General features: G+C 36.3%; 2 protein-coding genes, 1 long non-coding RNA gene, 2 other non-coding genes and 1 pseudogene across 8 annotated transcripts; 2 read left to right on the top strand and 4 right to left on the bottom strand.

Moving 5' to 3' along the window:
* Positions 1-4,235: 4,235 nt before the first annotated feature.
* Positions 4,236-6,649, bottom strand: LOC131632386 (uncharacterized). Of its 4 annotated transcripts, XR_009292990.1 has the most exons (5): positions 6,494-6,649; positions 6,353-6,408; positions 5,609-5,767; positions 4,651-5,032; positions 4,236-4,461 (listed from the first exon to the last, which is right to left on the bottom strand). It is a non-coding gene; the product is annotated as an uncharacterized LOC131632386 (long non-coding RNA). The 4 variants fall into 4 exon arrangements; XR_009292988.1 differs by having other exon boundaries at positions 4,236-5,032; positions 6,155-6,408; XR_009292989.1 differs by having other exon boundaries at positions 4,236-5,032; positions 6,287-6,408.
* Positions 6,482-6,584, bottom strand: LOC131632415 (U6 spliceosomal RNA). The gene has a single exon (XR_009293002.1). It is a non-coding gene; the product is annotated as a U6 spliceosomal RNA (small nuclear RNA).
* Positions 6,650-40,522: 33,873 nt separating the features above from the next.
* Positions 40,523-42,199, top strand: LOC131632408 (uncharacterized; annotated as a pseudogene).
* Positions 42,200-45,563: 3,364 nt separating this feature from the next.
* On the top strand, positions 45,564-45,666 carry LOC131632414 (U6 spliceosomal RNA). Its single transcript, XR_009293001.1, has one exon. It is a non-coding gene; the product is annotated as a U6 spliceosomal RNA (small nuclear RNA).
* Positions 45,667-47,984: 2,318 nt separating this feature from the next.
* On the bottom strand, positions 47,985-51,569 carry LOC131632407 (exocyst complex component EXO84B-like). Its single transcript, XM_058903154.1, has 7 exons — positions 51,378-51,569; positions 51,180-51,277; positions 50,082-51,105; positions 49,458-49,958; positions 49,144-49,326; positions 48,829-48,953; positions 47,985-48,649 (listed from the first exon to the last, which is right to left on the bottom strand). Exons 1-7 carry the CDS (start codon positions 51,567-51,569, stop codon positions 48,178-48,180), a joined length of 2,595 nt encoding a protein of 864 aa, XP_058759137.1. The 3' UTR covers positions 47,985-48,177.
* An 11,333-nt stretch (positions 51,570-62,902) lies between these two features.
* On the bottom strand, positions 62,903-66,825 carry LOC131632384 (protein NPGR2-like). The gene is made up of 5 exons (XM_058903136.1): positions 66,229-66,825; positions 65,908-66,160; positions 64,066-65,282; positions 63,800-63,953; positions 62,903-63,640 (listed from the first exon to the last, which is right to left on the bottom strand). Exons 1-5 carry the CDS (start codon positions 66,424-66,426, stop codon positions 63,321-63,323), a joined length of 2,142 nt encoding a protein of 713 aa, XP_058759119.1. The 5' UTR covers positions 66,427-66,825; the 3' UTR covers positions 62,903-63,320.
* Between the last annotated feature and the right edge of the window lie 5,264 nt (positions 66,826-72,089).

The following is a 72,089-nucleotide window of genomic DNA, read 5'->3' as shown; positions in this document are numbered from 1 at the left end:
CGTGAGAATTGGTTAATGGTGAGAGAGGTTAAGGGTTTGAAATTGTTTCTTTTGGGAGAGAATCGTTCCCCTTTTCTCTGTCCCCTTCTTCTCCTTTTATCACCTCCGAGAAATATCAAACCTGAAATCAATTTAAAAACACAGATTAAATGTCATTAAGTTTTGGCATTCATGTGGCTTCCATCTGTCGGAGTATTGCTTTGGAAATAAATAAATTGGTGTTTTTGAAAAGTTAAGGTCTTTATTAGTTTATGATTTTGTAGTTAAATGATATTAAAATATAATACTTGAAATAAAACGTAAAAACTAGATATAACTAATACTAATACTTAATTTTTTTTTGTGATTTTGAATAAAAAGTGAATAAAAGTAAAAAAATGAATATTTAAAATAAAGTTTAATAAAATAAAACGAAAATTAAAATCAAATTAAAAAAACAATTTTTTGGAATAAAATATGAAATACAGTTAGAACTAAGGTTAAAAATAAATGAAAGTGAAAAGCATTAGGTGTAGGATTCGAACCCATGACCTTGTACTTGCAAATCTTGCCTCCTTACCAATTATGCTATATTATTTGTATGAAACATCAGCAAACATTTTGCTATTTATTAAAATATAAATAATTTAAGAATAAACTATTATATTTTAAAATAGACCTTAAATCGAATATTTATAAAATTCAAGATGTCAATGTAAATGAACCCAAGATTTTATAAAAACCCAATTTTTGAAATTGTTTTGAATTTTTGAAAAGTGTGGGCAAATTTTGGGGTATGACAGATATATTTAAAGAATGACTAATACATTTGATTATGAAAAAGTTTGGCTAAAATCTAACTCCCAATAGGTTACTATATCTTTTAAATCTCCAAACATTATCCCGTGAAAAATTAAACTTAGATTTTGTCAGTCATGACATTTTAGATTTTGTTAGTTATGAATTTTTTTAAGTTTGTTGTATGCTACTGCACTATTTTCCCTTTAATCATGGTTTTATTTCACTGAGTTTTATGGTAAGATTTTGAATGAGGTATTTGTTGTATAACCTCTTGTCTGTTATCTGATGTGGTGTAAATCGCATGTATACAAATCACGTCAGAGTATACAAAAGATTATCGTTCCCACACAGATCAAATGTCAATCTATCGATTTCTATTGTTAAGGTGTTTATCTAAGGCAAATCAAATCAATATTTGAATGCATAAAAAGAAAGAAGGTAAAAAGGTGTGAAAATACAAGTAAAAGAATAGGCTCGAATGTAATTCACAACAGTCGGACAATACTCCTTTAGTCTCTAATAGAATTGCTTATGGGGTAATATTTTCTACTCTTGAAAATGAATCAACTTAATGGGAACTTGTCGCTTTCGCGTACTAAGAACCAAACTCAGTCTCTAATTAATGCCTTTCATTGTCACTTATAAAAAGTGTGTATTGTGTTAAAGTAGTAAGTCTAATTTTAAGAAATTGAATTCCTAACTTAGTAGAAATTTATTTTAACTTGGAATATTTAACTTAAAAGAGGTTCATGACTTTTGCTAAGTTTCAAACCCACAAACGCGTCCGAAAAATAGTTTCAAAATCGTTTTCTAAAAGTGTTAAAGATTCCTAAGTAACTAGCCAAAATGCTCTCTCTTTTTGAAAAGTCAAAGATAACTAAGTTTAACTTTAAAGGTTGGACGGCTTTCGATCTTATCCAAAATGATTTAGTATAAAAAACTTGTGTTAAAAGTTAAAACAACCCCTAAAGTATTTCTACAGATACATTGTGCGGAGTATCAACGTGACGATGATCCTTACATTCTAACCTTTAAAAATTTAGCCACACATGTAAACAAAAATAAGCATGTTAAAGTTCAACATATCAAATTAGCAATAAAAGCGATAAGAAAATAAATTAGAACTTAGAACAAGACAGATAACAAGTAAAATGCGAAAACAAACTTAAATATAAAAACCTGCTCCGAATGGAGACTTGAATCTTGTACAACTGAAAGTAAATTCAACTGGAATGAAAATGGCGGCAAGATTAAAAGTGCTCCAACCTAATCAACAACTAAATGTGCAACAATCCTTCGATGTGACGAATTATTGTTTTTACAGATGGTAAGTATAGGCTTATTGTTGTGAACTAAGTTGAATCCTCAACAAATGAAACTAAAACTCCTATTTATAGATGTACTTCAAGTCGTGCTTTTACAGGAGTGCCCTCCAACTCCTTTTGGGCGGGAGTTGGATTTGTGAAGACGGTGGCCGCCAAGGGGGGTCCGCGCCCGCCATGTGTGAAAAATGGAAGATCGTGGAGGACATGGGAGTTATCTCTTGGGTGAAAGCAGACACGTCATGACCTCTCCTAAAGTGACCGCCAAGCTGAACGCCATGAGTACAATTTCACTTAAAAATTTAATTTCTGGGCCTTTAAGCTCTGTTTCTTCAAGGAGGGGTTCAAATGATCATGGCACCTAAAAGTAAGATGAAAACAATCATAACACAAGAAAATAATACTAAAAACTATAAGAAACAGGTGCAATCCGAGTCAAATACATAGTGTGTTTCAACGTTATCAAGTTCTCCCAAACTTAAACCCTTGCTTGTCCTCAAGCAAAACTCTTAGTAGTAGATGAAAGAGAAACAATGTTTACAAGATTTGAGTAAAAAGGGCTTCTAAGTTCAAGTAAGGATGTGTTGATAGGTACTAACTAATCAAACTAAGGATATCGTGATAACACTTTCCGCACAAAATGCGGGCATAAACTTCATTCCTATAAAAACTAATCCATGTTAGTCCATTATGTCTAAGCTTCCTTTTTGTAAGGTCCTTTTTCATTCAGGCGCAATAACATTAAGCTCGTTATCCGTACGTACTCATAGTAGAGTGACCGGTTAGTGACTCTGATCTCAAGCATGAGATTCTGGTACATGAATTGGTGTAACCCGTTTATTTACCCAATTGTGGTTGTGAGGGATTGAACCGTAATTTGCCCTACCAAGTTTAGCACCAGATACCTTTGAACCAACCAACAATGGGCATAAACCTTCTATTTTCTTTGTTTTTTTTGCAAATTTTTACAACAATTTGAGTTACGTGACCGTGTGAGAGTCACCTAACTAGAAGTTGCATTTTTCATTTAAATAGCAGAAACAAAGATCATTCACTTATTTTCATCGGTCCCCTACGTAGAGCATGCTTAGGCCGGAGCCGACTGCTAGGATAAACTACTAAAAGACCTTGTTACAATAAATAAAGGCACATCATAGGGGGTAACAGGGTCATTTTTCATATTTACAAAGTTTATGGTGCTAAAACGATATCTATTTTTCAAAAAGAATTCCTAAGTCAAACACATCCTATCTTGAACCTGTCTTATAACTCAAATTTTTAAAACACACTGTTTTCTCTAACACGAATTTTTTTTGGTATGGCTAAAAGTGGTGGGGAAATGAGCAGATGTGATCGCATGTTGTGACTCCATAATAGTACGCAAGGAGCGGGCATTTTGTTGCTGAGACGCCTGCATATAAGCCATGTTGTCCCATATCTGTCTTTGCATGGAGGTAAGGAGGGTATCCCGCCTTTCCTCTCAAGCCAGATGGTCTCGCCACATCTCCTCCGTGATATTGTACATGGAGCATTAGCAGATGGTGGTGTGAATCTAATGTTAACTCTTCCACTGGAAGATCTGTGCATCTCTAGACTAACTTATGTGTTAAATGATTATTATACTTTTTTTAATTCTATAGATATTCAATTCTATAGATATTCAGTATGTATAGGTGACAGAATGCAAGTATTCTTCTTCATTACCAACTTGTTACTACTACTACTAAGGTATAGTATATTGTTCCCTTTTTTCCCTTAAATTTTTGTTTTGTTAATACTTATGTTCAATCGAGTTGTAACTTTCCAGCAACCATGAGAATGATGATTAATGTAGTGAATGAAGATACTAATTCTTAATTTGAACAGCTTATGTTTGGGGCTTTCATTTTGAACTCACTCAAGTTGCCTGATTCTATTTAATCAAATGAAAGTCAGTATAATTATATCTATAATTATCAGCCGGATGATAATGCCAAACTTGATATTGAATCCATCACTGGAAGGGTACATACTTTCATTATATATTTTCATGATTATCATCATTGCAACATGTTTCATGATATGACACCCCTCATCTCCCTATCTGTCTACTAATAGTAATACTCCCTCTTAGACCATTTACAATGGTTTCAACACTCAACACCCACTTTTTCAACTCCCAACACTCCACCAACTTTGCACCAACTTTTTTCTGTGACAGTTTCTAAAATATTAATAGGAGGCTTTAATCATGATGCGCAGTTAAATAAAACTTGAGCATAAACAATCCAAAGGAGAACACCAGCTTTGAGTATTATTGGCTTTAAAAGCTCGGGCTATGATGTTGTGCTTTCCAACCTGCGGAAAAAACAAGGAACGCCTATTTGGCGATAATTAGACAACTTTCACTGATGTTAACAAAAAGATGACATGAAATCTTCAGAGGAGAATTAGTCAAAAGTTGCTATTGCTGCATAAACGGGTATTATCAAGCACAAGCAGGAACAGACTAAAAAATCTGGAGACTAGAGTCCAAACTCAAGCCATCCTTTTCTAAACTATTAGCTACCTGGTTAGCCTCTCTGTGTATAGTGTCCGCAAAACTCACCAACAGAAATCAAATTGATGAACACGCTAAATCTCTTTAATGTAATGATAATACTTCCCCACCAGCTGGACTGTGGATGTCTGAGAGACAAAGCTTGGGGACTGGTGATTTGACTTTGCAGAAGTTGGACGTAGGTTTGTGGAAAGTAAAGCAGAAACCTTCAAATAGAAAATGGAGCCATTCCCGCGCACAAGGTTTGTTCATGAAAATTATTGAGCTTCTGGACTTTATCTAGAGAGTGTAGATTGCTTCAATGGTTTCAAGGAGATTAGATATGATCCAATAAAGGTACAGTAGCCAGTATAAGACTTTCTAAAAGTAGGGACAGTAGCCCAATTAAAATCTGCAACAACAGAAAATATATAGTCAGAAGATGCAGGATATAAAAGGCCTTTGGCGAGAGAGTTTTTAAGATGCTGCAGTATTCTAATTGCGAATAGGTAGTGAACTTGATGAGGTTTGGAGAGATGTTGACTCAATTATTGAATCATGTACAGGATATGGAGAAACACTACTAGTCAGTGAAATATGGAGAAAGGAAAACACGGGTGGATAAAGAAATCAAGTGAAATGCAGATAGAAGTGGCAGTGATCACATTTCTGATTCTATATACAAATTTTGTTTCAGCTCAAGCCACCGCCAATTGGGTTATTTCTCAATCTGCATCCATCAATTCCATCTGTTGTAATCTTATGTGTAAGAACCCTACAAGATGGGTGAACCACATTCATAGTTCAGTCTTAAAAATATCTAAAGTTTTCAGTAGGTTACAACCTTATAGTATGACCTTATACCTAATAATGCAACTATTTCAGATATTGTGTTAATGACTTGATGTGTTGTTCATAGTTGTTGGTAATCAAAAGTTTTTAGGGAGTTAGTTATCTGCGATAAAAAAAAAAAAAGAAGTAATAATACCTGAAAGAAAAATTAAAAGAGCATTGGAGTGTGGATTGTGGTGGCATCAATCTGGTTTATATTGGGCATGCCAAAGCATAGATGAAAAGGAACACCAGGTTTGAGGATTATTGGCTTTAAAAGCTGAGAAGACTTGAAGATGACTATGTGCTTTCGAACCTGCGGAAAAAACAAGCTACACCTATTAAATCAGGTAAAGGATATGCAGAAGCACTAGTAAGTAACTAGTGAGAGAAACAAACATGGAGAAAGGAAAATATAAAAGTGTATAATGAAATGCAGTGATCACGAAATAAATTACTGAGAGAAAAGTTTTCAGTGCATACAACCTTATTATACCTAATGGTTACAAGATTAGTCACAAAAAAAACTTTTGAATTATTTGGGATAATTACATTACCTTCCAAACAAACTTTGCAACCAGAGACATGTAATTTTTCATGATTCTACTTTCCTATGGCATTAGGACATATTTCTGATTGTACAGGCAAATAAATCCATAAGCTTTCAGAATTTAATCAACCCTAAACCTAAACCTAATGTTACCTTCCACATATAAGCAAATAAATACATAAGTTTTCAGAATTTGATCAACCCTAAACCTAATGTTACCTTCCACATATAAGCAAATAAATACATAAGTTTTCAGAATTTGATCAACCCTAAACCTAATGTTACCTTCCACATATAAGCAAGCTTGAAGAGTGACAAAAATAATTTGATCAACCCTAAACCTAATGTTACCTTCCACATATAAGCTTGAAGAGTGACAAAAATTCACAGAATAGACAAATCATTACCTGCAGCGAAAAGAATCATCACATGTAAGGAAGAAGGTAAAACGAAAACGAAGCAGATGGAAAAAAATCAAAATAAAATTTGGACCATTTCTCGATTTGTGCGTGTCATCCTTGCGCAGGGGCCATGGTAATCTTCTCTGTATCGTTCCAATTTTATCAGATGTCCCCGAAGGGACAATAGAAAGTGGATTGTGTGTGTTATATAAACACTAAATAACTTGCAAATGTAACCGGTGTGGGACTTCTGATACAACTCAAGTGCAATGCATTGCCATCACAATCACTAACTATACCCAAAAATCAATAAAAAATTAAAGTTTTGTTTCTTCCTCACTCTTTTATTTTTTTATATTTATTTATAAACTATCTCTATTTTATTTATTAAACTATCAACATTTTTTTTAACAATTAATTAGAATGCACTTAAAGTGTAAATAAGTTTTACACATTCAATTAATCACACTCGTTAATAAATAGTAATGTTTGACTTTAATTTAAATTTTTTAAAATTTATATACTTGAATGATCATGATGCAGTGATGGTGTAAAACTTTTTATATTGATAGTGCATAGCAATTAAACTCTTTTTTTAATTGGTTAAAATCTAAATCAGCAAACATTTAATTTCGTGACATTCATTTTAACTCTCCACTCTTTAATTTTAATTCTATACTAACAAAACAAAACTGTAAGTAAACAAAATATAAAAAATTAAAGAAATGCAATTTATGAAGACCAATCCACTAAATATATGGCAATTATCATTTAAATATTCATATTTCTTATTCTTAAAATTTATACTAAATCAATAACACTTTTAAAATAAAATGTTTATTAAAAATTATTATAAATTTTAGTGGTATAAATGAAAGAGGTCTCCAGGGCGGGCGAAAAGCACACTCCAAGCCCTCCATCCTTCTCAAGTCGCATTTTTCATTAGTTCGAGTGTCCCTCTCTCGGATCGAACGCTCTTTGTTCTAATATTTCGCCTTAATTTTAACGTATCCGCTCATAGCACGCGGTCGTGCGTGAAATGTGTTGGAACGATTTAACCTCACTTCCTAGATTTCAAGGAATCAACCACTCATTCCTATAATGGTTGCTACATTCTTGGAATACTTTGTTTCATACTTCTATAACTATAAATACATCAGTATAATGATATTGAGAGTACAATTAGCGTCCACCGTGGTTCCCCGGTAAAACTGGCATCGGCCACCCTCACAACGTTCAACCAGATTATTGTCTTTGCACTCATCCCACATCATGGTGAACAAGAATACGACTACTCTGCCCAACAAATAATATAACAACGAGGAAAGTTTCTTACTAGAGATGCTCGCTGCTATGGACGACCTTCGTCGCCATAACTAAACCTTGAAAGATAATGTTCTTCATATTCAGCAACGCTAGTAGGAAACTGATATGGTGGATGAATTGGAAGTATTGGATTCCCGACCCACTATCAGACGATATCTGGGAGGTGCGCATCCGAGAGAACTTTAAGTCGACATTGTTGGCTAAGTTTGATTAGTGCAACGATCCACATAAGCATGTGGCCTCCATCAACATTCAGGTTGGCCATCATTAGTTGGGCACCTGAGTCCCTGAAGTGCAAGCGCTTGTCCGACACCTTTAGGAATGCAACCTCAATATGGTATGTGGGTCTCCCCAGACTCCCCATCGCCAGTTATCAAGATCTGGTGAAGAAGCTAGTCCGCTAATTCGGCGCAAGAAAGCACCAGAAGCTGATTGCCACCAATTTGTTCAATATATGGTAGGGCCCATCAGAGTTATTGAGGGAGTATCTCGCCCGCTTCAACGAAGCAACAATCCAGGTAGTACATATAAACAAGGAAATATTAATATCAGCATTTCAGAACAGGCTCGGGGAAGGACACTTCAACGAATCTTTCGCCCAAAGAATAGTGACGTCCTTAGCTAAAGTAGTAAGACAAGCATAATGTTATATAAAGAGAGAGAAAATTAATGATGAGAAGAAGGCCCGTGGTGCAAAAGAGCACACTCTCGATGCAGACAGTTCACGAAGGAACCAATATGTGTCGTGATAACACGAAACTGCATCGCATATTCGACTTTACTTGCATGATTTATGTTACCGTTTTTAGTTCTTTGTGTTATATTATGCTGGTATTTCTAGTGTGTTTCAGGGATTTCCATTCCACTAAGCATGCACGAGAAAAGAAGAGGAATTGGCGAAGAAATGAGAAAGAATTGGATTCTGGAAGAAAAGATAAGAAATTTTCGATACAAAAGACTATGGCCCTCGCCACTACTTCTGTGGCCCTCTCCATGTATAGAAGTAACTGTGGCCCTCGCCACACATGTTGTGGCCACCGCCACAACTTTGTTCTCCAGAATTCTATTTTTACACGTAAGCCAGTTCGTTCAAGCTTAAGTCCATGAAGCCCAGTTCTCCTATATTCTCTCCAGTCAGCTGAGACTTCCCGAATAATTCTCCATGAAGCCACGACTCCTTATTTCTCTCTACGAAAGTTACAGCAAGGGCTACAAAAAGGAAGTATAGTAATGAAACAAGTGGTATGCAAACTCATCTAGGTATATGCACTGCTTATGATCATGATAAAACCCAAGCAACCCAAGCAACCAAAAAGAGAAAAACCACTACATAAGGGCAAGTAGTTTGTTCGCCAAGCTATTCTAAATTTGATCAAGAGAAATTTCGAGCGCTACTTGTGAAAAAAATTGTGTGTGTTGAGCTTCCATTTTGTTTTGTGGAGAATGAAATGTTTACAAAGCTATTAATCACCTTGCAGCCTCGATTTTTTATCCCATCACGATCTACATTGAGGCGTGATATTTGGGAGCTCTACCTTGAAGAAAAGGAGAAATTGAAAAAATTCTTGTCAAATTGTGGAAGAGTTTGTTTGACCACTAACACTTGGACTTCAACTCAAAACTTAAGTTACATGAGTTTGACCGTACATTTTGTGGACAGTGAGTGGAAGATGCATAAAAAATAATCAACTTTTGTCAAATCACGGGGCACTCGGGACACTTGATTGGGAAATATGTTGACGATTACTTAAGAAGTTAGGGGTTGAGTCAAATCTTGACTATAACGGTTGACAATGCTTCAGCAAACACCATTATGATTAAGTATCTCAACATAAGGATGGGGTTTTGGAGTAATCTTGTTTTGAATGTGGAATTTGTCCACATGCGTTGTTGCACGTATATCTTGAATTTAATCGTAAAATCGGAATTGAAAAAGGATAAAAGTTGCATAAAAAAATCCGTCTTGTGGTTATATATGTCAAGTCTTCTCCAAGTAGACTAGCCAAATTTATGGAATGTGCAGTGCAGGAAAAAGTTACATACAAAGGAGTTGTTATCCTTGATGTTGAAACCAGATGGAATTCAACCTATTCAATGTTGAAGGCTGCCTTACAGTATCAAAAATCTTTTGACTTGCTCTATGCACATGATAAGACATTTCACGAAGAAATGGACACAACAAACCAAGGAGTTAAGAAAGAGGATTAGACATATGTTGCATCAGTGCTTTTGCTTGATATGTTTTATAAATCTACAAACGGTCTGTCTGGATCATTATATGTCACCAGTGCTTCATATATGGCAGAGGTATTCACCATTGGAAAAGGGATCAATAAGCATTTAAAGAGTAACAACGAGCACATCAAAAACACGACGAATAAGATGAAAGGTAAATTCAACAAATATTGGGGAAAACCTGACACAATAAACATATTACTATTGATTGTGGTATGAAATTGTGGTATCGTTTTCGTCATTCTCCCTCTAAAGGTGTATGACTTTTAACGAGAGTTGAATATCACAAATGAGAAAACCGAGTAAAACACAGTTTTAAATATAGTGAGAACACTAGGAGTAAATCAAGACAAACGTAAGCAATGCATTAATGATTATTGTGAAGTACACAGCACATGTCATAAGACCAATGTTTAAACAAACGGAAAGAAATTGCGAATGAAAACAAAGCTAATGATCTAAGAAATCCTTCTTTTAGCCACCTATGGCGTTAGACTTGTGAGGATCTTCGAACTCAATGAGCCCTTCTTCAATCAAATCTTGGATCTTGTGCTTCAACGGCCCACAATCCTCTGTATCATGGCCAGGACTATCTGAATGATAAGCGCACCTAGCATGATGCTTGTACCCAGGAGCGGGGTTAGCTGGAGCTGAGTATGGAGGTAGCAGAGTTACCAAGTTCTGACTGAGCAGACGTTGCAAAGCTTGGGACAGTGGCATGTACAACGGGGTGAATAATCGTTTTGGCTTGGACCTCCAGGGGCGTTGGCCACCCTGTTGCTTTTGCTGATCCCTTTGCTGTGATACTGGGGTCTGATTACCCATGATTGCCCCCACAGTGTTGGATTCCTTTTTTCCGTCATATGACTTCTTTGTGTGATAGGAACCTGAGGGTGCCCCTTGTATCTTCCCATTTTTGATTCCATCTTCAATTCTCTCACCAATGACTACCAAGTCCGAGAACCCTGAAGATATGCTTCCGACCATCTTGTCGTAGTACGGTCCTTGCAAAGTGCTCATAAATATGTCCACCAGTTCTTTTTCCATTAGGGGAGGTTGGACTCGAGAAGCCATTTCCCTCCACCTTTGGGCATACTCTTTGAATGATTCATCCTTCTTCTGTGACATGTTTTGTAATTGCATCCGACTGGGTGCCATGTCCAAGTTGTACTTGTACTGCTTCAAGAATGTGTTAGCCAGATCATTCCAGCTTCTGATATAGGATTTCTCTAGTTGCATATACCAGTCAATAGATGCTCCACTCAAACTCTCTTGGAAGAAGTGTATCATCAGCTTTTGATCGTGAGCATAAGCAGCCATTTTTCGCACATACATGCGCAAGTGATTTCTCGGACACGTGAGCCCTTTGTATTTTTCGAAGTCTAGAATCTTGAATTTGTGCGGGATAGTCAAGTCTGAGACTAAGCTCATTTCGAAGGCATCCACGTCGAAGACATCGTATCCTTCTACCACTTTTAGTCTCTCTTCTAGCGCCTTGATTTGTTCACTATCCTTGGAGTCTTCCCTAGAGTTGGGATTAGACTGTTGCGTCTGAGGTGCTTGGTCTGTGTTGTCCACCTCTTGCACTCCATATTGTAGATCCAGGTAATCATCATCCCTAGGGACATCGCTAGCAGGAATGCGAACTGTGCGGGTTGTCCCTTTCGTTTGTGGAGTGGGGACAAATCCTTCTTGGGAGGTCTCTCCTTTCTCTTGGAACTGGATAGCTCTCCTGACAGATCGGGACTGAGATTTGTCCTTAGCTGGGCCAAAGCCTGAAACAAATCCTAGCAGCGGGTTTTCGTCGTTAGGGATCTCATCCCGAACCAGGGTATCCCCAGACTGAACCTCTTTTGCTTTTTCTTGTTTATCCAGGAGGGCCTTCATGAATCCTAGCATCTGGGTCATACCTCCTTTAACTTCTTCCATACTAACCTTCAGTTGATCCACCTCCTCACGAAGAGCGGCTTGATTCTGTTCCAGCGGATCCATTGATCTCTTTTGCTGAAACCTTGTTTGATAAAACGGTCGGGATGTTAGGTTATCCTTCCCAATGGTCCCTTGTTCTGGAGATAGAAGAGAAATCTTCTCTTAATGCCATGAAAATGATGTGTATGCCATGCATGATATGCATGATATCCCTTTTTCTTTTTTTTTTAATAAAATATGATGCAAGAATGCCCATGATGTATGATGAATGGAAAAAGGAATAATAGTAAAAAAAATAATGATCAACACATATATATACATATTGCACATAATCACATAAGTTCATAGGTTCGACGTAGCGGCTCTTGGGAGCCAACCTTTTTATAGGGGGTTCTAGAAGGTCTCATGGGGTCATTCGTAGCCTCTGAGACTTTTTGTCTCTTCGGATTTTAGAACAACTCATTTTATCCCTGAGGTTCGAATTTTTGGGGTAGGTTCTCGGAGAGATCAGCCAAGTATCCAGTCCTGTCCTCAACAAAGTCAAGCCTCGTTTTGGACATTTCCGAATACTCAACCCACTCCGAGTGGAGTTATCAATGAGACTCGTAGGCGATTCATGTCCCCTATTGATCTCAAAGTTAACTCCCACACTTAGGGTTTTAACACGACATAATATCCAGCAGTGCATATAAAAATATAACAGGCAATAAAATATAAATATATTCACATAAGCGATTAGATATAAACATATCCTAAATAATTAAATATTTTTAGATAAAAGTAAATAAATAAACAAAATTTAAAAAAAATAAAAAATAAAAATAATTACAAACCCTGAAAAAAGCACGTTAGCCAAACCCTAAAAAAAAGTTGCCAAACCTAAACCCTGCCAAAACCTAAAACCTATAGGAGCATAGTATTCATCATTTAAGTTGTCCCCAGCAGAGTCGCCAGCTGTAGCAACCTGCCTAAAAATTATAACTTAGAGAGTCGCCACCTATTCTACCAAGGCGAATAGGAAACCTACGCAGTCTAGAGATCAGGGTAAGATATTATATTCAGGTCGAGGGAAGATGTTAGGCACCCTCAACCCTTTCCTAAAGGCTAACATCTCAAAGATAAAGGTTTATGGCAAAAGATAAAGGAAGATAACAGACAGTTAATAGAGTTGAAAGGCTAATTATATGAACATGATTAGAGTTTGGAAGAGGGGGACTCGCCTTGTTGCCAAGTGCCTACGTACCTCCTTATGGAGGATCAGAGTCTACGTAGTTCGGGGAAGGGTTGTACGCCCTTAGGGTTTGAAATTTGATTTGATATGGTTTTGGAGGCCTTTGAGTAGCCTATCGTAGTTTTGAATGAGGATGAAAATCCGTAGTTTGATATTGAGGTTTTGAAAGGTTTGAAAAATGTTTTGAGGTTTGGGCGTACAACCCTGATTTAATTTTGTTTGTACTATTAACCGCAATAATCGATTGATTCAATTACCATAGTTTACAAATTAGTAGTTGTATCGTTACCAATTTTAATCAATTAATTTGATTATTACTAATAACGAATTAGGATATTTTTTAGGAGTTTATAATAATTAGTTTGTATCGCTACCCCTCGTAATCGATTGATTCGATTAAAAAGAACAACGAATTAGAATTCGAAAAAAAGAAGAGGTTAATCATCACAACTAATAAGATAGTTGCAACCATTTAACCAAATATAATTTAATTGCATTTTAATTAAATAGCGTTTCAATTAAAATTATTGTTGACCATAGCGATTAATCGATTTAATCGGCACGAACAACAAATTATCATTTTAATATTATTATCATGTACTAATTTATTTATAAAAATAATCATTAATACATAAATAAATATATTAAAATAGATTAATTAAAACAAATAATTAATTAAAAATTATTTTAGTTTAATAGGATTAGGATTCAGTGTGGTTAGTTAGTATGGTACATGGTATGGGGATTAATTCTGGACGTTGGATTAGGCTGAGTGGAGAGCCAAAGGCTAGATTATGAGGAATCATGGTGGGCTATAGAAGTGCAGGCGCATGGGATCAAGAAACATGGCTATTCAATAAAAATAATGTGGGAGGTGGGGTTCGAACCCACGCCCTCTCCCTTGACAGCACCTTCGCTTACCATCCCAACCAAACACTGAACGCGTTAAGAGGATGCACTCATGACAATAAAAAAACAAAGAGAAAACACATTAAAATGCGCGCGAAGATTCAAATGGCCCAATATCACGTTGCCACGCACTCATCTTCTCCAATGGACCCTGCAACACTTGCTACGAAATTGCTACAGTTTTGTTCGTAGCAAATTGACTTGAATAATAACGAATAGAACCCTGATGCATATAAATATTTCGCGATACCCTCACCCTACTTGTTTGAATCATACGAACTCATCCTTGTAATCGATTTGATCTAATTTTGATCCTAACAAAAAGCCCCAATTAAAACCCTAAAAAACTAACTCGGCCATCAATGGTGAATAGCATCAAACACACCCAGGAATTAAATTAACGCATCACAAACATTCACAGCACCAAGAGCAATTATATTATACAATAAAAAAAACCTATGGAGATGCATGAATCATCCCAATCGAACCAAGTTTCAGAAGCACATACCTTGGCCAATTGGAGGTCGTTCTGGGGTTATTGATGCAGCTTGATGATCGAGATAGCTTTAGAATCTTCCCAGGAACACGTAGCAAGCCTTGGACTCCTTTGAATCTTCCTGAATCTCCAAAATCGTATTCAAGTTCTTTATGACTTTTTTGTGTTCTTGTATATCCCCCTCTGTCCAGAATTTCGTCCCCTAGTCCACTACCTTGCCTCCACAACTTATAGAGATTCCATTAGGTCTAAAACAAAGGCCCAAAACTCCTTAAATCCACTCTTGCCAAGTTTCTCAATTTTGAGTTTATTCTTGAATCATAAGCTACTATATTTGGCCAAAATTGACTTATTCTTTCCCAATCCAATTGTCACGAAAATTGCAATATATTTTGTCATTAATATTGATTGGAATTAATCAATATATGTCCCTTACCAAAATATTTGATTTTTATCTCAATTAAATCATTAAAATGAAATAAAAAATCATATTAAATCAAATATAATGCTAAATTTCATGGCAAATGATTTTGGGCATGCTAATAACTTGTGGACCAAGATTGCATCAAAAAACCATAGGCCCATTTGCAAAATTTCTCAATTTTGAACCTTCCTTTTTCACATTTGGTCCTCCAAAATCACCCAACTTTGATCAAGCATATCTCCCTCAATTTTTAAGCTATGAGGGAGTTCTAAAACTTTTTGGAAACCTCAAAGTGTCCTCTATAAGCCACTTTGGAACATATTTTTCATTTGGAGTTTTTATCTTGATCATATCCTCTTTGCCAGAAAACTGCTTTTGAAGGATGCTTGAAAATGACCTGTAATCTTTTGCACCATACCTCTCAAATGAAGCATTTCTAGCCCTGGCTTGTGAGAGGCAAAGTTGTAGAGAATCCAATTTCCTTCAAAATAGGCTTTGAGTGGGGCATTTTTGATGTTCCATGTGAAAGTTATGCCCAGTCAAAGTTGGGTTGACTTTCTCCTAAGAAACCCTAATTTGAACCTTTTTGTATTTGTTCATCTCTGAGTTTCTATTAATGGAATCATGATCAATCCTTGATCACATGATGGTTATACTTCACATACTTGATGTTGACCAAAATTGGGAGGCTTTGACTATGCTCTGATTATGGTTGACTTTTAGGTCAAACCAGTTGACTGTGGATCATCTGGACTTTTGAATGAGTAATCTTTGGGACTGAATCTTGAACTTTGAATCATTGTAAATGGAATATGGAAGGCAAATTTTGGGGTATGACAGCTGCCCCTATTCAATCTTCTTAAACCTGAAGAGGTAGAAGATGATTGGACACTGAAATGCCCTGAAATTTGCTTGCGTAGGGAAGGAGTTCTGTGGGAGATGGATTTATAGATGCCACCTGTTTGCCTGGCGGGGCATTTGTCTAAAGCATATGCTTTTTAGACCTGGATCATTTGATTGTATCTGAGGAGAGAGGAAGTAATGTCTTACATAAGACTACCTGAAGAGGTTCCTGAATAGGGTATATCGAAGGTTGATGCGAAGAAGCTTAGGCTTTGAACAATGCTTGGGAAGAATGTCTTGGAGAAGACTAACTGAGGAGTTCTTTAAAAGAACTAAGTGTGTCTTAGAAAAGATTGGATAAACATTTTAAGAAGGCTACCTAGAAAGGCATGATATGTCTTAACTAAGACTCACCTAGAAAGGCTCCTAAAAAGATATGAAACGTCTTAAACAGGACTACCTAGACAGGTTATGGTACGTCTTAAACAGGACTCACCTGGAAAGGCTCTTAGATAGGATACGGGATATCTTAAACAAGACTTACCTAGAGAGGTTCCTATAAAGGGAACGATACGTTTTAAACAAAACTATCTAGAAAGATTCCAATAAAAGGCATGATACGTTTTAAACAAAACTACCTATAAAGGTTCCTATAAAGGATCGTGAGACGTTTTAAACAAAACTACCTAGAAAGGTTCCTATAAAGGACATAAGACGTTTTAAACAAAACTACCTAGAAAGGTTCCTATAAAGGACATGAAACGTTTTAAACAAAACTACCTAGAAAGGTTCCTATAAAGGTCGTGGGACGTTTTAAACAAAACTACCTAGAAAAGGTCAGGATACGTCTTACACAAGACTGCTTGGAAAGATTAGGATAATTGTCTTGGACAAGACTACCTGGAGAGGTAAGAAATTCTTTGATTGCTTCTGGGTTGTATTTGAAGAAAGACTTGGAATGAGGTATTAGAATTGTATCTGTTAAGATTGAATCGTTGATACGATTGTATTTGCGCTCTAACTTGATGATAACATCCTCTTGATTATGAAGTGACCTGAAAAGGCAGTGTTAGTTTTATGCAATGTCATGATGCATGTGTCATGTAATGAGATTCTCAAAATAAATGAGAATTATGCATGTATGCCGATCCCTCACTGCGGGATGTAAATAGTACAGGCGTGGGAAGATCAATTACGCAATAATGCTCCTTGTGTGACACTGGTGTGACTTTCTGAGTATCAGAAAATTTGAGAGATGTGCCCCTTAATCTGAAGGAGGGACCTTTAGAGGGAACTCGAGTTTCACCCTGTCTTGCCCGATATGCATTGCCCCAGTGTTTGAATTCTTGAAAGATATGCCCCTAGTACATAGGATCCTTAGTTGTATGCCCCTATTTTAGGAAAACCCTCTGAACGTGGTTTCCTCATTCAAGGGTCTTTATCAGGAATGATCGTCTTTGATTAGACCAATTTTGAGGTCTCCTTGATGCTAAGTGTTGATTTGAATGTGAAGCAGATGCTTTTCAGAATGAGTCATGCGTTTAGGTCGCATCCTGATGGTCAGTGACTTGCTGAGTACTCAGAGTGAGATGATGTCTTCTATAAGACTACCTGAAGAGGTCCTTGGAAAGAATGGGAAATTGTCTTAAACAAGACTGCGCTTTAAACAAAGCTCGAAGGGATATGTTTGTGCAGAGGGTCAAAAATGTTCCTATAGAGGATAAAGACTGTTTTAAGGAACGTGGGGTTTTAAATAAAACTTAGGAAAAACATCTTGAAGAAGATCACCCTAGAAAGGATGGTGAACTGTCTTAGAAAAGACTCTGTACTTTAAACAAAGTTTGACAAGGTTCTTGAAAGCGTAAGAGAAGTTTGAATATGTCTTAAAAGACTAACTGAAAAAAGTTACGAGATGTCTTACAGAAGACTACCTAGAAAAGGTTCTTGGAAAGGAATATGTTTTAGAGAAGACTGTCTGAAAGGGTTTGAAAATAGAAAGGATAAGAAGGTGGGTCTTTAAAAGACTGTCTGAAAAAGGCTCCTAGAAAGGGTAAGAAGTATTTGAACATGTCTTTAAGGAAGACTACATGGACAAATTGAGAAATATCCTATAAAGGTTCCTGGAAAGGATGTGAGAGTGGCATTAATGCCATCTGATACTGAGTGACCTTTGCCACATGCCCCTAGGTAATGGGCTTGCCCCATGGGCTATTCAGCGTCTTTGAGAGATTCTATGGATCTTGATTAGATTTGCCCCATGTAAATGGTATAATGATGAGTTATGTTCTGTGTACACATTAGCCATCCCAGTCATGCATAGGGGATGTTTCTTCTTTCGACGAGTTTTTAAAGCTACTTCGTCGGTCAGTAGGATTTTTAGCCATTAGCCATGCCCCATGCAACTTCTCCCTGATGTTTAAACATCTGAATCCACATAGACAAGTGTACTTTGTAATGAAATTCATAAGATGTGAATGCATATGTTTGTCTTGAAAGTTTAAAAACATTTTTTTGAATAAAACGAAGTTTTTTTTGTAAGAAAGTGATATCAACTCAAGAGTTATAGTAGACCTTAAGGAGTCGGGATACCTTTAGTAACGATATGCTTTCGAACTAACCATGCTTCAGTTAGGACTTTTAAGGGTTGTAACGTGGTCTGGTTCACGGTTTAAAGAAACAAAAGATAGAGGCTCAAAGTTTATTTGTACCCATCCCAATCTTCGTGATGTTCTCCAGTCCTATGCTCAGTTAGCTATGCATTTAGTCTCCAAAAGAATTTGGGAATTATGACATTGACATGATGGTTCCAAAACCAAAGGTTTATCTGCAAAGGCAGTCATTCTCCTTTTTTGTAATATCTTCCTTTTGTCGAGGGTATGTGGTGACCTCTTTTCGACTTTGTTACCCCTAACTTTTGCCTGAACTGTTCATTTTAAAACTACAGTCAGCGGGATGCCCCAATTTTGCCTAAGTCTCCTTAATAGTTTTTGACTTAGCAGGCCCTTGCATTGCTTTCTCTTTTTTCTTTGCGGATATTGACTGTCGGACTTAATGATGACGGGGAACCATCGGTGATTATGTTTAAAGGAACAACTTGGAATAATTAAGTTAACTGAGCAACTACCCTACCCCAGGTTATGTATTAAGGGTTTTATTTTATATGAAGGAAAACTCCTACTTCTTTAGGCTCAAAGGGGTTGACAAGGGATTAACATCCTTATATCTTCGTTATTTAGGAATTGAAACAATGCCTGTACATCGTCAACACGGTCTGTTCGAAGGCGTAGTGTATGAAATTGTGGTATCGTTTTCGTCATTCTCCCTCTAAAGGTGTACGACTTTTAACGAGAGTTGAATATCACAAATGAGAAAACCGAGTAAAACACAGTTTTAAATATAGTGAGAACACTAGGAGTAAATCAAGACAAACGTAAGCAATGCATTAATGATTATTGTGAAGTACACAGCACATGTCATAAGACCAATGTTTAAACAAACGGAAAGAAATTGCGAATGAAAACAAAGCTAATGATCTAAGAAATACTTCTTCTAGCCACCTATGGCGTTAGACTTGTGAGGATCTTCGAACTCAATGAGCCCTTCTTCAATCAAATCTTGGATCTTGTGCTTCAACGGCCCACAATCCTCTGTATCATGGCCAGGACTATCTGAATGATAAGCGCACCTAGCATGATGCTTGTACCCAGGAGCGGGGTTAGCTGGAGTTGAGTATGGAGGTAGCAGAGTTACCAAGTTCTGACTGAGAAGACGTTGCAAAGCTTGGGACAGTGGCATGTACAACGGGGTGAATGATCGTTTTGGCTTGGACCTCCAGGGGCGTTGGCCACCCTGTTGCTTTTGCTGATCCCTTTGCTGTGATACTGGGGTCTGATTACCCATGATTGCCCCCACTGTGTTGAATTCCTTTTTTCCGTCATATGACTTCTTTGTGTGATAGGAACCTGAGGGTGCCCCTTGTATCTTCCCATTTTTGATTCCATCTTCAATTCTCTCACCAATGACTACCAAGTCCGAGAACCCTGAAGATATGCTTCCGACCATCTTGTCGTAGTACGGTCCTTGCAAAGTGCTCATAAATATGTCCACCAGTTCTTTTTCCATTAGGGGAGGTTGGACTCGAGAAGCCATTTCCCTCCACCTTTGGGCATACTCTTTGAATGATTCATCCTTCTTCTGTGACATGTTTTGTAATTGCATCCGACTGGGTTCCATGTCCAAGTTGTACTTGTACTGCTTCAAGAATGTGTTAGCCAGATCATTCCAGCTTCTGATATAGGATTTCTCCAGTTGCATATACCAGTCAATAGATGCTCCGCTCAAACTCTCTTGGAAGAAGTGTATCATCAGCTTTTGATCGTGAGCATAAGCAGCCATTTTTCGCACATACATGCGCAAGTGATTTCTCGGACACGTGAGCCCTTTGTATTTTTCGAAGTCTGGAATCTTGAATTTGTGCGGGATAGTCAAGTCTGAGACTAAGCTCATTTCGAAGGCATCCACGTCGAAGACATTGTATCCTTCTACCACTTTTAGTCTCTCTTCTAGCGCCTTGATTTGTTCACTATCCTTGGAGTCTTCCCTAGAGTTGGGATTAGACTGTTGCGTCTGAGGTGCTTGGTCTGTGTTGTCCACCTCTTGCCCTCCGTATTGTAGATCCAAGTAATCATCATCCCTAGGGACATCGCTAGCAGGAATGCGAACAGTGCGGGTTGTCCCTTTCGTTTGTGGAGTGGGGACAAATCCTTCTTGGGAGGTCTCTCCTTTCTCTTGGAACTGGATAGCTCTCCTGACAGATCGGGCCTGAGATCTGTCCTTAGTTGGGCCAAAGCCTGAAACAAATCCTAGCAGCGGGTTTTCGTCGTTAGGGATCTCATCCCGAACCAGGGTATCCCCAGACTGAACCTCTTTTGCTTTTTCTTGTTTATCCAGGAGGGCCTTCATGAATCCTAGCATCTGGGTCATACCTCCTTTAACTTCTTCCATACTAACCTTCAGTTGATCCACCTCCTCATGAAGAGCGGCTTGATTCTATTCCAGCTGATCCATTGATCTCTTTTGCTGAAACCTTGTTTGATAAAACGGTTGGGATGTTAGGTTATCCTTCCAAATGGTCCCTTGTTCTGGAGATAGAAGAGAAATCTTCTCTTAATGCCATGAAAATGATGTGTATGCCATGCATGATATGCATGATATCCCTTTTCTTTTTTTTTAATAAAATATGATGCAAGAATGCCCATGATGTATGATGAATGGAAAAAGGAATAATAGTAAAAAAAATAATGATCAACACATATATATACATATTGCACATAATCACATAAGTTCATAGGTTCGACGTAGCGGCTCTTGGGAGCCAACCTTTTTATAGGGGGTTCTACAAGGTCTCATGGGGTCGTTCGTAGCCTCTGAGACTTTTTGTCTCTTCGGATTTTAGAACAACACATTTTATCCCTGAGGTTCGAATTTTTGGGGTAGGTTCTCGGAGAGATCAGCCAAGTATCCAGTCCTGCCCTCAACAAAGTCAAGCCTCGTTTTGGACATTTCCGAATACTCAACCCACTCCGAGTGGAGTTATCAATGAGACTCATAGGCGATTCATGTCCCCTATTGATCTCAAAGTTAACTCCCACACTTAGGGTTTTAACACGACATAATATCCAGCAGTGCATATAAAAATATAACAGGCAATAAAATATAAATATATTCACATAAGCGATTAGATATAAACATATCCTAAATAATTAAATATTTTTAGATAAAAGTAAATAAATAAACAAAATTTAAAAAAAAATAAAAAATAAAAATAATTACAAACCCTGAAAAAAGCACGTTAGCCAAACCCTAAAAAAAAGTTGCCAAACCTAAACCCTGCCAAAACCTAAAACCTATAGGAGCATAGTATTCATCATTTAAGTTGTCCCCAGCAGAGTCGCCAGCTGTAACAACCTGCCTAAAAATTATAACTTAGAGAGTCGCCACCTATTCTACCAAGGCGAATAGGAAACCTACGCAGTCTAGAGATCAGGGTAAGATACTATATTCAGGTCGAGGGAAGATGTTAGGCACCCTCAACCCTTTCCTAAAGGCTAACATCTCAAAGATAAAGGTTTATGGCAAAAGATAAAGGAAGATAACAGACAGTTAATAGAGTTGAAAGGCTAATTATATGAACATGATTAGAGTTTGGAAGAGGGGGACTCGCCTTGTTGCCAAGTGCCTACGTACCTCCTTATGGAGGATCAGAGTCTACGTAGTTCGGGGAAGGGTTGTACGCCCTTAGGGTTTGAAATTTGATTTGATATGGTTTTGGAGGCCTTTGAGTAGCCTATCGTAGTTTTGAATGAGGATGAAAATCCGTAGTTTGATATTGAGGTTTTGAAAGGTTTGAAAAATGTTTTGAGGTTTGGGCGTACAACCCTGATTTAATTTTGTTTGTACTATTAACCGCAATAATCGATTGATTCAATTACCATAGTTAACAGATTCGTAGTTGTATCGTTACCAATTTTAATCAATTAATTTGATTATTACTAATAACGAATTAGGATATTTTTTAGGAGTTTATAATAATTAGTTTGTATTGCTACCCCTCGTAATCGATTGATTCGATTAAAAAGAACAACGAATTAGAATTCGAAAAAAAGAAGAGGTTAATCATCACAACTAATAAGATAGTTGCAACCATTTAACCAAATATAATTTAATTGCATTTTAATTAAATAGCGTTTCAATTAAAATTATTGTTGACCATAGCGATTAATCGATTTAATCGGCACGAACAACAAATTATCATTTTAATATTATTATCATGTACTAATTTCTTTATAAAAATAATCATTAATACATAAATAAATATATTAAAATAGATTAATTAAAACAAATAATTAATTAAAAATTATTTTAGTTTCATGGGATTAGGATTCAGTGTGGTTAGTTAGTATGGTACATGGTATGGGGATTAATTCTGGACGTTGGATTAGGCTGAGTGGAGAGCCAAAGGCTAGATTATGAGGAATCATGGTGGGCTATAGAAGTGCAGGCGCATGGGATCAAGAAACATGGCTATTCAATAAAAATAATGTGGGAGGTGGGGTTCGAACCCACGCCCTCTCCCTTGACAGCACCTTCGCTTACCATCCCAACCAAACACTGAACGCGTTAAGAGGACGCACTCATGACAATAAAAAAACAAAGAGAAAACACATTAAAATGCGCGCGGAGATTCAAATGGCCCAATATCACGTTGCCACGCACTCATCTTCTCCAATGGACCCTGCAACACTTGCTACGAAATTGCTACAGTTTTGTTCGTAGCAAATTGACTTGAATAATAACGAATAGAACCCTGATGCATATAAATATTTCGCGATACCCTCACCCTACTTGTTTGAATCATACGAACTCATCCTTGTAATCGATTTGGTCTAATTTTGATCCTAACAAAAAGCCCCAATTAAAACCCTAAAAAACTAACTCGGCCATCAATGGTGAATAGCATCAAACACGCCCAGGAATTAAATTAACGCATCACAAACATTCACAGCACCAAGAGCAATTATATTATACAATAAAAAAAACCTATGGAGATGCATGAATCATCCCAATCGAACCAAGTTTCAGAAGCACATACCTTGGCCAATTGGAGGTCGTTCTGGGGTTATTGATGCAGCTTGATGATCCAGATAGCTTTAGAATCTTCCCAGGAACACGTAGCAAGCCTTGGACTCCTTTGAATCTTCCTGAATCTCCAAAATCGTATTCAAGTTCTTGATGACTTTTTTGTGTTCTTGTATATCTCCCTCTGTCCAGAATTTCGTCCCCTAGTCCACTACCTTAAGCCTCCACAACTTATAGAGATTCCATTAGGTCTAAAACAAAGGCCCAAAACTCCTTAAATCCACTCTTGCCAAGTTTCTCAATTTTGAGTTTATTCTTGAATCATAAGCTACTATATTTGGCCAAAATTGACTTATTCTTTCCCAATCCAATTGTCACGAAAATTGCAATATATTTTGTCATTAATATTGATTGGAATTAATCAATATATGTCCCTTACCAAAATATTTGATTTTTATCTCAATTAAATCATTAAAATGAAATAAAAAATCATATTAAATCAAATATAATGCTAAATTTCGTGGCAAATGATTTTGGGCATGCTAATAACTTATGGACCAAGATTGCATCAAAAAACCATAGGCCCATTTGCAAAATTTCTCAATTTTGAACCTTCCTTTTTCACATTTGGTCCTCCAAAATCACCCAACTTTGATCAAGCATATCTCACTCAATTTTTAAGCTATGAGGGAGTTCTAAAACTTTTTGGAAACCTCAAAGTGTCCTCTATAAGCCACTTTGGAACATATTTTTCATTTGGAGCTTTTATCTTGATCATATCCTCTTTGCCAGAAAACTGCTTTTGAAGGATGCTTGAAAATGACCTGTAATCTTTTGCACCATACCTCTCAAATGAAGCATTTCTAGCCCTGGCTTGTGAGAGGCAAAGTTGTAGAGAATCCAATTTCCTTCAAAATAGGCTTTGAGTGGGGCATTTTTGATGTTCCATGTGAAAGTTATGCCCAGTCAAAGTTGGGTTGACTTTCTCCTAAGAAACCCTAATTTGAACCTTTTTGTATTTGTTCATCTCTGAGTTTCTATTAATGGAGTCATGATCAATCCTTGATCACATGATGGTTATACTTCACATACTTGATGTTGACCAAAATTGGGAGGCTTTGACTATCTCTGATTATGGTTGACTTTTAGGTCAAACCAGTTGACTGTGGATCATCTGGACTTTTGAATGAGTAATCTTTGGGACTGAATCTTGAACTTTGAATCATTGTAAATGTAATATGGAAGGCAAATTTTGGGGTATGACACTTAGGTTGATGGAAAGTCAACTCAACTAGATATCCTATTTTGGCAAGAATATATCGAGAAGTGTTGGCTATTCCCGCCTCTATTATAGCTTCATAATCTGCTTTCAGCACTGGTGGAAGGGTTGTTAATGATTCTCGCACTTGTCTAACACATAAAATGGTGGAAGCTCTTATTTGCACGCAAGATTGGTTGAAAGGAAAAATCCATCTCCTTATTTTCTGAGGAGGACATTGATGAGATCCATCAATTAGAGCAAAGGTAAATCAATTTTCTAACCTTTTTTATATTTATAATTTTCACCACTCTTTTTCTTTTAACACAATGTGCACTTGTTTATGAGATGTACTCTAATTTAAATCAATTATGTCAGTTTCTGAACTTTTTTCTGTTACAATATATTATAGCTACACACATTTACACCCTTAAAAGTAGTCTTTCTCAAAATGAATGACAAAAGATTGTTGCACTCACTTTCTTCTTTGGTTTGCTTATTTATCATATTCCTGCCACGTAGCTTTTTACACCCTTAAAAGTAGCTTTTTATGAAAGGGTGTATGATTTATTTGGTTGTTGATATGTTTAAATGTTGATTCATGTAGTGATGTTTTCCTATTGATTATTTGAACTTATGTAAAATGAGAATTTTTTGCTTTTTGTAGTTTAAATTTGTGATTTGCAATTAATATGTGGGTTTGAGTCTATAAGTAGTAGATTATAATATATGTTGTTTGGTGGAAGCCTTTGTGTTAGGCCATTGACTTAGAACTTTGATTTAGTTTGAAGTTCGAAAACGATTAATACTTGTAGTTTATTCTCAAATCCTAATACATTTAAGTGCTAATTTTGGGAGATATATTGGTTATGGTTATATTGATATCTTACTTGTTTGTCATCGTAATTTATATGGTTGTTGCTAAGTTTTTATTTTGTTTTGTAGAGATAACATCTTCGACGTCGGTTAATCTTGATGATGATGAAGACTTTGCAAATTAAAAGAGTTTCGGAACACCCTAGTTTAATTTTAGTTGTTTTTGGTTTAAAAAATGGTTCAATTGAATTTTGTGTGAAAGTTGTAATTAGATACCAGGATTGACTTCTTCGAGCTTACCTACTAATATAAGTTTTTTGGCATTGTTTGGGAGACTTTATCGAAACAACTTATCACATTTCTTATAAGCTTTTTTTTTAGCTTATTTTTATAAGTTCTCCAAGATAGCTTATGAGAACAACTTATAACACATATAAAAATCACTTGAGAACAACTTACCTCTGTTTGGTCTCTTGCATCACTTGAGGACAAGCAATGAGATAAGTGTGGGGTTGTGATCGGTCACCATTTCTACCTAATTTCTGTCATGTATTCGGTCTAAATTTGTCGATTCGGTAACACTTTGATCAATGTTTTATTGTTTTTGTTTAAGTATTCCATGTTTCATTGTTTTTATGTTTACTTTGCATTATGTTTTAATTTAAGTTATTTAGATTCTTTTGATGCCGTTTGGTTAGTTGTGTACAAATTTCAGGTTTGAACAAGTCATCTTAAGTGTCAAAGCAACTATGAAGGAAGGAGAAGCAAGAGAAAGATGAAAATTCAAGGTTCTGGGGTCTAACACGGCCGCCCGTGCTTCCAAGCACGGCCCGTGTCAGAGGAATGACACTCTCCATACAAAAACCAGGGGGACAACACGGCCTCCCGTGCTTCCACGCACGGCCCGTGCTTCCACGCACGGCCCGTGTCAGGACTGCTGGGAGCAAAAATAAAAAATAAAAGAGCAACACGGCCAGTGCTTCCAAGCACGGCCAGTGTTGCTGAGAGCGTAAAAACTTCCAATTTTAGGGCTTTTTCCTTAAATCTCTACCTTGAGGGCACTTTAGACATTCCATTTGGATGAGATTTGTACCTAGACTATTTAGTTGAGTTTGAGAGAATTATTTTGGGACTTTTGCATCATACGATAGAAAACCACAGAGGAGAGAAGATAGCTTCATCAAGGGTTTCAGAGACGGAGAGATTCAACGGTGGACACCATTGAAGATCAAAGTTCCCAATTATCTTTGTAATGTCTAAATTCTTTACTTTATCTTTCTTGAATATTATGAGAGGCTAAACCCCCCAATGCTTGGGGGTGGTCCTGATTTGGTTTTGTAATAACGATGAATTTGTGATTTCGTCAATACATTGGTTTATGGTTTTCAGTTAAATTATGCAATGTTCTTAATATTCTCTTTATCGGTCAAATAAGGATTAATCTACGGCTAACAACTGTAGTTGTTAGGGTTTGTGCATTGTTTGATTATAGTAGATATCACCTAGGACTAGGGATACCCTATAATTACCACATAATCTTGATTATATAAAAGCTTGGTTTCAATTTAGGTTCCTAAGGACTTAGGATTTAGGTTGGAAGACCAAAGGTTTTCTCACTAAGGACTTAGGAGGAAACACCCTAAGGATGTGGTAACTGAATGTTATGAACTTGTTGAAGAGATCTTACTTCTGAGTGTTACATGCCAAATCAACCACTCACCCTAGCATCTCATATATTTGATAACAAAAATCAATTTATTTTCTAATTATTTTTTCTTTGCAAGGATTTAATCCACCAAAACCAAAACATTAGTTTTTGTTCAATTGAATCATACTTTAAGAATCTGTATTTCCTACGCAGTCCTTGAGACCGACATTCGGGGAATTCCCCCTATTATTACTACAGAGGCAAAAATAGTACACTTGCTATTTTTCCGATCAAGTTTTTGGCGCCGTTGCCGGGGACTGCCAAAATACAGATTTTTAACTTAAGTTAAATTGAAATTTTGTTGCTCTGCAATTAAAATTTTATTTTTCTGCACTTTTTATTTTTTTTTTCTAATTCTAATATTTGTCTAATCTGTGTATGCGAGGTAAGGCCTCAGCTGAATTTCTTTTTGACGCAGAAATTGAAAGAACTTTGCACGCAAGGTGTAGACAAACTCGGTCGGCTAAGCTATAATCTGAAGAAGAAATTGTTACAGTTCATTCAGATTCATGTTCTGAAAGTGAAGAAGAAGTCATGGGTGAAAATCCTCCTCCTCCTGAGAGGCTCCTTGGTGACTACGGTGTTGCAAACACACCGGGGGGAAGACAAATAATTGTCAACAAACCGGTAAATGCTGCCAACTTTCAACTGCACCCAAGCACCATTAATCAGCTTGAAAGGAAACCTTTCACCGGAAAGGTTAACGAAGACGCAAACAAGCATCTGCAGAGATTTTTTACCATGAGCACCACTCTAAAAATTGACGGTCACACGGAAGAAGCAAAGAGGCTTAGGATGTTTCCTTTCACTCTAGCGAAAGAGGCAGAAGAGTGGTTCTATTCTCTACCAGCGGGTAGCATCACATCATGGGAAGAGATGGAAAAGGCTTTCCTGAATGAATATTTTCCAGCGTCAGTCTTTCTACGAAAAAGGTATGAAATTCTGAACTTCAAGCAAAAGGAGGGTGAGTCTTTGGGCGATGCCTATAAAAGGTTCAAGAGGACTCTGGTGGCATGTCTAACACACAATATGGACAAAACTGAACAGATGCAAATGTTTGTCAACAGGCTCAGAATCAAGACAAAGCAGTTGATCGATACAGCAACTGGAGGCTCAACAAATTTCACAACAGCCTCTGGTATCATCAAGATCATTGAAGCAATAGCTGCAAATGAGCATTTGGAGTTGTATGACAGGTATACGAGCAAACCTGAAGGAGTCATTGATCTGAAGCTAGACACCAACAAAATTCGGGTTGAAAATGCTATAGCTGCAGAGGTAGAAAAGAGATTAAAGGCTATGAATATAGGTACTCAACAGATTGCTCAAGTCCAACAAGCTCAACCTGTAATCTGTGAAATTTGTAATGGCCCTCACCAAACTGTGCGTTGTGTTGCTACTCCTAAGCAAATTGAAGAAATCAAATTCTTGAGGCAAAACAACCCGTATTCTAACACCTATAATCCAGGGTGGAAGAATCGTCCCAACTTCGCGTGGAAAGATCAACAACAAAATCCTCAGAAGGCGGAGTGGGAAGTAACTATTGAGAGATTGGCTGGACAATGCTCTCAGTTTCAAGAAGAGACAAGAAACAACCACAGGAACACCACAACTTCAATAAAAAATCTGGAAAGTCAAGTGGGGCAAATAGCACAACATCTCACTCTACAGGCACAAGGTACCTTTCCGAGCTCAACTGTGAAAAATACGAAAGACCAAGAGAAGATTAATGTTGTTACTACAAGAAGTAAGAAAGTGGCAGAATCGGAAAAAGAAAAAGAGGAAATAGATGACCCTATGGTAATAGAGGTAGATTTGGAAATAAGAGATAATCCGAAGGAGCCAGAAGTTGTGATACCACCGGTTAAACCAGTTGAAGAAAAAATAAGAAAAATGCTGAACCTGTGATCAAACTACCTTTCCCTTCCAGAGTGACAAAGAAGAATTCAAAAGAGAAAGACTTTGAGAAGTTCACTGCCTTGTTCAAAAAGTTAGAGGTAAATTTACCCTTCTTCGAAGCACTTGAGCACATGCCCTTGTATAGGAAATTTATGAAGGAAGTGATGGCGAAAAAGAGATCAGTGGAAGGAGAACAAAAAAATGCAACTGAGAAGTGTGGAATAGTCTCGTCAGCAAGAAAGATCCTGATAAAGAGGAAAGACCCTGGAGCGGTGGCGATACCATGCACTATCAAGAATATAACATTTAAAAAGGTACTCCTCGATTCTGGTTCTAGTGTGAGTTTAATGCCTTTGTCCATTTTCAAAAAGCTTGAATTGGAAAAGATTAGTGAAAGTAAGACACAACTAAGGTTCGCCGATCACACCGTTAAGAAATCATATGGGGTAGCTGAAGATGTACTAGTGGAAGTTGATAAGTTAGTATTCCCAGTTGACTTCCACATCATGGACATTCTGGAATATGAAGAAACTCCTATCCTTCTTGGGAGGCCATTTTTGTCGACAGGCCGCTGCAACTTCGACATTGAAAAAAGGACACTAACTCTGAGATCTTTTGATGAAGAAGTAACCTTGAAGATGTTAGGAGTTAAGAAACATAGGGCGGTTGTAAATGATCAAACTTCTGGTGGTACGACAGAAAGTGAGGAAAAAGACAAAAGGCCTAAACAGCTCCAAGAAAAAGTTTTAAGCATGGCTTCTCGGGTGGAACCAACTTATGTAGCTATCAAAAATCCTAAGAAGGATAAGGAAGTCAAGAAGAATGTGGGAAGTGAATTGAAGAGAAAATTTGTTCATGCTTTTCATCCTCATGAGTTCGTGGTTGCGGAAGTGGAAAGCAACAAGGTTTGGAAAAGGAAATACCCCCCCATAATAAAGGGTAATGGACCGTCGAGCCATGAGACGTTAAACGAAGCGCTTCGTGGGAGGCAACCCACTGTTTTAATAATTAATTTCTCTGTTTGTTTGTTTTATTGTCAGGAAATAAAATAGGGCATCTCTAGTGAAAGCTCGGAAGTGAACATTGGAGTGCAACACCCTCTGTAAGTAACCTCTCCAAGGCTTGTTCTAAAACATTGAGGATAATGTTTAGTTCAAGTGTGGGAGGGGTTCTTTTCATTTTCTTTTAGTTGTTTTCCATTTTTGTTTTTGTTTGTGTGTTGTGTTGACATTGTGTTATAGATCGATTTATGGATGCCGAATGAATGATGAATGGTAGTTAGTGGATGAAAGGTGCAACCTGAACCTATTCCCCCGAGGCACCCTAGAAGTTGATGCAGCCGAAAGAAAAGTAATTGTTGGACGCAACTTCGTGATACTGGACAAAGAGGGTTGTATGGTGTACCTGCGCCGGAAAGAAGCCACATGACACGAGGAGTGCTTTGGAACCTGTAAGCTTATCCAACATGGTGAGGTTATAAAAACCCAAACACAACAGAGGATCATCATGAGAGTTCATTCAGGTATGACTTTATCATTCTGATTTTGCGTATGTTCTACTGACACAGCATAATATGAGGACACACACTGAGGCATTTGTTTGTTTTACCACCTGAGCCTTTCTAGCCATCCTAAATGATATATTCATCCTTTGTTACCCCTGTTGAGCCATATCTTTTTGTTTGTTATAACCATGTCTGTTAACCCGTAGCCAAACACTTCCAACCCTTGCTCGGCATAAATGTTGTGGTTTTCTGAGTTGTGCTAAGATCTAAGTTTGGGGTAGTAATCATCAAAGAAGAGGGCAAGTGTAAAAATAAAATAAAAAATGAAAATAAAAATGTTGTTAAGACATATGAATGTATGTCCCACAAAAAAAACTTGCCCGAATGAAAGACTCAGTTACATTAAGCACTCACAGAAGAATTGAGTGACGCAAAAGAGTCTAAGTCGAATAAATTCCCAGTGTAACAAGTTGAGTACAATGACGAGAAACACAACATGAATTCCGAACCCAAAACCAATTGTTTATCCATTTCCTTGTGTATACCACCGTACCTAAACCCCATTACAACCCAGAAGACCTCAAAAAGTGTGTGAACTTTGTTAGTGTAGTGAAGGTAGAATTTATTCAAAATTAAGAGTGATATTGCATACCTTTATTTCGTGAGTGCAAAACACTTTAACCCTGAGAGATTTGGTGAGAAGTGTGAAAAAGTTTGCAGGTAAAAAGGTACTCTGATGTGGGAGTGTGGTAGAAAGTTCGGTTCGGCAAGCCAGAGGTTCTATCAGAAAGGTAGACGCAAGTTGCGAATAACATCGGTAGTGTTGTGGAAAGAAAAATCCAGGGTGACCTCTGTTTGGTCTCTTGCATCACTTGAGGACAAGCAATGAATAAAAAATAAAAGAGCAACACGGCCAGTGCTTCCAAGCACGACCAGTGTTGCTGAGAGCGTAAAAACTTCCAATTTTAGGGCTTTTTCATTAAATCTCCACCTTGACGGCACTTTAGACATTCCATTTGGATGAGATTTGTACCTAGACTATTTAGTTGAGTTTGAGTGAATTATTTTGGGACTTTTGCATCATACGATAGAAAACCACAGAGGAGAGAAGATAACTTCATCAAGGGTTTCGGAGACGGAGAGATTCAACGGTGGACACCATTGAAGATCAAAGTTCCCAATTATCTTTGTAATGTCTAAATTCTTTACTTTGTCTTTCTTGAATATTATGAGAGGCTAAACCCCCCAATGCTAGGGGGTGGTCCTGATTTGGTTTTGTAATAACGATGAATTTTTGATTTCGTCAATACATTGGTTTATGGTTTTCAGTTAAATTATGCAATGTTCTTAATATTCTCTTTATCGGTCAAATAAGGATTAATCTACGGCTAACAACTGTAGTTGTTAGGGTTTGTGCATAGTTTGATTATAGTAGATATCACCTAGGACTAGGGATACCCTATAATTACCACATAATCTTGATTATATAAAAGCTTGGTTTCAATTTAGATTCCTAAGGACTTAGGATTTAGGTTGGAAGACCAAAAGTTTTCTCACTAAGGACTTAGGAGGAAACACCCTAAGGATGTGGTAACTGAATGTTATGAACTTGTTGAAGAGATCTTAATTCTGAGTGTTACATGCCAAATCAACCACTCACCCTAGCATCTCATATATTTGATAACAAAAATCAATTTATTTTCTAATTATTTTTTCTTTGCAAGGATTTAATCCACCAAAACCAAAACATTATTTTTTGTTCAATTGAATCATACTTTAAGAATCTGTATTTCCTACGCAGTCCTTGAGACCGACATTCGGGGAATTTCCCCTATTATTACTACAGAGGCAAAAATAGTACACTTGCTATTTTTCCGATCACTTATACAAACTTATTCATAAGTGCTTATTTTTATAAGCACTTGTGTTATATGCTGCAAATAAGTTGTTTATTCAAACAGTCCTGAATATTATAAAAGTTGACTAATTTGTGATTTTTTGAATGAGTTTTGCAATTTTGAATTAATTTGAATTTTTATTATGAATGTAGATAAAAAAATTAAGATAAAAAATATGTAAAATAGTAGATTAAAAAAGCTTATAAAAAAATGCTAAAACTAAATTTAAATCAATTTTTCATTAAAAAAATTCAAAACTAAGTATACCGGTTCGGTTAGGAAAATTGTCTTCTAATGGTTTGGTACGGTTCGAAAGTCCAAACCGTTATGCCAAACTAAAACTTTTGGTTCAGTTCGGTTTTAAAAAATTGAAACGGTTCGGTACGGTTCGGATGCCCTTATATAATGGTTCGGTTGAGTTTTCTGACAGAACCAAACCATGAACAACCCTACTTTTACCTATGGCAATGCTATAGCCCATGTTTAGGTTGATAGCCTAATAGGCTTTATGCTCTAACTCTACCAAAAGATGGAAGAACTTCCCATAGACAAGGTTTACGGGTGTGGTTCATATAGGTGTTTTGTAGGCAGTCTTATAGGCCCAAAGTGCATCATTTAGCTTTGTGGGCCAGTCCTTTCTTGAGGTGGAAATTGTTTTCTCACAGATTTGCTTTATTTCTCTGTTGGAGATTTTCACCTATTTTTTTATTTACGGATGATAATGGGTAACCACTTTGTGTTTCAGTCCATACTTCTTTAACATATTTTTGAATAATTTCGAGATGAAGTGAGATCCGCCATCACTTATGATAAGTCTAGGAACACCGAATCTTGGAAAGATGACATTTTGAACATTTTTATCACTACATGAGCATCATTAGAGGGAGAAGCAATTGTCTCAATCCACTTCGACACGAAGTCAACAACAACAAGTATGAATTTTCGGTTCAAATAAATATTTAAGAAAATAAACCTTGAACCCATAAATCTTTCTGCTCTTGCAATCCATCATAGAGAACTTTTTCAAGCGTCCTTAGGTTTCAAGCGCTTCATATGTGTTATTTAGGTTAGCTTTTCAATATTCAGCATGCTTTTATAATGGACGTCTCTTAGGTTTCACGTGAATCACTAATAGCGTGTCTTGAGTATTGATAATCATTAAATAGACGACAAATATTTATTAAGGCCGGTGTATATAGTATAGAAAAATGCTTAACTATCACCTCCGTCATGACAAATCAGCGAGGTGAATGCACAATTTTTTTTAATTGCATTGTTTCCACAGAATATTAAAAATACATTGTATGCAACAAATCTCCAATGATATCAAGATTTAGATGCTAGAGGTCTCATGCAAGATACTATAGATCTGTTTTCAAGGCCAATGAGAATTTTTATTTTATGCACTTGCAATCCATCCCAGAGATATGTTGTAGCGGTGGTAAATATTTCCTCTCTTTAGGGCAACATCATATTATTAAGGATTAGGGTAAAATCTATTTAACGAGTGATTTATAGTAAAATATGATTATTATATCCCTCGATTTAACTATAAAATAGAGATAAATTATCATCTCCTTTAAACTATCACCTCGATTTTGGATTAAAACCGAGGTAAATAATTTTTTTTAATATTACATTGTTTATACAGAATATTAAGATAAATTGTTTATAACATATCTTTTCAAAGGTTAAGCTCGCTTCTTTGTGTAAGTTGAAGCTCCCTTCCCAATTTAAGTTCCAACTTATAAAAGAATGATGTTTGAATGTCATAACTTTGCATTCAAATTCACCATTTTTTAGCAATCTGTTTGTTTGAAAAGATAGGATTATGCAAAAAAATTCTTATTATTTATTTGATTGGAAATGTACAATAAATCTTTGAATCAAGATTGATTTTCTGCACTTGCAATCTATCAAATGAGCAAAAATACAACAACATCAACACCATTATGTGAGATAGATTGCAAGGGCAAAAAAATATTTTGTTCTAGATAGAAGAACATTGAAGATTTTTTTGTCTTGCAATCCATCCCAAAGAATGATGCATGCGAGTTTGGGGCGACTTCATATAAGTAAGGATTAGGTTAAAATCTCTTTGATGAGTGCTTTTATAGTGAAATCTGATTATTTGATCCCTCGGATATATCAAAAACCCTAAGGGTTAGTTCATTTAGTTTACACTTTTAAATAATTAAAAACATAAATTGCAAAATCTAGGATTCGAAGTGTGTTCTGATTTATTTTTCCCTAGGGAATATGTTGTTTTTATTATTATACAAAAATAAAACATGGCACGCCTAGGCATAATACCTCTTTTTTTTTTCCTGTAAAGCTTCGTCATGAAATGTATTATTTTTAATAGTGAGATAGACCTCAGGCAGGCGACACTCCCAACTTCGGCGATCCTCTAACGAACTAGTGGCTTCAGGGCTTAGCCCTACGCGCCTTTGTCAGAGTCTCACCCTTATCTTTTTGTTCATTTTTTTAATTCGTTGTCCTCCTTTAGGTCTTTAATCAATAATATTCTAGTAACTTGTATATTTATATTGTTGAGAGTCTACAAATGTTTATTTTTGGGGTGAAGGTATCCTTATGGAGATTCCCTTATTATTCTAGAAGCTTTAGAGGGTTTACCTTAAGGGGTTATTCTAGCTGTGTAGGCTTCTTTGCAGGTATTCAATATACTTTCCTTGAAGGGTGATAAGGATTCCTAAAAGAGGATCCAATATGTAATCACTTCGAGGGGAGGAAAAGATTCCTTCATGAGGATCCACAATGTAATTGCCTCGAGGGGCGGAAAGGATTCCTTTGTGTGGATCCAACATGTAATAGCCTCAAGGGGCAGCAAGGATTCCTTCATGAGGATCCAACATGTAATCGCCTCGAGGGGTAATCTTGGTGACATTATTTCACTCAATGCTAACTTGCATGTAAATCAACAATAGTCTTAAAACTTGAATAAAGTGAGGGTCTCATTAAAAAGCATGTGCCACTTTAATAACACGGGAAAAAAGTACCCTCATGAAAACATCATTATCCATACCCAAACGGTTGGGAATATCAATCGCCTAAAATACCCATCAAACAATTTTAAACTAAATGAGACCCATTGTCTTGACTAAACCTTCTCGGAGGGGAATCCTCATTCTCATCCTTCACGTTTTCCTCTTTTGGAATGACAAAGCCTTATTCTTTAGGAGCCTCTTATGAGGGGTTACCTTTACGTCTATGATGTTCACCCCTATGGTTCTTATTTTCTTCAACTTCAAGCTTTCCATATAACATTTTTTTGAAATCTTCTAGCCCCCTAGATAATACTTACTTGCATATCTGGGAGCGGGTACTTCATATATAGATACAAGAAAGATATGTGGACCTATTATCATATAACACAATAAGGGTGTGTCGTTGACTAAATATCTCACTTTGATCTGCTTGGCGTTTTCTTTTGTCTCAGAGATGATCATTTAGTGTTGTATAACCCTTCACTTACACCAGCTCGCATGAGAACCCTACCAAAGATCCCTAAAAGGGTTTGAGGTTATCGAGATCTAAGTGAAACCTCTCAAATTTATCCTATTAAAGGATGTCAGCAAAGCTCCTTTGATCAATTATGACTATTTAATCTCCCATTTGTTACATTGAACAAAGTTCACTATGTGTTCATCATTATGAGGGTGAATATCGGACGCATCTATCACTGAGAAGGTAATATTGGCCTTTGGAGATGTTGATTTGCTTGCTTTGAAGTCAATAGGGGACTATCGACGACCAATATTTGACATATGTATCTTTTCTGCATCAAACTGGTTTCACCGCCTCCGGTGAATCCTCATTCGATGGCGTTGAGCGTGTGGCATACTATCCTTTCACCTTTCTTCCTGCTCAAGTCTTCTCCCTAAATGGTTCTAGAAAGCCCATGGCAGTCTCTCCCCTAGGGCTAAGATTCCCCTGATCCTCTATAGGGGCTACTCTTAAAATACTTCTTTAAGTGTCCCTCATGGATCAAGCATTCTATCTCCTTTTTGAGATGTAAATAATCCTTTTTGCGGTGCCCCTTGATCTTGTGGAACTTACAGCAACTGTTAGGTTCTGATCCCATGACACCCCTTTGTGGTTGATGTATGAGGAATGTTATACATGTGATGAACCTCTCTCCATATTTGTTCTCGGTGAGTGTTCAAATATATGAAGCCATCCACAGGTTTTCCACTTCACTTGAATGTTGTTTTGTCTCTCATGGACAACACGTATTAGTTCATTCGTTAACTGTCTGCATCAAGAGTGTGCTCATTTGTATCATGGGCCTTCTTCTCATCATTACTTTCCTCTCTCTTGATATAACATTATGCTAGCGTTACTACTTTATCTAAGGACGTCGATAGTCTTTGGGCGAGATATTTGTTGAAATGTCTTGTCCTGTGCCAGTTCTGAAATGCTCCTACGAACATTTCCTTGTTTATATGTACTACCTGGATTGTTGCTTTACTAGAGTGGACGGGATACTCCTTTAACAACTATGATGGCCCCTGCCATATATTGAATAGATTGGTGGCGATCAGCTTCGAGTGCTTGCTTGCGGCGAATTGGAGGACTAGATTCTTCAACAGATCTTGATATCTCGTGATGGGAAGTTTGGGGAAACCCATATACCCTCTTAAGGCTGCATCCATAAAAGTTTCGGATAATGGCTTGCACTTCAGGGACTCAGGTGCCCCATTATTGATGGCCATTTGAATGCTGATGGAGGCCACATGCTTATATGGATCCATGCACCCATCGAACTTAGCCAACAATGGCAGCTTAAAGTTCTCTTAGACGGGAACCTCCCATATATCGTCGGATAGTGGGTTGGGAATCCAATACTTCCATTTCATCCACCATATCAGTTTTTTACTAGCGTTGGTGAATATGAAGAACATTATCTTTCAAGGTTTGGTTATGGCGACGAAGGTCGTCCACAGAAGCGAGCATCTCCAATATGAAACTTTCAATGCTGTCATATTCTTCGGTTGCCAGAGTAGTCGTATTCTTGTTCACCATGATGTGGGATAAGTACAAAGACAATAATCTGGTTGAACATTGTGAGGCTGGCCGAGGCCAATTTTATCGGGGAACCACGGTGGACACCAATTGTACTCTCAATATCATTATACTAATGTATTTATAGTTCTAGAAGTCTGAAACAGAGAATTCCAATAATGTAGCAACCATTCTAGGAGTGAGTGGTTGATTCCTTGAAATCTAGGAAGTGAGGTTCAAGCGCTTCGTATATTTCATTTAGTACTTCATAGGTTCTATTTAAAAGTGTTATTGATTTAGTATAAATTTTAAGAATGAGAAATATGGATATTTAAATGGTAATTTTCATATATTTAATGGATTGGTCTTCATAAATTGCATTTCTTTAATATTTAAATTTTGTTTACATACAGTTTTGTTAGCATAGAATTAAAATTGAAGAATGAAGAGTTGACCAAGGACATCTTCCACTACTCCGGTGGCGCGGGCATTGCTTCCGTTCTCCAACTGAATGATTAAACCTGTATGCTATAAAAGACCAAGATTATGGTTATTATAAACAGAAGTAGGCATAAAATTAATGCCCACTCCTAAATCAAGCGTGCAATTCTCGAATTTACTATCCCCGATGGTACAAGGAATAGCAAAAGTTCCCGGATCCTTGCACTTTTGTGGCAAGACCTGAGTTAGAGCAGAAACAATTTCAGATGATGGATTGGGCTGAATGAAAGCAAAAATATTTCTTCCCAAGTTGACTTTATCATTTCCCTTTAACCTCCTCTTACGTGTAGACAAATCTTTCAGAAACTTTGCGTACTTCAGAACCTGTTTAATCACATCAAGAAGCAGAATATTTATCGCAACCTTTCAAAATACAACCGGTATCTCTCTTTCTTTGTCTCCCTTGTTAATCCTTTTATTTTTCAATACTCTATGTGGGAAGGGGACTGGTGGTACATACTCATTTTCCTTATTTTTTCAGTTTCTACCACAATAGAAGAAGGTTCAGGTGAAGAAGATTCAGGTGTTGCCTCAAGATTTTTTTATATTTTTTTTGGGTCAGATTCTAAATTTTTTCCGAATCTCAAGGAAATTTCACTCACATTAGGGTCTTTTGGATTCACAACTGTTTGGGCAGGAAGTTGGTTCGATCCTTGGGCTTGCTGCATGGCATTCATTGAAGTGGCAAGTTGTCCAATCTGTGTCTGGAAGGTCTGAATGCTAGAATCAGTTCTTTTTGGTAATGGAGAGTGTTGGCATCAATTTGCTTGACAAGATCCTCTAATGAAGGTCCGAAAGGTGCAGGGGTCGTAACTTGGGGAGGGTTCTGTTGTTGGCTAGACTGCAGATTCCCATATCGAAGGTTCGAAGGGTTCCTCCAATTGGGATGGTATTTGTTAGTGGACAGGTCAGGAGTGTTATACCTGTTATGATTGTTACCTTGATTGTAAAGGTTTGCAACATAAGCTTGAGGCAACTCAGTGATAGACTCATCTTATAAAATAGGACATGTGTCGATCGGGTGCTCAGGAGAAGTATAAATACCACACAAGTTTGATGCTTGAGTCTTACCTACTGCCAAGTGTTTCACTAAAGAAGTAAGCTCGTCAATTCTTGTTTCTAAAGCTTTGCTGGAAGAAGAAACCTGAATCTCATGCACACCCTTGGACTAGACATAATTGTTTTGAGTGTACTCTTTTATGTTTATTTTTCCATTATTCAGAATACATCAAATAGTTTTTTATCCATGGAAAATTCTATCTCTCTTCCGCTGACAGTTGTCAACACAAACCAATACCCAAGTCCCAAGATAACAGACACGAGGTTATACAACAAATAACTCATTCAAAACCTTACCATAAAACTCAGTGAAATAAAACCATGATTAAAGGGAAAAGAGTGTAATAGCATACAACAAACTTAAAAAATTTCATGACTACCAAAATCTAAAATGTCATGACTAACAAAATATAAGTTTAATTTTTCACGGGATAATGTTTGGAGATTTAAAAGATATAGTAACCTATTGAGAGTCAGATTTTAGCCAAGCTTTTTCATAATCAAATGTATTAATTATCCTTTTAATATAACACATTTTAGTTTTACACCATGGACATATAAATAAGATGACGCGGCAAGGGATAAAAACATAAACCACTACAAATGGAATGGAACAAAAGCATAACTCGTCCAAATAAATGAGAGCAATTTTAATTTTTTGAGATTCTTTTATAGTCAAATGCTAAGAAACTGTAAAACTAAAAAAAAATTGATTAAAAGGGTGGAATCACAAAGGGACTCATTATTCAGTCCAACAATTAATATGGAAATATTGATTTTATTCAGCATGATTCACAAGTTTTTTCATTGAAACTATTTGACAAATATAAAATAATGATAAATATATATATATATATATATATATATATATATATATATATATATATATATATATATATATATATATAATTTCCTGTTATATTTTCTTTTTAGATGTAATCTAAATTTGACATAAATTTGCTATATTTAAAAAAAGTTTCTCAAACAAATTTGTTTTTTAGATATTCAATTAATTCTTAACAAACTTATTAATTTTGTTAAAAATACTTATTTATAAATAAAAAAACACCTCAAACACCAACAAAAAAACATGATTTAACATATACGCCAAGCTAGCAAAACCGTTAGCAAAGATAAATATGAGTTTTAACTTTTTTTAAAGTTATGACAACTTTATATTTTTCTACTATAAAATTAGAAAACATGCATGACTCTCACATCTTCACAAAGCTATATTCAACAAATTTCAATTTTGAATTTATTGAAAGTTTGATAAAGTGGAAGCCTTCATTATGATTCATTATATGGTATACATTTCCTTCCATTAACTTCCACACTTCCAAACTCTTATTTAAATATTTATCTATTATTTTATTATTCATATTTGATATGTAACAATAATAATTTATGTGTAGGTAAACATGATATTGATCTCTAAAGCATTTATATTTTTGTTACCAATGATGGTGATGTTGTCAAGTACAACTTACTCACACATACAAAATTCTCCACAAATTAACAAATCAGCAACATATTTGTCATAAAAGTTTGAAGTGGGCCTTGGAGATGTTATAGCTACAAATATATTCAATATTGAATTTCCAAATGGTCATATTGGAGTCAAGAGCTTTGATGTTGATCTAGTTGATGAACAAGGGAATTCGGTTCCCTTGTATGAAACATACATCCATCATTGGTTTGCTGTAAAATTTCATGTAAGTAAGGATAAGAATAAATCACACAATTATACTGATCATACCAAACCTTTTGAGGATCCCATTTTCTTAAGAAATGATGGAACTTGCAATGGCGGTATACTTCCACATATATGGGGTTTGGGAAGTGAAACACGAGGAACAAGTTCAAAACTTCCAGATCCTTTTGCGGTTGAACTTGGAAACCCTGCAAATATTACAAAGGGTTGGGAAGAGAAATGGTTATTTAATATCATGGTCATTGATACACGTGGAACAGAAAACATAAAAAGTTGTAGTGAATGTAGGTGTGACCAATTTAATCTCCCGGAGAATTTTTATAATACGACATACGACATCCATGGAAAGCCATTGACCTCCAAATATATAGGAGGAGTATTTTGTTGTAAAAACAACTTCCAATGCAAATTGAAAAAAAGGGTTTCAAGCACCAAGGAGAAAGCTTGCTCTAAAATACAAAATAACATGGGTTGACTGGGACAAACATCAAATTCCAGTTAAATTCTATATATTAGATTCCACTGATCGAGTCATAATAAATGGTTCTGAAACAATCCATGATTGTCTGGTAAATAAATTATTTAATTTTTTAATTTCGTGGTTTATTAAATTATCATGATCAAGATATAGCATATGTGATTTAGCTTAGTCATAATCAAAAAGAAGTTTAAGAAAACTCTTGTTATTATCACAATATACTAACAATCACTATTTTTGTGTATAATTAAACTCAACTGAGTTCTAAGGTCTTGTGATAATTGTTTTTAATTACTTTTTACGTCCAGAGAAAATGATTAACAAATATTTTTTAATATGATACAGACTGAGTATACTATTCCAGAAAATAAAAGCAGTGACCCTGTCCATGTTCAGAAAGCAAGCATCCCTATGAAAAAAGGTGGTTATCTTATATACGGCACTACTCATGCACATACTGGCGTTGTTAATGCAACACTATATGGACAGGTAGAGCTGAATATAAATTTGATTGAGTTATATTAAAATTCATTATGTTGGCTTAAATTTTTTCTTAAATGATATTTATTTTTCTTGATTTTGTATATAGACAAATTAATCTTGTGATAATGCATGCATGACTACTATTTATTAAGTCATTTATTTTTTCGATTAATAAATTAGGATGGAAGGACATTATGTACATCAACACCAAGATACGGAACGGGAAATGAGGAAGGATACGTTGTTGGAATGTCTGTATGTTATCCAAAACCAGGTTCAATCAAGATTAATGATGGGGAAATTGTGACAATGGAATCCAGATATAAAAATGAATTTCTCACTGAAGCTATGGGGCATATGTACTTCTATTTGGCTGATCGACTACCACATACAACACAGACATCATTTTCCTATGATGTGTAATTGTTTAATTTAGAGTTCTCTTTATGATATATTTTATTAAATGTGGCTTGTTGGCACAAGGTGATAAAACATTCCTCAGTGGAGATTGACTCTCGCGCTCAAAACCCTGTACTATTTTTCATTAGCCTCTCTAGACTTTTCCTTATGTTAATAAAATGCAATTTTCTCCATGCATTAAAGAGGAAATATAAAGTGTTCAATAAATGTAAAGAATAAAAAGGAGAATACCTTATATTTTCAATATAAAAAACAAGTGAATTGAATTTCTTATGCAACTTTTATCCTTTTTTCAATTCTGATTTTACGATTAAATTCAAGATATATGTGCAACAATGCATGTGGACAAATTCCCCATTAAAAACAAGATTACTCCAAGACCCCATCCTTATGTTGAGATACTTAATCATAATGGTGTTTGCTGAAACATTGTCAACCGTTATAGTCAATATTTGACTCAACCCCTAACTTCTTAAGTAATCGTCAACATATTTCCCAATCAAGTGTCACGAGTGCCCCATGATTTGACAAAAGTTGATTATTTTTTATGCATCTTCCACTCACTGTCCACAAAATGTACGATCAAACTCATGTAACTTAAGTTTTGAGTTGAAGTCCAAGTGTTAGTGGTCAAACAAACTCTTCCACAATTTGACAAGAATTTTTTCAATTTCTCCTTTTCTTCAAGGTAGAGCACCCAAATATCACGCCTCAATGTAGATCGTGATGGGATAAAAAACCGAGGCTGCAAGGTGATTAATAGCTTTGTAAACATTTCATTCTCCACAAAACAAAATGGAAGCTCAACACACACAATTTTTTTCACAAGTAGCGCTCGAAATTTCTCTTGATCAAATTTAGAATAGCTTGGCGAACAAACTACTTGCCCTTATGTAGTGGTTTTTCTCTTTTTGGTTGCTTGGGTTGCTTGGGTTTTATCATGATCATAAGCAGTGCATCTACCTAGATGAGTTTGCATACCACTTGTTTCATTACTATACTTCCTTTTTGTAGCCCTTGCTGTAACTTTCGTAGAGAGAAATAAGGAGTCGTGGCTTCATGGAGAATTATTCGGGAAGTCTCAGCTGACTGGAGAGAATATAGGAGAACTGGGCTTCATGGACTTAAGCTTGAACGAACTGGCTTACGTGTAAAAATAGAATTCTGGAGAACAAAGTTGTGGCGGTGGCCACAACATGTGTGGCGAGGGCCACAGTTACTTCTATACATGGAGAGGGCCACAGAAGTAGTGGCGAGGGCCATAGTCTTTTGTATCGAAAATTTCTTATCTTTTCTTCCAGAATCCAATTCTTTCTCATTTCTTCGCCAATTCCTCTTCTTTTCTCGTGCATGCTTAGTGGAATGGAAATCCCTGAAACACACTAGAAATACCAACATAATATAACACAAAGAACTAAAAACGGTAACATAAATCATGCAAGTAAAGTCGAATATGCGATGCAGTTTCGTGTTATCACGACACATATTGGTTCCTTCGTGAACTGTCTGCATAGAGAGTGTGCTCTTTTGCACCACGGGCCTTCTTCTCATCATTAATTTTCTCTCTCTTTATATAACATTATGCTTGTCTTACTACTTTAGCTAAGGACGTCACTATTCTTTGGGCGAAAGATTCGTTGAAGTGTCCTTCCCCGAGCCTGTTCTGAAATGCTGATATTAATATTTCCTTGTTTATATGTACTACCTGGATTGTTGCTTCGTTGAAGCGGGCGAGATACTCCCTCAATAACTCTGATGGGCCCTACCATATATTGAACAAATTGGTGGCAATCAGCTTCTGGTGCTTTCTTGCGCCGAATTAGCGGACTAGCTTCTTCACCAGATCTTGATAACTGGCGATGGGGAGTCTGGGGAGACCCACATACCATATTGAGGTTGCATTCCTAAAGGTGTCGGACAAGCGCTTGCACTTCAGGGACTCAGGTGCCCAACTAATGATGGCCAACCTGAATGTTGATGGAGGCCACATGCTTATGTGGATCGTTGCACTAATCAAACTTAGCCAACAATGTCGACTTAAAGTTCTCTCGGATGCGCACCTCCCAGATATCGTCTGATAGTGGGTCGGGAATCCAATACTTCCAATTCATCCACCATATCAGTTTCCTACTAGCGTTGCTGAATATGAAGAACATTATCTTTCAAGGTTTAGTTATGGCGACGAAGGTCGTCCATAGCAGCGAGCATCTCTAGTAAGAAACTTTCCTCGTTGTTATATTATTTGTTGGGCAGAGTAGTCGTATTCTTGTTCACCATGATGTGGGATGAGTGCAAAGACAATAATCTGGTTGAACGTTGTGAGGGTGGCCGATGCCAGTTTTACCGGGGAACCACGGTGGACGCTAATTGTACTCTCAATATCATTATACTGATGTATTTATAGTTATAGAAGTATGAAACAAAGTATTCCAAGAATGTAGCAACCATTATAGGAATGAGTGGTTGATTCCTTGAAATCTAGGAAGTGAGGTTAAATCGTTCCAACACATTTCACGCACGACCGCGTGCTATGAGCGGATACGTTAAAATTAAGGCGAAATATTAGAACAAAGAGCGTTCGATCCGAGAGAGGGACACTCGAACTAATGAAAAATGCGACTTGAGAAGGATGGAGGGCTTGGAGTGTGCTTTTCGCCCGCCCTGGAGACCTCTTTCATTTATACCACTAAAATTTATAATAATTTTTAATGAACATTTTATTTTAAAAGTGTTATTGATTTAGTATAAATTTTAAGAATAAGAAATATGAATATTTAAATGATAATTGCCATATATTTAGTGGATTGGTCTTCATAAATTGCATTTCTTTAATTTTTTATATTTTGTTTACTTACAGTTTTGTTTTGTTAGTATAGAATTAAAATTAAAGAGTGGAGAGTTAAAATGAATGTCAGGAAATTAAATGTTTGCTGATTTAGATTTTAACCAATTAAAAAAAGAGTTTAATTGCTATGCACTATCAATATAAAAAGTTTTACACCATCACTGCATCATGATCATTCAAGTATATAAATTTTAGAAAATTTAAATTAAAGTCAAACATTACTATTTATTAACGAGTGTGATTAATTGAATGTGTAAAACTTATTTACACTTTAAGTGCATTCTAATTAATTGTTAAAAAAAATGTTGATAGTTTAATAAATAAAATAGAGATAGTTTATAAATAAATATAAAAAAATAAAAGAGTGAGGAAGAAACAAAACTTTAATTTTTTATTGATTTTTGGGTATAGTTAGTGATTGTGATGGCAATGCATTGCACTTGAGTTGTATCAGAAGTCCCACACCGGTTACATTTGCAAGTTATTTAGTGTTTATATAACACACACAATCCACTTTCTATTGTCCCTTCGGGGACATCTGATAAAATTGGAACGATACAGAGAAGATTACCATGGCCCCTGCGCAAGGATGACACGCACAAATCGAGAAATGGTCCAAATTTTATTTTGATTTTTTTCCATCTGCTTCGTTTTCGTTTTACCTTCTTCCTTACATGTGATGATTCTTTTCGCTGCAGGTAATGATTTGTCTATTCTGTGAATTTTTGTCACTCTTCAAGCTTATATGTGGAAGGTAACATTAGGTTTAGGGTTGATCAAATTATTTTTGTCACTCTTCAAGCTTGCTTATATGTGGAAGGTAACATTAGGTTTAGGGTTGATCAAATTCTGAAAACTTATGTATTTATTTGCTTATATGTGGAAGGTAACATTAGGTTTAGGGTTGATCAAATTCTGAAAACTTATGTATTTATTTGCTTATATGTGGAAGGTAACATTAGGTTTAGGTTTAGGGTTGATTAAATTCTGAAAGCTTATGGATTTATTTGCCTGTACAATCAGAAATATGTCCTAATGCCATAGGAAATTAGAATCATGAAAAATTATATGTCTTTGGTTGCAAAGTTTGTTTGGAAGGTAATGTAATTATCCCAAATAATTGATAACTTTTTTTTGTGACTAGTCTTGTAATCATTAGGTATAATAAGGTTGTATGCATTGAAAACTTTACTCTCAGTAATTTATTTCGTGATCACTGCATTTCATTATATACTTTTGTGTTTTCCTTTCTCCATGTTTCACTGACTAGTAGTGTTTCTCCATATCCTGTACATGATTCAATAGTTGAGTCAACAAACCTCATCACGCTCACTACCTATTCACAATTAGAACACTACAGCATCTTAAAACTCTCTCGCCAAAGGCCTTTTATATCCTGCATCTTCTGACTATATATTTTTTGTTGTTGCTGGTTTTAATTGGGCTACTGTCCCTACTTCTAGAGAGTCTGTGACTGGCTACTGTACCTTTCTTGGATCATCTCTAATCTCCTAGAAATCATTGAAGCAATCTGCACTCCCTAGATAAAGTTAAGAAGCTCAAAACTTGTCAACTCGAATGGCTCCAATTTCTATTTGGAGATTTCCGCATTACTTTCGACAAACCTACCTCCAACTTTTGCAAAACCAAATCACCAGTCTCCAAGCTTTATCTCTCAGACATCCACAGTCCAGCTTGTGGGGAAGTATTATCATTAGATAAAAGAGATTTAGTGTGTTAATCAATTTGATTTCTGTTGGTGAGTTTTGGTTTCTATTACTTTTGGTTATCATTTCCAGCAACCTTTCAGGGGCCATGGCTAGACGGATTTCACACTATTACAGGTGTGTTCATTGACAGAGGTTTTTCATTCTGATATTCTTAACCTATGTATAACATATTTCTCTAACTAACTCTAAGCAGGCCATTGTAGAAAATATTTCTTCTTTAGTTTCCGTTGAAATGGGAAGTCTAGTCATTAGTGGACTCAGGGGCCTCTTCATTGAGTATACTATCATACTTGAAAGAGCCCTTACTTAAGTTATAGATGGTGATATGATTGGGTCATTGATGTTAGCTACTACTACAACTATTCAAAAGCTGTTGGAGATTGAGAAAACAAGTTTACATCCAAATTAGTCTATATCTAGGACATATGCGTTACCAGACTCTTGATTTTGTGGATGCTATATAGAGAGGCTAACCAGGTAGCTAATAGTTTAGCAAAGCATGGCTTGAGTTTGGACTCTAGTCTCAAGATTTTTTAGTTTGTTTCTGGTTCTGCTTGATAATACCTGTTTCTGCATCAATGGCAACTTCTGACTAATTCTCCTCCACGTCTACTTTATCCTTTGAAGATTTCATGTCATCTTTTTGATATGTCAGTGAAAGTTGTCCAATTCTCACCAACTAGGTGTTTCTTGTATTTTCCGCAGGTTGGAAAGCACAACATCATAGCCAAGCTTTTAATGTCAATAATCCTCAAAGCTGGTGTTCCTTTGGCTATATATTCAGGTATTACTTATTTTCACAGATAACTCCCTGAAGACTTTTGATTACTAAGAAATATGAACACAATAAGTGGTTGAGACAATATTGCAGCATGATGAAAGCCTCCTATTAATATTTTAAAAACTGACACAGAAAAAAGCTGGTGCTACATGTGGAAGAATCGGTAAACCTGAATGTTTTGAAATCCTCTACTCTAAGCAATACTTAAACTGTTAAAGACACCCCATAATTCAGCATCAATAACTAAGCAGGGGTAAAGCTTTTTTTTTTTGCAGCTATTTGAAGATTAGGGATACCTTTATTTTGAGGTGCACAACACCATTTACACAGTCATTTTTGAAATTATTGTTGGAAATATATGTTTGTAAATAGGATTATGATACTTTTCAAATCCTGAAAATACAAGTCAAAGTTCTGTAACAATTATTTTGGGTTGTGTTAGACTAGTCCTTGTCCTGCCAGAGGTATTGAATTGTGAGATTAGGTGTGATGCACATATCTTTATTAGCATGAAGGCATAAAATATATCAAATAGGCTTTAAACCAAAGTGAAGAAGTAAAATTAACTTTAAAATTTAGTGAAATCTAATACTATATATATACAATATACAATTATAGGTCACTTCTATGATTTTGAATCAGTTTGTTCAGAATTCTGTCCTACCACACCCAATGAAGGCATGAGAGTCAATTCATCATTTCCTGCATCTGTTATCTTTTCAACATCAGTATTCTCTAATTGCACATAGCTGATACTAAGTTGTCTCATATTTACTTTATCTATATCAACACAATCTCTTTCTGCTAAGGATCCCTCCCTAGAACTAAATGTTGATGAATAATCTGTTTCTGCATCAATAGCAACTTCTGACTCATGCTCATCCGACTCTACTTTATCCTCCAAAGAATTTTTATCATCTACCTCTGAAAAATTACACTCATATGTGGATTGCTTAATTTGGTCTTCGTGTTCATGCAACTCGTCTTTCATGGTATGTATAGGTTCTTTTGGGTGTAAACTTGTTTCCTCAATCTCCAACAGATTTTGAATTGTTTTTGTAGCAACATCTATAGCCCAATCATCACTATCTGCATCTCTGAAATTAGTCATGTAGAATATGTTTTGAGATTATGATCAAACTGTTAACAGAACTAAGACTCGTGATTTTAAAAACCAAACCGGACGGTTTAAGAACCAAGACTTGCCAGTTCGGTTCTTTAAACAATACCAAGAATAAAAAGAAATTCTGAAATTAGAAAGCATATTGTGCATTACTTGAAAGGGTCAAGTCCAGCTGAGTTAAAGGTTGATTTCATGACAGTTAGAAGGAGCAAAGGATCAGTGGAGAAGTATCCGCCATACATTCCAATTTCCACTAGGAATTGCACATCCAAAATAAACTGCTCAAGGAATAAAGGTACTGGATTAGAAATTGAGAATCACTCTAGATAGATAAAAATCATGAACATTGGTACCAAAACATTTAGCTACATGAATTTGGTATCACATTGTGCAAATTAGTTTCAATATTGCTTTTAATCTGTCGTATGAAGGCCAAAAGAATAAACAGAAGGGAAGGAAATCAGAAACCTGTTTGGCCTCATTAGTTTGTAAGATAACATGCTCTTTTGGTGTTGCATTGATCTCTTTGTTCTTCGAAACCAAAATAAACATACACACCATCACCTCCCTCAGTAATTCCATCAACCAATTCACTTCAAACTCATTTTCTTCTTCAAGTTTTTCAATTTTCCTCAGTTCTAGGAATAAAACCTGGTCATGACGAAGAAAAACTTTATACATAACAAATATAAATCTTTCATGCGCATATATGGATGCAAAACCAGAGGCAACTATTTGTCCACAGGTATTTGCACCCGTTTTTTTATTTGTGAAAACTATACCTGAAATATTGCAGAGGGAGTTGAATTGTGGATTGGGTTAGCATCAAACTGGTCATTGTAGTGAATAGCTGAAAACATTTCATGGCTGCTGTAAGTAGACAGCATTCTGAGAATTAATTGCTGGCAGAACACATTTCTCAACTTAATGGAGCTCTCTTCGATAAACAACAGGAAATCATCAAGTTCTTGATGCCGATGAACACCTGAATGGTTCTTCACTACTTGTAAATCCATGTGGTTACTGCTTCTGCTGCTAAAGATACCTTTAACCATAGTAGAGAGAAACTGCACTAATGTTGACAAATTGGCCAAAATAGAAACCTGTTGTGACAGTGACTCAGCTAACTTGATTCTAGGACTATCTTGCTCCATTTCATTTGTTTCATAAATAAGGGCGCTTTCAAGTATGATAATATACTCGATAAAGAGGTTCTTGAGTCCACTAGTGACGAGATTTTCCATATCAAGGGTAACTAAAGGAGAAATATCCTCTGCAATCGCCTGATTAGAGACACTCAAATGGGTTATGTACTAATACTAGTATTGTGAACACGTGCAATGCACGAGGATACATTTTTCAAAAGAATTTATGTCAGTTACATGATATATGGTCATTGAACAAACCTGCAATAGTGTCTGAACCTTCCTGCCACTGGAAGTTAGCAGGCAGTAATCAGATTGTTCTGTTGAAGATCCATCTCCACCAAACACTCCAGACACAATGTATTTCTCCAAAATCCAAGAATCACTTACAGAGAATATAGGAATGACTTTCTTGAAGTGGTTTATGTGTGTATTCAAAACCTCTTCCATGCAGGGGTAGAGATGCTCTACCAGGTATGGCAGCAGCACTTGTTTCTGATTTTTACCGAGTAAAGAACAATACGAAAACGCAAACTTTGCAGCCTTTATGGCGGAGGACAACCCAACACTAACTTCTGATGTGCATTTAACAAATTTGTCAAAACAATTAATAAATGACATTGTTTCTTCATATGACCATAACACAAGTTCTGAGGCATAAGGAGAAGTTTCTCCACATAACATCTCAAAGCTCTTAGCTGCTTGTGAGATCATCGAAAACACAAACTTTGCTAGCTTTCTGATATAAATCTCATTTAACGGCGAACTTGACCACTGCAGATTATTTGTTCCAGTTACAATTCGCAGATGGTAATATTTAAGCAACAGATGAATAGCAAGTTGAGTATCACCAAGCCTGCAAAGTGTAGTTAGTGCACTTTTTAGTTCGGGTCCTTCTATTCTTTTATTCTCAACTATCTGTATCAACTCTTGTATAATCACGGACTTTTTCTCCGAAATCATCGTGTTATATAACTGTATCTCATCATCACTATTAGAGAGGGCTTCATCTTCATATACAGATTCTAGAACTTTAAGGGCTTCATCTACTTTGTTTTCTGACATAAGAATATCCAGCTTTTCTGAAACATCATTGATATGAGCTTCTAACTCGCTCGGTGGAGATGGTACAACAAAATCTAAATATTCTTCCATGGTTAAGTTTATAGACAATATCTTAGGATATATGCGATCTTTAAGATCCTTGACCAACATTTGATGTGATAAAAAGTGGTTTTCTAGTTGCACAAGCTCATTTTCCACTCCTGTCACTTCCTCTAGTATTCTACACATATGAGGGAGAAAATAATAAGCTAAGTTTTGTAAAAATAGATTATAGAACTTAATAAATTATCTTACCTAAGGAATGATGAATAGTTAGCACAGATATTTTTGTGTAAATCCAAATTTGCTGCTTCCTTGAGTTCTTGAAGTTCATCACACAAATGTTTGATGCCCTATCATATCATGAAGTCAAAACATATTATGAAACATGTTGCAGTGATGAATGTCATGAAAATATAAAATGAATTGAAGAGAGTTTGTGAATGAAAGTACCCTTCCAGTGATGGATTCAATATCAAGTTTGGTATTATCATCCGGCTGATCAGAGATAATAGAATTAGAGAGTGAGACGACGGAAACAACGTCGTCTGAGCTCAGCTCGGAAGAGTGTATCGAGTTTCGAGAGACCGGGAGTGAGTGGTCTCGGAACCGGAACTTGGTAGCAGAAGAAGATTCCATTTGCATATTGGCAATGAAAGTGTTGAAACAATTTCGTTCATTCAGTAATATATAGTTTTTTTGATGATACTAGGTTGTTTTGGACATGGGAATTTCCGCTGAGGCTTCGTCGTTTATTCATCTAGAACAATGGTTGTGAAACCTGCTTCATTGATATGTTCGCCAATAAACTGTGTTTTTGTTTTTTGATTCCACAGAATCTGCTTCGGCCTCTACCACTGTTATTGTTCTTTGTTTTATTTTACGTTGCATTTTGTATTCTAGTCATGCGACTGTCTCATTGTTTGTCTGCATGAGGATATATGGAATGTTTGATAAGTTAGTCCGAAGAAACTTCAGAAGATTTTCTGCTAGAGTAAATCAGCATTTTTGTCGTTTACCAACAAAATATCAACTTTTTTTCCTCGTAAATTTGTGGTGTTAGTTCGTAAATTAACTTATCCGTCCTAGATAGTTGTGAAAATTTTAAAGGGTTAATACCTATTTTCCCAGTCATATAAGACTCGTTTGAAAAATCTTCCTGTATAAAAAAAGGTTGCATGAATTTCCTCATATTAAATTTTGTACAATTTTTATTTTCAAAACCAACCTTGACACTTGAAAGACTCTAACATTTTGAACCATGTAAATTATTATTTTAGTAAAACCAACGTTGCCCGTCATATTGCAGAAGGTTTAAAATGACATAATCTTCAAGTTTATAGGGTTTAAAATGACCAAATCTTCAAATGGCAAGGTTGGTTTTAAAAACAAATTTTTTATAAGGTTTAAAACGAGAGAATCTTCAAATGGTAAAGAAACTCATGCAACTTTTTTTTGCAGGAGATTTTTCAAACGAGCCCTATATGACAAGGAGAAATAGGTATTAACCCAATTTTACATTATTCTCATTCATTACACACCTAAGTTTTTTTTTTAAAATCAAATCACTTATAGGGGATAGAAATATCTGAACTTACAAAAAAAAATCTTTGAGTAACAACTAATACGCAGCAAAATTTAGCAATTGAAAGCTTTTAAAAACAATAAATTATTACTGCCAGGAACCTTTCGAACTAAAGATAAAAAAATTCGGTCATCAAGACAAAAGAAATAGTTTTATTATGAGGTTAAAATTGAAAAAAAATTACAAGTGTGAATAGTGTGAGAAAGTCCCATATTAGTTAAAAACGTGGAGACTTGAGTAATTATAAATGAGAGAATTCACACACCTATCACCATAAAGTTTTGGGTGAGTATCTGGTGTGTCTCTCACAAAATGTGTTGCTTCTAAAAACAATACCTCAAATTAAAATGCTTCCTCGTGTTGATCCTCCCAAATTGTCCCAACAGAAAATAGTGTCAACAATCATACAAAACAACAAAGAACAATAAAAGAATGAGAAAACAAAAAATTTCTCAAAAATCTGATGCAATGCGAATGTAATATCTTTATTCTTAAACCTTATCTCGACGAATGCAATGGTGAAAATGTAGCACCATGTCTTAAGAATCTCAAGCACAAACATTAGTCTGATCCAACGATTAACAAATTTGGAATATTTATTTTTCTTAGGCTATTTTGAGAAAAACAAGAATGAATTTTTTCACCAGTAATTGGTTCTCTCTCTCTCTCTCTCTCTCTCTCTCTCTCTCTCTCTCTCTCTCTCTCTCTCTCTCTCTCTCTCTCTCTCTCTCTCTCTCTCTCTCTCTCTCTCTCTCCCACACAGAGAGAATGACTCTTTATTTAGGATAAGTGAGACACATATGAGCTAACAAATTTAAATCTTTATTTACATAGGAAGGGAGCTCTCTGTCACACCTATGCGAAGGTAATCACTAAAACGGTGATATCACAACAAGTTTCAAATTCACTTTTGGTAGCGCTTTAGTCATCATAACAAAACCATTATCCTCGCTATGAATTTAAGCTCACGCCAATAACTTAGCATCCAATACATCATGTATCCAATGATATCTTATATCAATTTGTTTGGGACCACTATGAAAAATCGTATTCTTACCAAGAATATTAGTAATTTGACTATCAACAATAGCACATATTTGTTTAAAAAAAATCAAGCTACTGCAAAAAATATAATCACAGTAACTCCTTGCATGCTTCAATAATGACAATGAACATTGCCATTGTAGTAGACAATATTACGCACTTCTGCAACCTTGATTTTCATCTCATAATTCCCATGCAAATTTAATCAAGTAGCCCAAAGTTGACTTTCCGAAATCAATATCTTTATTCATATCTCAGTCGGACTAGTCCACCAAAATAGGATCCAACACTGGATCCAGCTCCCGCTCCCTCACCAAGCTGAACCACGACTCTGATACCACTGTTGGTGAGTCCGCAAGAGTCGAGAGCACCAACGGGACCAATGCTTCAGGATAACAAGAGAGGGAAACACCACATTTCAACCCAAACTAAACACCACATTTCAACCCAAACTGAGGTTCATGGGATCACCACCATTTAATGTGGAGCTTCCCTTAGATTCAGAGTTCTCACTAAGCACTATGAGATTTGCAGGAAGCAGATAACTACCAAAGGAATGAATGACATTCAATAATTATAGTCTACTATCTTTGTGTGAGATAAGACGTCGCTTACAATGTTGCCATTGGATATATGTATAAAATTTGCATATCCATCTCCTAAGTTGGCCATTTTGAAGAAGAAAGAGAAGGAAACAACACCAGTAAACAAGAGAGATAGAAATGGTATCTAGAAAAACTTGAGATATAAAGATAAGGAGGATATGATGAAATATCACTAAAAAACGCGAGAGATCAAGTGAATTGAAAATTTTGGAAAGGAAAACAAACTAGTAGAACAAGATATCCTCGAAGCTCGTGGAAGGAAGATCGGAGTTGGAGAGAGAGAGAGAGAGAGAGAGAGAGAGAGAGAGAGTAGACACTCTGTACAAAGAGGGAAAATGCAACCTGAAAGAAGAAATAACTTTTATATAATGGAGCATGGTAGGGAAATCGACGGTCCAAAACAAAGAAAGGTAGGAAGACGAAAAGTCGACAAATGAATTCACCTAGAGATCACAACGACATTCGAGTGCACTTAAGCATCCTAAAGTGCAACCTCACACCCTACCTAAGACCAGATGTAAGAATGATCCTAGGTAGGGTGTGAGGTTGCACTTTAGGGTGCTTAAGTGCTAATTTTCAAGGTCACTTACTCCCTTTCGCCAAACCTCTTCCACTTCTACAAAGCAAGAGTTTGTCATGAAAACCACGGTAGCGACCTCGCACTCTAAAATCTTCACATTATTATGTAATGAAAGAATTTGGGGACAATTGTTCTAGACCGTAGACCGGTTATAGGCCCAATGAAGGAGATGCTCAATCACAAGAAGATCTAGTTTTGTAGTGCACCCATTAAGGTGCTAAAGATCCCATACACCTGCAATCATGAGACCTCCATCCAATCTTTTCATTTAGATGATCGCCCACTGTTACATATAATCAGACGATCCCCGCATCGCATGACGTGAAACAATAAGCATTAGGTGGTTCTATCTGCAATTCTTATACATTACTTAACATATATATGTATATTCTCATCATTACTCATTTTACCATCTCTCTCCCATTTAACTGACAAGAATATTTGAGTAATAATTTTAAAAAATACATTCTATATCATATCTCATATCCAAAATAGACCATAGACAACATCATTTCTTTTTCCTGTTTAATTGATATTTATGGTTGATTATGTCGTGTATGTTGTTAGAATATACTAGGCTAAGGTTAGATCTAAATTGCATAAGAGATAACATAAAAACAACTTTTCTTTTTATAATGATAACAGGAGCTCATACAAACATTTATACTAGGGTTTATAATGCTAAATGGGCCATGGGCCACTTGATTCTAAATAGAAAATAGGCCTAAAACCAACTATTACATAATAAAGTCTTTTAATAATACTGATTTTCTCTTTATTCTAATGGGCCTGGTCTGATCCATAACAATACTCCTGGGCTCCTAAAGAACCTTGTCCTCAAGGTTCATAGGAAAATTCTCAATTGGGCCAGACAAAGGAGGGTTGGGCCGTGTGGAGACTGGGTTCGGTGGGAGGGAAAAGTGTGATAAATTAGGGTTTTGGGGAAGACACGTGTTGGATGGTGGCGCGGCCGCTGAGGGGGCAGAGTTTGGGAAACACGCAATTGTTTTTGGGAAGATTTCAAAATTTGAATGGGCGGCTGAGATGTATTTGGAAGAGATAAGGTATTGGGATGTAAACAAGTGGGGTGTTGGGATTCGTGAAGCGTGGGAAGTTGGACAGAAGCTTCACGTGATTTTCTTGGGACACAGGAAAAATTGTCTAGCATTTGAACGTTATCTGTCTCTTCACGTGGGTGGGGTCCATATGGAGTGTAAGTGGGATTAACTTGTTGACCATACATTACAGCTTTCGGTACTTCATTTTTCTTATACCCTTCAGAGTCTTTCTTTAACACACTCTCCTTCTCTGTACTTCCCATTCCAAAACCTTCTTGAAAAATTGTTTCGTTCAGATCCAAACCGAAAACCTCTTGCATGTGACTTAAGCCTTCCGGTAATAGTTGTTGTTCTTGTATGGAGAGAGGCTTAAGTGACTGTGTCTTTTTCTCTGCAAAATAAGGGCGAAGGAGTGAGACATGAACCACCGGGTGTATACGCGATGATGAAGGAAGGTCCAACAAATAAGCCACTGCTCCCACGCGTTTGATGATGGTGAATGGACCAAAAAATCGCTTGGCTAACTTCTGAGATGTCCGTTTGATAACGGTTTGTTGACGGTAAGGTTGTAACCGAAGAAGGACCAAATCACCTTCGTTAAACTAATAATCCACTCGTGTCTTGTTAGCTTGTTTTTCCATTTGAATCCTGCTCCTCTTTAAGTTATGTTTTAACTGACTTATAATGTGTTGACGATTTTGCAGATTTTCGTCCACCGATGGTTCAAGGGCTGAGCCTGCAAGATAGTCGAGCATGTTTGGAGGTTCACGACCGTATAAAGCTCTGAAAGGTGACATTCGGATGGCAGTATGGAACGAAGTATTGTACCAAAACTCGGCCAGATGAAGGAACTTGTACCACTGACGAGGGTGGTCGCTAGCAAAGCAACGAAGGTAAGTCTCTAACGATCTATTGACTACTTCTGTTTGTCCATCAGTTTCTGGATGGTACGAAGTGTTGTAGTTTAACGATGTTCCCTGAACCTTAAAATATGTTTTCCAGAAAGTTCTAAGAAACAAGGGATCTCGGTCGGAGACGATAGATCTGGGTGTGCCATGCAAACGAAATATCTCAACAGCAAAACGAGAGGCGAGGTCCTTTGCAGAAAACTTTGTAGGAAGAGCGAGGAAATGAACAAATTTGCTGAGACGGTCACAAATAACCCAAACAACAGTGTGGCCGAAGGAATTTGGCAAGTGTGTGACAAAGTCCATAGTCAGATCTTCCCACACCTGATGAGGGATAGGTAATGGTTGCAACAACCCTTTTTTTCTGGGTGATATATTTATTTTGCTGACATGTAGAACAATGTTTAACAAACTGTTTGACTTCAACATGTAGGCCTGGCCAAGAAAAAGAGTTGGATATTCGTGCAACCGTGGCTTTGACTCCGGAATGACCCGAAGCAGGAGTATTGTAAAACTCATGAAAGATGGAATCTCTGAATCCAAAAAGGTTAGGTACAAAATTTTTGTCATTGTAGTACAATAACCCTGTTCGGATTCTGAATCCTTTGGTATTATTTGCTGGTTCTTGCAATTCTCTCATCAATTGTTGTCCTTCTGTAGTGGTAGAATAAAACTGTTTGAGTTTGTGGAGGATATCTGGAATGGGAGAAGATAGAGTGAGGAGCAGAGAGGCATGTGCCGGAAATTGTCAACTAAGTGCATCAGCGACAAGATTGGATCTGCCAGGTTTGTAAAATATATCAAAATTAAATCCCTGAAGTTTGGATGTCCACTTTTGGTGTTCTGGCGTTTGAATTCTCTGAAGTACCAAATTCTTTAAACTTTTTTGGTCTGTGTAAATGTGAAAGTGTTGTCCGATTAAGTATTGACGCCATTTCTTGACTGCTTCTGTAACATCGTACATTTCACGCACGTAGACGGAAGAATGCTGCATTCGGGGACAGAGTTTCTTACTGAAAAACGCAATGGGATGGCCATCTTGTGAGAGGACTGCACCAACAGCAACTCCGGATGCATCTCTTTCCACTGTAAATATTTTTGTAAAATCTAGTAAGGCAAGAACCGGCATGTCGGTCATCTTGTGCTTTAATGTTGTAAAGGCGGACTGTGCCTCTGAACTCCATGTAAATTTGACTGAACGAAGTAGATCGGTAAGAGGAGTGGCGAGAGCGGCGTAGTGGCACACAAAGCGTCGATAGAATCCGGTGAGTCCCAAAAAACCACGGAGAGTCGTGAGAGATCGTGGCTCTGGCCAATCCATGATTGCTTTGATTTTTTCAGGGTCGGGAGCCACTTTGCCTGCTGAAATCACATGTCCCAAATAATCGATTTGGGATGCTGCAAAAACACACTTAGAGAGTTTGACAAAGAAATAATGGGACTGTAACAAATCTAACACAACCTGCAAATGTTGTAAGTGATCAGAAAAAGTAGAACTGAAAATTAGGATATCATCAAAAAAAACTAGAACAAATTTTCGTAGATAGGGGCGTAACAAATCATTCATTGCTGATTGAAATGTTGAGGGAGCGTTTGTAAGCCCAAAGGGCATTACGAGAAACTCATAGTGCCCATTAAAAGTGCGAAAAGCTGTTTTGTATGTATCTTCCGATGCAACGCGGATCTGGTGATAGCCTGAGCGTAAGTCTAACTTAGTGAAAATGGTAGCAGAGTGTAATTCATCCAAAAGTTCATCTATGGTGGGTATGGGAAATCTGTCCTTAACAGTCACTGCGTTAAGTGCACGATAATCCATGCAGAAACGCCAAGAACCATCCTTTTTCTTTACTAATAGAACTGGGGACGAAAAATGGCTACTACTAGGTGTAATAGTTCTTGCCTTTAACATCTCTTGGATGAGTGTGGTCATTGCCTCTTTTTGTGTGTGTGGGTATCGGTATGGCTTTACATTAATAGGAGGTGTATTAGGAAGTAGAGTGATGTGGTGGTCATGAGGGCGATTTGGGGGAAGTACAATGGGGGTTTGGAAAATGGGTTGGTAATTATGTAAAAGGGTAGAAATGGCAGGAGGAAGGTGGGAGGGCAAACTGTCTACTACTTGGGTGTTTTTGTTATTGGGTAGGTGGGTCGAATCCATGGGTTGGAAAATCATTAAGTGGAGGGATGCAATGGCATTTGTATTAATGAGGTGTTTAAATTGGTGAAAAGTTGTGGAAATTGGATGGGATTTAGGATCACCCTTTAGAGTCATTGGCTGATCCTGATGGTTGAAAGTGATAGATGGGATTGAAAAATCAGCTTGAATTAGGCTAAGAGTGCGCAACCATGCCATGCCAAGCACAACATCAGCACCCTCTATTGGAAGTAAGTAGAATGGGAGATTGAAAGGTTTGTTGTGGAGAACAAGTTTAACGTTATTATAAATCCCTTCACAATGTAAATGAGAGCCATCACCCACCATAACAGAAAATTGTGTAATTGGGGTAGCCTTGAGATTTAAGTGGTGAGCAATGCGAGGCTGCATGATATCATGTGTACTACCAGTATCTACCAATACTGAAACTGGAAATCCATCAATTAGGCCTTTAAACTTTAGAGTTTGGGGGGGAAATTGCCCCGTTACTGCCTGAGTAGAAAGCTGAAAATAGGTATCCTGCAATTCTGTTTCATTTTCAATATCCACATTGTCACAAGTAGTAAACTGTTCCGCATCAGTGTCCTCATCAGCCAATAAAAGTAAAAATCTACTAGTGGCACATTTATGACCAGTGACAAATTTTTCATCACAATTAAAGCAAAGTCCTTGGGCCCTTCTTTCTTGTAACTGGGCTTGGGATAGACGTTTTATAGGTAAACGGGCTGGAATAGGGGTGGTTAAAGGTTTGGAGGGTAATGGGGTTTGGGCCAGATTTGGTATTGTAGGTTTTGGGCTTTGTGTAGTAGGAAAAGGTGTGAATGGTTTGCTGAATGGTTTGTTAAATTTAGGTTTCGACTCTTTGAGTTTAGATTCAATAAGTTTGGCCAGCCCAATAGCTTGACGATTGAGGTAGGGCGCTGTATAGATAACTCATTGCAAATTTCAGGGTTGAGACCAGATATAAAACAGTTTAGAATTGCCTCAGCAGGCAGGCCCACAACTTGATTACCTAATTTCTCAAACTGAGTTTGATACTCCACAATAGATCCATCTTGTTTTAACTTAAACAATTCAGCTTGATGGTTATCAAAAGTAGAAGGACCAAAGCGTAATTCTAAAGCTCTTACAAAAGAGAACCAATCCGTTAGTAAACGACTTTGGTGCATCCATTTAAACCAAGATAATGCATCACCCTTCATATAAAATGAAATTAATGATAAACGATTTTCCGGGGGTAAATTGTAAAAGCCAAAAAATTGGTCCGCTTGAAATAACCAATCTAAGGGGTTGGATCCATCAAACATAGGTAGTTCTAGCTTTGGGGTGCGAAACGGTGGAAGAGGTGGAATATGGGTGTAAGGAATTTGGGAAGCAAAAGAAGTATTAGGAGGTTGGTTAAGATGGACAGGGATGGGAGAGGAATTGTAAGGAGGAAACGGTGGCGGTGGTGGGGGTGCGGTAAGATGAAAAGGGGGTATGGTGGAGTGTGGAAATGGCTGAGTGTTTGAAAAATTTGTGGAGTTTCTTAAGGGTGTATGAAGAGGGGTAGTAAAATGGGGAATAGGGGTGGTCAGCATAGGAATAGAATAGAGGTTTTGAGTTATACCTGCGTTTTCTGCTGCTGTATGAACAATGTGCGGATGAACAGTAACGCGAGATACTGTAGCGTCGTGAACAGTAGGATGATGAACAGTAGCGCTGTGTGGATTGTTCTTTAGATCCAGCAGCTTGTGAAGGTTTTCCATAACAGATTCATGTCTGATATCAACAGTGTGTTTTTCTTTTTCGAATCTTGAATGGATTTCTTCAATCTGAAGCGCTAAATCAGCTGCTACCATTCCAAAGCATTCATCCATTTGATTTTGTGTATCTTGCATTGCGTTATCCAAACGGAGCTGTGCAATGTTGATAGCTTCTTCCACTATTTCTTTAGAGGGAGGGTTAGAAGGTTTGGGAGGAGCCATAAGAGCAAGGAAATGAGAGCACCAATGTTAGAATATGCTAGGCTAAGGTTAGATCTAAATTGCATAAGAGATAACATAAAAACAACTTTTCTTTTCATAATGATAACAGCAGCTCATACAAACATTTATACTAGAGATTATAATGCTAAATAGGCATGGGCCACTTGATTCTAAATAGACAATAGGCCTAAAACCAACTATTACATAATAAAGTCTTTTAAATTTTCTCTTTATTCTAATGGGCCTGGTCTGATCCATAACATATGTGGTGGCAACTGACAGCATTAGTGGCGTAGTGATAAGGTTAGAAGTGCAAGCGATAAAAGGTGCTATTTTCTTCCTGCTCAAAGTTCACGGATCCTTACCTTTCAAGAACCGATCTCAAAGTATATTATTATTTGATTCTCTACAAAACAAATTTCAAACGTAAGTTATACATTCAATTGTTTTGAAGAATCTAAAATAAGATTTTATTCTTTTTCTATATGGAATAGTTTTCTCAAAACACACCAGGAATCTTCAAACTCTCGGAAGAGATTGTTTCCGTACAAAAAAACAATTATTATAAATAAAAAACAAGAATGTCAAAACATATTCTTAACAATCCAAAAACCACACCCTGTCTTCTTTTTCCCTTTGCTTCTTTTGTCACATCACTATTCATATTGTAAAAAGAAAAATCAACTTTGCATTTGTTTTGGCCTGAAATTGTTCCGAGTGATATTTTTCGCACTACCGAGTATATTCTTGATTCAACAGATAAAGTAATAAATCAATCAAACTTTATCATGGTCACAATAGACTTCTACCATTGTCTTAATGCCAAATATGTTGTAAAGTAAAAGACTTTTTGTGAATTTTTTTTTAAATAACAATGTATTAAAAAAATTATGCAAATAACCATATTTCAAAAAAAATTACGCAAATAACCAGGTTTAAGAAAAGCTTGACACTAAGGCACCAAGGTGCCATGTGAGATGGCGCCATCATTGTACCATATGAAGGGAGGCGCTATTTGGGATGGCTCTTATGTCCAGCTTTTCTGCAATAAGTCATCTCAGATGGCGCCTCGGTGCATTTGTAGAAGACACATATACAAGGAGGAGCCATATGAGATGACTCTTCCTCTTAAAAGTTGAAGGGAGGCGCTATTTGATATGGCTTATTGTACTGAGTGTGCCATGTCAGATGACGCCTAGGGCTAAAAAAAAGAAGGCTTAATTGCAATTTTAGTCCCCCTATTATTCTTTTTTTTGGATTTTGATCCCCTATTTTAAAATGCGGAATTTTAGTCCCTGTATTTTAGTTTTTTGAGGATTTTGGTCCCCCTGCAAATTTAAAGGCAATTTTAAATGAAATGACGCTAATGTTAATGATGTGTCAGTGTCAGTTCTGCATTGAAATGGTCAAAAAAAACTAATTTTTTTAAAGATTTATGTTGAACATGTTATCAATGTGAGTTCCATTTCATTAAAAATTGCCTTCGGATTTGCAAGGGGACCAAAATCCTTAAAAAACTAAAATAAATGGATTAAAATTCCAGATTTTAAAATAGAGGAACCAAAAATAATGAATAATAGAGGGACCAAAATTACAATTAAGCCAAAAAAATAAGCCTGGTTATTTGCGTAATTTTTTTTTAATACATAGTTATTTAAAAAAAAAATCCCTTTTTGATATTTGAAAATGAAACAATTCTGAAGTTTTTTTTTTTTTGTCTAATAGTATAATGACTGGATTTTTTTTCATTTAAAAATGAATAAGTGAAACATCATATAATTCCCATCTTAACCGACATGAGTTTGAAAAAAAGGACACAAATTGTATAATTATTAAAATATTAATTTCACTTTATGCTTGATGGTAAGTTCAAGGGGGGAAACATTAGAGTAGGGAAAAGTAGTTCTGGAAAATTCATCACAGAACAGTCATACTGTATGGTCCATACAAGCCATGTGGACCTAAAACTCTGTAATTGTTCCAATATTTATGAGAAATGCATGAAAATAGGAGCACATTTTTTATATGAATATATTTTTTCTTGCTAAAAATTTTAATGAGTACCTACTTTTCTTCATTTATTAAATTATTCCAAGTTTGCTCTGTCTTCCATCAAATAAATAGTTAAACCTGTCATTGTTAATTGGTAATACTTCTCTCTCATGCCACCTTGGAAGCCTTCAGTTTACCTTGATATCATGTAATGGGACCACAATCATGCAATTTTGATGGAAAGTTATAGTTGCAATTTGCTTTTCTATTACTTTAAATATTCCACATACAAAATTTTATATTTCTTTGGCACTTATATAAAATTGTTTGCTTACAAATATTTTGACAAATGCTATGGTGGACCACCTTATTATTTTTCTCCTTTTTTTTTTTGTTTTCTAGATTGACTTTTGATAATTATACATGAATATACTAAATGTAAATTAAATGGTGACATCACAAAACTGCTTGTTTAATCCACCTTGAGGTTTTTTAGAATCTGTCATCTGAAAGGTTCAAGTGGAGCAGATTCTTCAAGAGACTGTGCTGCTTGAAAACACTCTGCAGCTTCAACCAATGATGATATTGTACCCTCAGCTTTGTGAAAGAGGCCAAGATTATACCAAGCAGAAGCATTCAATCTATCGTGTCGTAGTGCATCCGTCAAAAAACTTCTGACTGCAGGATTTGATTTATTACTGCAATGTCGAAGTACTTTAGCAGTGGAGATTAAGCTCAGAACATGGCCTGGATCAATGTTTAAAGCATCACCAAAAGCTTTTAGAGCTTCTTTGTAAAGACCCTTTGCTTCATACATTATACCTGTAAAATTTGAAGAGAACGGTTTAGAGACCGAAAAAGTAATTAAACATTAAGAATGGTTTCTATATTACGCGATATCCGCCAATTATTTCAAGTGATAATAATCTGTTAGTATCATTTCAATCTCAAAAAGAAAAATTAAATGGAGTATATGTTTACCTAGAGCATGACATCTAGAAGCAGAGTATGGTTTGATGGCCTTAGATTTTGAAAGACATGTCTCTGCATCATGCCATTGGGACAGACTGATATATACATGAGCAAGATCATGCCATATTTCCACTTCCAAGTTCCTAGCACGATCTCGGTTGTCCTATCACAAATAGTATTAATAAAAAGGTAAGCAACTGAAACGGAAAAAATAATAGCTTTAACGCTTATATAACTTCTTCCAAGAATAAGGCAAAGTGGTTAGAACAACAAACCTTGTATAACTTCTTCCAAGAACCAAAACTCTTTCTCTGAATTTGAAGAACAGCAAGAAGCTGAGTGTATGTCTCGATGGCATTCTTTAACTGGTTCTGTGCAATTTGAATTTTAGCTTTTGTTCGCAACAAATCACCTTGATCCCATTTCCCAGTCTGATCCAAAGCAGCGTTAATAATAGATTCCGCATCCAAGAACTGTTTTTTAGCAGATAATATCCGTGCCAATAGTAACCATCCTTTAACATTAGAACCACCTTCCAGTTTTACGACGTACTTTGCATAATGAAGCGCGTCATCCAACTTCCTTTGTTCTGCATATTCTAGGCTAAGATGGTATAGTACTAGCGGGTCTATCATTCTGGTCATTCTACCAGCAGTTTCCAAGGCTTGAAGTGCCTCAGATTGCCTCTCAAACTTCTCAGAATCAGAAACAGCTAATTTCGAATGTGCCGATAATGAAACACCAAGATATAATTTGGCAACATTTTCTAGCTGCGTACATTTTCCATCCAAGCTTTCGACCGCTCTCTGAGCAAAGCTTACCCCTTCTTCTGCAAGCGGAGGATTCTCACAACAAATCTTAGAAGCCATTAACAAACCAGAAGCATGTTTTGGCCTTTCTCTACCATGCAACAATTTTCTTAGTAGATCAAGTGCCGTTGTGTCCTTATCTGCCCCATAATAACAGAGAGCTAGATCATAGAATCTTTCACTTCGATGAACAGTCCCGGGGAGCAATTCTTCCAAATGATCGGCTAAACTCGACAGGCCTCCTGAAATAGACAGTGCAAACGAAAGGTGGTCTAAAATTGAAGGATCCCACTCGATTCTATTGAGAGAGACTTTTCTTAGCAAAATCATTAAAAGAAGTATGGCCTCTTCTATGTTGTTTCCCGGTACAAACGAGCCGTCCATTTGGGAACGCAGATTAGGGGGCATTACTTCCCCTCCACTATATAGAAGAAAAACAACAAATTCCTTTTGAATCTTAGCTGTAGTCCCTGCATCAAGATTCCATTGATAAAGGAGTGCTCTTCGGTAAGACAAAGTAGCTTCACGCGGACAATCAGCAAGCTTCCACAACTCCGGAAGCAGCTCGACTGCCTTGCTCACGGTCTCCTGCAATTTACATTCAGCACCAAAGTTATCAGGCAAGCCTTCAGGTAATGAAGATTCCACTATGTCCATAATAACTTTGCAAGATTGAGCAGCTTCTGCAAGAATGATTGTAACTATTAGATTACACTTTGACTAATGTCCTACTGTGATTGAAACCAATTTTATAATAACTTATGCATGCTTTTCAGAGCTGTTCTTACTATCTACAAAGCTCCACATCAACTATATAACAGTTTCAAATGGAAAAAGAAAAAACTAATGCAACAAAATAGATAGTATTCAAAAGAAATTTCATAACCTAAAGACACATAGCAGTTGAAATCAAATACATATACCAAGGGTTTGTTTGGACTAACAACTTAGCTAAGTTATTATAGCATAAGCACTTATCCTGTAAGTGCTTATGTATAATTAAAAAACGATAAATAAAGTCAATATGTTTTCACATAAGTTATAAGTTGTTTTAATAATCTACCTTGGAGAGCTTATGAAAATACTGAAAACAATTTATGGATATGTCATACAATGATTTCATAAGTTCTTTCAAACAGTGCCAAAGGTGTTTCCCTTAGCATACAAGTTCAAATAAGTCAATCCAAACAGACTCTAATTATACTTGTAAAATAATGTGGATCACAGGTGAAAGATCTACCATTGCACAGGCTAAAAATGTTGCGAAATTAAGCGCAAAACTAAGAATCAAACAACCAAAAAGGTTACCTTTAAATCTCTCAAGAGCCTGCAAAGATTTAGTTTTTAGGAAAAGTGCTTCCAACAATAATCCAACAGAATGTATAGACATTTCCGGTTCACCATGATTATGAGAATGCCTCTTTCTCCGTTCTCCATTTCTCGAAAGCGCAATTTTGATCTTCGGAGTCACAACAGCTATATCAATTCCCTCAAATACATGTAAAGCAGCTACTAGATTTCCTTTCTGATACTCATATCTTCCTAGCAGCGCTCTAGCTTCCTGCACAATACATACATAATTACATAACTTTCACTTCAAATTACGACAGTAACTATAATTTAACGAACCTCATAGTTCAATACGCCACTCTCGCGCAAAGATAATTCAGCTTCTTCTATATTGCCGGTGTCGGGTTTAAGATCGAGTTTTCCAGGAAGGAAAGAATGGCCGCTAGCTGAGAAGAAGTCGTTGGTTACAAGCGATTGAGAGGAAGGGTATGTTTCATCTGTTGGCCCCAATTGGTTACCTGAGCGTAGGAACTTCATTGTTGTATGAGGAAAAATTGAAGAGAGTTGAGAATTGGGAAGTGTTAAACCCTAGAAATGGAGGGAGAGGGATTAGAGTGAAGTGGGAGAGAGATCTAAGGTGATGGCAATGGCGGAAGGTGCGCACGGATGAGATTGGTTGGGGGTTTTGTTTGGTTTGGTTTTGTTAAGTGTTAAGTGTGTTGTCGTGGAGTGGGGTCCGGTGGGTGATTTTAATTAACTGCTGACGGGGACGGGATGAGTTTTGACGTTGGTGTGTGGACTGTATGGTGGCTGGATGTCATTAAAATTAAAACGGTTTCATTGACTACATTCAATCACACGTTTCACGCCTACCACTTCATCCATCTACCTCACGCCTCCAACCAATTTTCATCTCCATTTTTCTTAGATTTTGTTTACATATTTTTGAGACGGATTTCACTTGTTCATTATTTATTTTTTGTTTCGCTTTAAAAGAGTGGTTCTATATGTGGAACTCGTCTCTTGTATATTGTGATATTTCAAATTAGATTTCTCGTTTTATTTTTGTTGTGTTGCCCAGCTTCTATTAGTTGATATGATCCTCGCTAATATTGGTCCTCAGCCTCACATTTGAGGAGCCATTTCTTTCACTCAAAATAAATATTTTTGCTCTGGTGACTTCTCTAGTTGACGCATCTTGCCATATCCTGACCTCTCAACTAGTTAGACAAGTAAATTTTCAAGCCATGTCGTCGTTTCAACAGTAATTTCAAGTTCAAACGTCCAAGAAACTGTTGGGTGCAAGTGTGCCTATGAAAGAATGGAATGTTGGATTTATAAGAGAGATGACTCATTTATCTAACACCTTAAGGTTTTGGGTTGAGATGTGGTGTCTCCCTCTCTTGTGATCCTGGAGCATTGGTCCCGTTGGTGCTCCTGACTCTCCCGAACTCCAACAAAAACCACCACTTGCAGCACAATTGCAACTATCAGAATAAAAAATGTCTCAAAACCTCCAACGGCTGCAGACTGCCCTCAGAATGAGAGTTGAGAACAAACTCGTTACAAATATCTATAACCTGCTACATCAAAATAATACACACCTCCTCAATGAGACTCCTTCTTATAAAAAGAACCAACAGAAGGCTCTTACACATATCACTACTCAACTTGAGGTGTTATAATACAATGCAATATTCCAATTTTTCCCGTCTAAGGTGAACCACTAACTAAGTGGTTGATGGTGGACCATGATTCCTAGCCACTAGATTAAATGGTTCTTAAGAGCTTTATGATGGACTGACCACATCAAATTCTTTTATCTTCTCAATTGTATCCTCTCTAATGAAGTTCACCATTAGTACAGTTTCTCCTTCCTCTTTTATGATTGTCTTTCTTATTCCACTTCTACTTAGATGTTGTCACTTCTCATCATTAAATTTGAAAGATAAAATTTATTTATGTAAGATTTTATTGGATGGAGAACTGTTATACGAGATATTGAATTCACGGGATAGAAATTGACAATATTTTAACTTCGTAAATTGAATTGAACCAACCAAAAAATTTATACTCCATTTCGCTTAAAAGTATATGATTGAAAACACTTTATAACTTCAATTCTTTTCCATATGTCTTTAAAAGTATATTGCAAAACACTTAAAAGTCCATCCTTTTCCTTATATACAAATAATTCAAAATCAATTAACTATCGCTAATTAATTCCTTGTTGTGTTATTGTGAAATGTATTTCTTATTCATCCATTTCTCCACCGCATTATTCAACATCATTGCCACTGCAACGAAACCCTTTAACTTTTAATTGACACGTAGTAAAAAAAAGTTGTTCAATTCAAATTAGGTGGTTGAGTTATAATACTGCCAATTTCTATCTCATGACGTCAATTTCCCATATAACAATTATCCATCCAATAAAATCTTACATAAATAAATCTTATCATTCAAACTTAATGAATGGGAAATGGTGACAGTAAAGGAGAAATGGAATAAAGAAAGAAAGTCATAGAAAAGGAAGGAGAAATTACACTATAATGGTGAACTTTGTTGGAGAAAACACAATTGGAAAGATAAAATAATTTGGTGTGGTCAACCATGAACCACTTAGTTGACGGTTCACCTTAGACTTCACCAATGGCTAGGAATTATGGTCCACCATGAACCACTTAGTTGACGGTTCACCTTAGACTTCATCCATGCTTATTATCCATAAATTTATTTATTAGTGGTAAATCCATAAATTTATTTATTATTGGTAAAACATTATGTTAGAAGACCTTAGTTAAGATTATGATTAGAAGTGGTGGCATCTTTGTGATAAGGGCTTAAGTATAAGGAAAAATTGGTCATGTATTTTAAGCTAAGGTTTTTAAAAAAATCTCACTCTTTTCATTTCTTCTCCTTGTTGCAAGTCAAAATTAAGATAAAGTATAAAAGGGAAAGAAATTTAGCTTGTGGTGGAGGGAAAGGAAAGAGGAAGAAGAGTACTTCAAGACCATTTCATCCATCTTACATGTGTGGTTTTAAGTATCTTAAAGGAGAATCAAATTTATTTGATCACAAGCTTCAAGATTTCATCACCATCATTTCCTATTCATTCCCCAATTTAGGTTATATTAGAAAGGTAGGGTTCATAGATAGATGAGATAGCTCTCTAGAGCTAAATGCATGCTCGGGGTTTTGAAGATTTCACTCTTATATCTTGCTTGTGTTGCATAAAATTTGTTTGATTGTATGATAATTGTGTGCTAGATGAAACTACTATGTTTTCTTGATGGTTATGTTATTTATGCATTGATAAATACATGGTTGGAGGTGTGAAAGTTGGTGGATTTGAGAATTATGTAGAAAATGGGAATCCAAATTTATCCAAGGAAAACCAGAGTTTCTCACGAACAGTGAGTGGGTAAAAACCCAAAAAAAGAAGAAAAGCCAAAACAGTTGTGTCAGCTAGTACATGACAATGCTATTGGACTCGAGTTTTTATACTACGAGGGGTTCCCTAAGTGCAACACACCTGTGTTGAGCAACACAGGACACCCGCGTTGACCCCAGTCAAAGGGAAACTTCCCCGTGTTGGGTGAAAAAAATGGGATAGAAATGATTTAGAGGGGGTGAATAGACTCTTTAAAAAATTATTCGACTAATTCTCCCAAATGAATTATTAGAGGTTTTTCAAAAGTGTGCACAGAAGATTCAAAGGGAAAAATAGAAAGATTATGCTTTTATTGGAATTTTGATCATGTCGACAAATACATAATTCACTAAACTAACAAATTGTTCAACAATGAATAATTGAATGATTGTATATTACATGAGATGTGTCATATATGATATTTCAATTATGATCATATTGTAACAACACTAAGTTTCAAGAATTCAATCAGCACTAAAGCTCAATTAAGTACTAATTCTAACAAAGCCTAACCTTACATCATAAATCGCTACCAATTGAATTGAATGATAAAATACATTAAGAATTGAAAATCTAAGCATGCAATATCATACAAAATATTAAATGCAAGAGTTAGAGAGAGAGTACACCGGGATATATAGCGGTTCGGCGTACGTCCTTGTTTTGCCTACTCCATTCTTCAATGGTTTCCCATTGGAACCTACTTTGTTCCTTTTTATTTTGACAGATATTGCAAGATTTCATGCAGTCACTAATCCACAACAATGCTTAGAAAAATAAATCTTCTATCTAGATCTTAACTTATATACAACGTAATCTCAAACTTTTTTGTGTAATTTTTACTCTATTCACGCTTCTTGAATTTTCCAACTTCACCAATTTGCTCACAGTCTTCGTGTGTGGAAATAATCCCTTGATCCCGCTGATTTATTGAGCGATGAATTTTTTGAAGATTTGAGAATAACTCCACCTTATATGTAGCCTGCCACACAGTCACTACCAAGGTCACCTTGAGAGAAGAACTTCCTTTTTTCACGAGAACTTGTTAACACTAATGACAACAACCTCAATCTTGCAAGCTTCCTGAAAATCTTAACCAAACTTTCAAGAAAGATTAGTTTCAAGACACTGTTTCCCTCAATCAATTACAAATCTCATATGATTAAGATCTAAAATCAAAATTAGAGGTTGAAGAAGACAGAAATATGTTTGCTAGAGTTTTTGAACTTTCAAAAGTGTGTTGATTTCACAAAAATCACAATGTAGATTATGAAATTTGCTTCAAAGTTTTTTTTTTGTGGAAATTAGATGATAAAATGAATTTAGATGTGCTTCAAATTAATCACAAAAATGGTTAAAAAAAATAGTTAGATTTGAGTCTAAAACAACTCATGATTTGAGTAAAATGACCAAGTTGTGAGTGCAACATCCTCTCTTAGATGTTTTGAATGATGTCAAAACTAGAAATATGTAGTATTTGTACATTGGATCTTATTTTACTATGTCTCGGTTGCATTTTCATCTTAGGAAACTTATAGAACAAGTCAAAATCATTTAGTTAAGTCAAAAATATGATATATTTTTTTTATGAAAATCTATGTTTAGAGTCGACACATCTATGTCAGGAGTCGACTCTCTCTAAAGAAAAATTGAAACAAAACTTTCTGCCAAGTATGAGTCGACACATTGACCTTAGGAGTCGACACACAACACAAATGGGTCAACTCCCTCAAATTGTGAGTCAACTCTATTTGTAGCAAATTTTTTTCAAAAAGTTTTTGTCCACTTGGAGTTGACTCCCAGGTAGCATGAGTCAACTCCCTCTTCGAATGAATCGACACCTCCTGATGCATTTTTTTTATCAAAATTTTTCTGGCTTCTTGGAATTTACTCCCAACTCGAATGGGTCGACTCCCTTGACTTAAAATTACCTAATTTTGTAAGTTTACTTGTCTAATTGTTTCTGTTATTGCTTTCTAACACCACACACACACACACACACACACACACACACGCACACACACACACACACACACACACACACACACACACACATATATATATATATATATATATATATATATATATATTCATGCATCATTTTAAAGGGATTGAAACCAAAAATATACAAAGAGATTTTTATCATCTTCATCCTCTCTCATTGCATACATACAATAACTACACATAATCATTTTTTATGTGTGATCAAGAGATAGTTTGATAAGGTTCAACTAGGTGTGTTATAATCAATTGAATTAGAGATTCTTTGGGGGTTTCAATATATCCATTTAGGGTTTTCCTCCAAGATCAAGGATTGATTTGGGGGTTTTGCATAAGTCTTTGCAATATGAATTCAGCCGAGTGAAAGCTTTGAAGAACATGGGTTCTATCGAAGGAGTAACGGTAAACGCATGATCAATTGAAATACTTGGGACAAGATTGTGCAATTTGGATATTGTTGAAAGAGTATTGTGGTACTTTTTGTTTATCGTTTCCACAGGGATTGAAGCGATATCACCGCCGTTCTATAGTCTATTTTGTCGTGAGTTAAAGTTAACATAGGGTTTGGTTTTGATTCTGGTAACGTAGTTCTTCGATCTCATGCAAAAAGTGTTACACTTGGTATGTGGTTTTAAAAGATGGTAAAAGAATGTCAAGATTAGATTTTTGATAATTTGCTTCTAAGATATTTTCTTGATCAAATATGTGAACTCATGAATGATACATATAATCACAATCCTCTCAATATGTTTCATGTCTAAACCAT

The sequence above is a fragment of the Vicia villosa genome, unplaced genomic scaffold (assembly GCF_029867415.1).
Source record: "Vicia villosa cultivar HV-30 ecotype Madison, WI unplaced genomic scaffold, Vvil1.0 ctg.000939F_1_1, whole genome shotgun sequence".
In the NCBI taxonomy this organism is placed as follows: Eukaryota; Viridiplantae; Streptophyta; class Magnoliopsida; order Fabales; family Fabaceae; genus Vicia; species Vicia villosa.
This window is presented reverse-complemented; position numbering and strand designations above follow the sequence as displayed.

What these genes read in the sequence shown, in the direction of transcription:
- LOC131632407 (XM_058903154.1), bottom strand. Translation starts at nt 51,569, where the DNA reads ATGCAAATGGAATCTTCTTCTGCTACCAAGTTCCGGTTCCGAGACCAC. An exon ending in TTGAATCCATCACTGGAAGG is followed by an intron (nt 51,278 to 51,377) that starts GTACTTTCATTC and finishes ATGATATGATAG; the next exon opens with GGCATCAAACATTTGTGTGA. An exon ending in AAACTAATGAGGCCAAACAG is followed by an intron (nt 48,954 to 49,143) that starts GTTTCTGATTTC and finishes TTCCTTGAGCAG; the next exon opens with TTTATTTTGGATGTGCAATT.
- LOC131632384 (XM_058903136.1), bottom strand. Translation starts at nt 66,426, where the DNA reads ATGAAGTTCCTACGCTCAGGTAACCAATTGGGGCCAACAGATGAAACA. An exon ending in GTGGCGTATTGAACTATGAG is followed by an intron (nt 66,161 to 66,228) that starts GTTCGTTAAATT and finishes TGTATTGTGCAG; the next exon opens with GAAGCTAGAGCGCTGCTAGG. An exon ending in GGCTCTTGAGAGATTTAAAG is followed by an intron (nt 65,283 to 65,907) that starts GTAACCTTTTTG and finishes TCATTCTTGCAG; the next exon opens with AAGCTGCTCAATCTTGCAAA.